This window comes from Aulonocara stuartgranti (genome assembly GCF_965226115.1).
Source record: "Aulonocara stuartgranti genome assembly, chromosome: 2".
In the NCBI taxonomy this organism is placed as follows: Eukaryota; Metazoa; Chordata; class Actinopteri; order Cichliformes; family Cichlidae; genus Aulonocara; species Aulonocara stuartgranti.
Genome location: NC_138940.1, coordinates 29,923,418 through 29,989,478, shown reverse-complemented (window position 1 = coordinate 29,989,478; position 66,061 = coordinate 29,923,418). Strand labels below are relative to the sequence as shown.

General features: G+C 38.3%; 6 protein-coding genes and 1 long non-coding RNA gene across 10 annotated transcripts; 5 read left to right on the top strand and 2 right to left on the bottom strand.

Annotated features, from left to right (window-relative positions):
- Positions 1-6,044: 6,044 nt before the first annotated feature.
- LOC309687466 (uncharacterized protein) lies at positions 6,045-9,352 on the top strand. Its single transcript, XM_082502462.1, has 6 exons — positions 6,045-6,228; positions 7,284-7,598; positions 7,767-8,024; positions 8,124-8,273; positions 8,402-8,515; positions 8,871-9,352. Exons 1-6 carry the CDS (start codon positions 6,180-6,182, stop codon positions 9,044-9,046), a joined length of 1,062 nt encoding a protein of 353 aa, XP_082358588.1. The 5' UTR covers positions 6,045-6,179; the 3' UTR covers positions 9,047-9,352.
- Positions 9,353-15,746: 6,394 nt separating this feature from the next.
- LOC309687458 (uncharacterized protein) lies at positions 15,747-22,078 on the top strand. Its single transcript, XM_082502449.1, has 6 exons — positions 15,747-15,882; positions 18,777-19,094; positions 19,288-19,545; positions 19,628-19,834; positions 19,968-20,084; positions 20,523-22,078. The coding sequence occupies exons 1-6, from the start codon at positions 15,834-15,836 to the stop codon at positions 20,651-20,653; spliced, it is 1,080 nt and encodes a 359-aa protein (XP_082358575.1). The 5' UTR covers positions 15,747-15,833; the 3' UTR covers positions 20,654-22,078.
- A 3,970-nt stretch (positions 22,079-26,048) lies between these two features.
- LOC309687385 (pregnancy-specific beta-1-glycoprotein 1-like) lies at positions 26,049-29,508 on the bottom strand. The gene is made up of 7 exons (XM_082502319.1): positions 29,388-29,508; positions 28,353-28,673; positions 27,929-28,186; positions 27,039-27,359; positions 26,585-26,842; positions 26,436-26,462; positions 26,049-26,354 (listed from the first exon to the last, which is right to left on the bottom strand). Exons 1-7 carry the CDS (start codon positions 29,434-29,436, stop codon positions 26,164-26,166), a joined length of 1,425 nt encoding a protein of 474 aa, XP_082358445.1. The 5' UTR covers positions 29,437-29,508; the 3' UTR covers positions 26,049-26,163.
- Positions 29,509-34,586: 5,078 nt separating this feature from the next.
- LOC309687417 (uncharacterized protein) lies at positions 34,587-41,867 on the top strand. 4 transcript variants are annotated; one of them, XM_082502409.1, is made up of 6 exons: positions 34,587-34,683; positions 38,686-39,006; positions 39,141-39,398; positions 39,478-39,699; positions 39,814-39,930; positions 40,962-41,867. In XM_082502409.1, the coding sequence occupies exons 1-6, from the start codon at positions 34,635-34,637 to the stop codon at positions 41,180-41,182; spliced, it is 1,188 nt and encodes a 395-aa protein (XP_082358535.1). In that variant the 5' UTR covers positions 34,587-34,634; the 3' UTR covers positions 41,183-41,867. The 4 variants fall into 4 exon arrangements, with proteins under 4 accessions (XP_082358535.1, XP_082358537.1, XP_082358536.1 ...); XM_082502411.1 differs by lacking the exon at positions 34,587-34,683 and adding an exon at positions 36,627-37,035; XM_082502410.1 differs by lacking the exon at positions 34,587-34,683 and adding an exon at positions 37,051-37,960 and having other exon boundaries at positions 39,847-39,930.
- On the bottom strand, positions 39,218-46,557 carry LOC309687535. Its single transcript, XR_014270794.1, has 3 exons — positions 46,470-46,557; positions 46,268-46,368; positions 39,218-39,281 (listed from the first exon to the last, which is right to left on the bottom strand). It is a non-coding gene; the product is annotated as an uncharacterized lncRNA (long non-coding RNA).
- A 453-nt stretch (positions 46,558-47,010) lies between these two features.
- Positions 47,011-48,669, top strand: LOC309687520 (uncharacterized protein; the record flags this gene model as incomplete). Its single annotated transcript, XM_082502557.1, has 4 exons — positions 47,011-47,218; positions 47,301-47,489; positions 47,609-47,761; positions 48,156-48,669. 4 exons carry the CDS (start codon positions 47,011-47,013, stop codon positions 48,344-48,346), a joined length of 741 nt encoding a protein of 246 aa, XP_082358683.1. The 3' UTR covers positions 48,347-48,669.
- A 12,632-nt stretch (positions 48,670-61,301) lies between these two features.
- On the top strand, positions 61,302-64,951 carry LOC309687450 (uncharacterized protein). The gene is made up of 6 exons (XM_082502438.1): positions 61,302-61,375; positions 62,667-62,981; positions 63,148-63,396; positions 63,479-63,643; positions 63,776-63,892; positions 64,191-64,951. The coding sequence occupies exons 1-6, from the start codon at positions 61,327-61,329 to the stop codon at positions 64,379-64,381; spliced, it is 1,086 nt and encodes a 361-aa protein (XP_082358564.1). The 5' UTR covers positions 61,302-61,326; the 3' UTR covers positions 64,382-64,951.
- The last annotated feature ends 1,110 nt before the right edge of the window (positions 64,952-66,061 follow it).

The window sequence follows — 66,061 nt, the reverse complement described above, 5'->3', positions numbered from 1 at the left end:
AGAATATGGTCAGACAAAGCTTTAAATGGCCAAAAAAAAACCCAATGAAAGCAGCATTATTTATATGTGTCAATGGAAGGAGCCATTATGTGAGATATTTACAATAGTTGTCTTGGTGTTATGCCTCCAATGTTCAGGTCTTAAAATGAAACGAGAAGCACTCAGAGTGTGCAAACCTCTACTAAGGCATTTACTTTGAAAGGAATAGTATTGTACTCAATTTGTTTACATTTATTCCTTTAAATGTTTTTGAAAAGTTTGTAGTACAATAAAATGGAATAGAGTAGACCGTTTTTGTCATTGTACATGTACAACCTAATTGCGGGTGCCCCACGCCACCTGTACAGGAATAAAATGAAGATAAGATGAAGAGAACGTGGTAATGGAGGATTTTTAGTGACTTATCAACCACAGCACATTCACCATTGGAGGTTTCACAAGCAACAAGATGAGTAATGAGAAACCTAAGCCAACTCCACCCTTTCTTGCATAGCCTAGGTGTGGGGGGTCTGGGTGGAGGCACAGGAGAGACACATAGCTACTCTCAGCTCATGCTTGAAGGTGACAGTTTGTGGCAATAATGTTCACTCTGTTGGGTTGTCAGGACAAGTGCACAGCAAAATCTCCAGTGTTAAATTAACACTAGAGAGTGTCTATATGGGTCCATACCTCTGAGTGTTAAATACAACACTGTTGAGTGTTAAATTAACACTTTTGACAGTGTTATATGTTTAAAAGTAACCTAGTCAATTTTGAAGATTAACAATGGCTAACACTGAGCAGTGCTGATTTTCTAACACTGGAATATTTCTAACATTTTGAGTTATTACTTTTAAAATATTTTAACTCAGTTACTAACTCAGTTACTTTTTTGAAGAAGTAACTAGTAACTAATGCCACAACAACCATGCCACGTTCACAGCCACAAAATCAGCTTTCTTACGTATTTGAATGCTCAGTTTGAACTTCAGCAGGTAATCGTGATCATGTCTACTGTCGTGTTGGTTGGTTAGATTTGTGTTAACTGGAAGAAACCAGCAGAATAAGGCTTAGAGAGGGGTGGCCATCTGCCGCAACCAGTTGAGGGCGAGCAGATGAAGACAGGACAAAAACACACTGTAGAAGAGAGCCAGAGATTAACAATAACTAATAATTAAATGCAGATTGGTGTAGAAACACATTGTGGAATAATGTCTGGAGTGGTGGAGATATGCTCTGGAGAGAATAAGAGTGAAATTCAGTAGAAACAAGACATAATACATGTGTGTGGATGTCAGGGAGATGGGTGAAAAGGTAAAAATGCAACAAGAAAAGGTAGTGATAGTGGATGAATTTAAATAACAAAAAATCAAAGCAACAGACAATGCATTAGAGAGGTAAGGAAGAGAGTGGTGGCAGGTTAAACTGGGTGGAGATGAGTGTCTGGGCTGATATGTTACAGAAGAATAGTAGCATAAGTGAAAGGGAAGCTTTATGAGATTATAGTGAGACCTGCTATGATGCATGGTTTGAAGAGTGTGCTGTTGTCAAAAAAACAAGAGACAGAGCAAATTTAATGTTTTATTTCCTTTTTCTTACTTTAGTCTGGCTTCCTTCATATATATATATATATATATATATATATATATATATATATATATATATATATATATATATATATATATTTATCTTCATCAGTACAGACTTATAATATATGGGAAGAGCACAATACAATCAATACGAATAATAGCTCGATTATGTAACAGCTACATGTGTACTTGTGGTTTTGTATGGTGACTATTAATGCTGATTGACTTCATTTTATTCATTATTAGAATCTACTTGCATGCACATAACCTTAACACACAAAACTTCAGCAACACAACGATCGTGAATGTCTGTGAATGTGTTCTGAGGTTTGAAGTATTCTATTTTTTAAATGTATTAAACAATATATATATATGGCTTTATTATACAGCGTATTTTTGTCATTTCTGTGTTCAATTAGCTTCAAACTGGATATAAATCAGTTGTAAATATTAAAAGTACTTTTGAGAATTGGGTTTCTCTGACATACATCTTGCCTGGTCTGAGTTCACACATTTTTATTTGAAGCCGGTCACCAACAGGAAACCAGTTGTGCCTCTATGCACACAGTGTGCAAAGAGGCCTGCTTGCATTTATCCTGTGCTGTTTGCATCTTGGTAAAGTAGAGGAGTTTATCTGAAAGCTGCTGGCTAAGTTGACAGAAAGTGAACAGAGAGGAAAGAACTTAAAGAAGTCCAGACGCTTTTCTTTCCAAGCTCCTTAGACTACGATGACCTGGATGACTGAGAACCTTCACAGACAAACAGAGAGGAAACACGAAGCTACATTTGGACTGCGGGTGGTGCTATTAGGAGTTTCTTATGTTTAGCTCTGTTTAATTATTTAAAATATGCAATAGCTCTGTTATCAAGTACAGTCACTGAGTAGCTTTTAATAACATCCTTTGTGTTAAGTTCTGCAACTTAAAGCTTCACCTATGCTTGTAAAACTTTACACAAAAAATAATTCATTGTAATTCTTGGTACATTTTGATGTACCACTGACTGTAACTATAATTGTGGCTGATGTAGCTGCTGTATGATGAGGCTAATTAATATTTATACTTTGACAGCTACTGAATGTGTCAATAGACTCTGTGAGAAGCAAAGTTGGGTGATTTTGACACCATCTATTGATATCATGTTACTGTAATCACATTGCAATTTTCATTACACTGTTATGACCCCTCATTTGTCTGTGAAGTCTAGGGGGCACAAGGGTGTAACACACAAGGGCAACAGCACAAGCCATACATAAGCCCATAAACGATGAGTCAAAGATTTATTTTACAATTTTACAAACAACTATTTACAATTAACTTAAGTAGGAGGAGAAAAGGAAGCAAATTCATCTTCAGGGTCTCCAAGGACAAAACAACAAACAAAAAATCCTCCTGGAAAGAAACGAACACACTAAACTCTAAAGTGAAACAAAAAAACACAAACAAAGAAAAACAAAACAGCAGAAAAGGTTTGCATGAATAAAAATAGTGAAGGAACCATCACTATCTACTGGCACGGATATCAGTGAAACTGAGACAGGGAAAGTGGATTCAGAAGGTTTGTCTTTTAGATGGGGATCTTCCCTAAAGTCACTGGAACAGTTTCAACATGTTAGTATAACACAGGCGTGTCTGCTTCCACCGTGCAGGTGTGTGGAGAGTCTGGTGTAATTTATGCTGCTTTTAACTTAACCCTGACCTGCAAATTTTGCTGAAAACAACTCTGTGTGGGTACCAACACTAGCACTTGTCAGCAGGTTGAAAAAAAAAAAAAAAACACTGAACAGTTTTCCTATCATATAGTGTTTTTATGTTACTTTGAGAAAAGAAGAGGCTCGGAACTGTGTGACAACATCAAGGACAAACACTTTTAGCAGCCCTCACACATTATGTCCAAACAGCAGCTCAGCAGGGATAAAACTGAGAGATATCTGCTTAGCCTTGTGAGCAGCAAACAGCAGGAAAGCAAGACCTTTACCCCAGTGTCTCTCAGTCTCAAGGCAGTATTTGTGCATCATGATCTTTAAAGTGTGATGCCAGATGTTTGTTTGAGGCTAGAGATTTTATTTTCGAAATACCTAAAGATTGCAGATCCACACAATCAACAATTACACACTCTAAAGACTCACCAACTGCAGAATGATAGGAACAGGTTGCACAAAGTGGTCACACTTACCAGCAATTTGACAAGTGCTACAGGTTTAGCTACATCAGTTTTAAGACCCAGCCAGAAAAACTGTTCCCAGCACTCAGCCAATGATGGAGGATGCGGTCATGTTTTTTTAACTTCTAAATGATCAGACTGTGAATGTTCATGGGCTAGCTGCAACACACCTTGGCTGTACCCCTTGGGAACTACCATCTGCCATACCACACCCTAGTCCTCATCTTGATTTTCCTGCTTTAACTTAGGCCCATTTGTGCATAAACAGGTCATCTTTCAAGAAGATGCCTTTTTTCTCACTTGTTGTTTCTGTTACTTTTATAAAATATTTAGCAAGTGTAGCATCAGCTTTCTTGGCTTTCCTCGGGGATCCATTGACATAAGTAATTAATGGAAGACTTACAGATGTAGCATTAACTGTGTTCTGATCACAGGCTGTGGACTCTGAAGGGCTGACTGGGGATAATTTATCCTCTGTCAGGTAAAGAGAGAAGCCCTTAACTTTTCTCTGACAGTGTTAGTGAGCTCACTGTGTGTTTCTAATTTTAGAGATAACTTAGATAACTGCTTGAAGAAAGCGTGAATAAATTAGTGCACTAATTGTGGTCTACCAAGTGATGCACAGCACTTCAGAAATATCTAGACACCAAATAAATACATTTGCTCTAAGTTTTTTTCACTTTTTTTCCAAGTGACCATGATAACATGAGAAACTTAAGTTAGCTTGAGAACAGGAACATTACAGTGAAAAAGCATGCTTAGAAAAGTGTGAATAGCACAGTGTGGCTGCACATATTTTATCACCTTGTACAATATGTGTACTTCCTTTGCATTGCTGTGAACCAGGGGTGTCAAACTCAAATACACAGTGGGCCAAAGTTCAAAACTGGAACAAAGTCGCGGGCTAACGTTAATATTTATTGAAATATATTTATTCCTCCAGATATAAGAATGAATCTTTTCTTATGGACTCAAACACATTTTGCTAAAAACTGAATATGGAACAAGCAAAGCTTAATACTAAACAATATATATATTAGCTGTATAATACCAGTAGGCCAGCTCTGATAGTAATTTGGTATTGCTTCGCGGGCCAAATGTAATTAGGCTGCGGGCCAAATTTGGCCCGCAGCCTAATTACAAGCATCTTCAGTAACAAAACATCGTGAAACTCGAGTCTTTAACTAAACAGAATGACATTGTGATAGGATCCGACACTGATTGTAATACATCTCAGTGCATCTGACCACTGTGAAGCCATCATATACAAACGGGTCAGTACAAGACGTCAACATAAGAGAGCTGACAAAATGTTAACCCTTTAAAAACTGAGCCATGAGATAAGTGCCAGAAAATTCTAAATGTTTGAAAGTTGAGAGTTTCAATTGCTTAAAAGTGTATTGTGCAATTTATTTAGGGCTTTCACAGGAAAAAAAATCACACAGATGATATAGAATTTTAGAAAAAACTAAAAAAAAACCTGTATGTATCAAATATGATATACTAGACAATAAGGGGTTCTCAGATTGATGACAGAATAATATCAATATTATTATTATCACTATGTTAACCAGTGTAAAAATGCCCAAATATAATTTAGCATGGACAGAGGGCATGGACAAAAGAAAGAAAAAAGAATCTCACATAACTAATTGTTGTCAGTGTTCATGGAAACAAAGGTGTAACTAGGCAATGAAAAGTTTGAAGCAGTATTATTATTCTGTTCCAGGAGAGAGTGCCATTATATGAAAGAACAGTTATTCCTCCAATGTTCAGGTTTTAAAATGAAATCATAAGAACTGAAATCCAACTTCATTGCAGTTGTTACAGTATATGGGTGACGTATTTTGGTGGATTATACATCTTGTTAAGATTTGTACAGTTATACTTCACATGCTAAAAATCTGAAATGACCCCTTGTTCAGCTTTAAAGATGAATGAATGAACCATTATTTAATTTCAAGAATACATTTTAGAACTGTATATTTTATTCAGTAATCTTAGATTTTAAACATGGAGTTAACTGCTATACTGCACAGTGTGTGTAAACACAAAATGTGCTGGTTGACCTGTTTGTCACGGGTTAGACATGTTTTTTTTTTTACAGTGTTTATAGATGAATAGATTATTTTTTATGGGCCAATTTATATTTTAGGCATGCTCAAAACATCACTTAGTAATAAATAATAAATGCTTCCCCTCCCTTCCTCGCAATCCATCACACATGAATCTTTTTTCTTGAAAGCTAAAAGAGGAAGGAAAACCGACACCACTTCCTTTTATCCCCTCAGTGCATGAATATACAAGTACAACTTCAAAACCGGACGCCAACGTTTTCACTCGCCTCTGAGGCTGCTTACTAACAATTTGGAGTCCGTTCAGAGCACCACACCCACCTTTGTTTTTGATGGAAAAGCTGCTGACTTGATCAACACAGGCTGAACAGACATGGAAGCTGCAGTTGGACTGTTGCTGGTGTTGCTTGGAGTCTCTCATGGTGAGTAACTTATTTTTGTCATGTCGTCTCTACTTATTAATTTCATAATCAATAATATGTTTCCTGCCATGATTAAAAAGGAGAGAGAGAGAAGAAAGAGCTATATTTAGCTAAAGATATTTTGTTCAACATATGTTGAACACAAACTATAGATCCTGTCGTACTATCGATCCAATACCAATAACAGTGCTGGTATCAATACTATTGATATTTGTGACAAAACATACTAATTTGAGTGCCCTGTTAACGAAGGCTATACCTTCATTAACAGGCCATATAGGCTATAGCAATAAAAATGAAGTAAGACTATGATGGTATAACAATAAGGCAACATGTTTCATCAACAAAACCCTAAAGCTACAGCAGCTAAATCATGCGAAAATGCAGTGTGAATGCCGTGTAGTGGAATCTGAAAACAGCAGAAGAAGGAGAGCCATCTGTTGAAAAAAGGTGTAGAAGCTGAACTCTGCTTTATTTGAAAGACTATACTGAAGAGTGTCAAGAAATCAGCCCATTTTGCTGACAGGAACCACATTATCAGTGTGATCACCAGTTTTGCTTGCCGGGCTGAGCCATGTTTTAGCTCGGTGAGATGAGCAGCCGTTCTCAGACCAGACCATGGGACAGATGCTGCACATCTTCCCTGCTTACATGTAATCTGCTTTCTTGACACTCTTCAGTGTAGTCTTTCAAATAAAGCAGAGTTCAGCTTCTATACCTGTTTTCAACAGATAGCTCTCCTTCTTCTGCTGTTTTCAGATTCCACTACACGGCATTCACACTACATTTTCGCAGGAAGTGCAACTTTTTCTAGTTGTATAATTTGAATTTGTAATTTTCTAGTTTTAGTTTGTAACTGTTCATCAGCACAGGGAAAATAGTGCTGCTAGCTGAACCTTAACTGTGATTCACAGACCTGTATAATGTTCATCTGTGACAGACAGTGGGCACAAAACCGTCATTTTTGGTTTAGGTAGACATTTGCAGATTTTGCCAAACTCAAATTTGTAACTTAAAAACAAACAAACCAACTGTGTATCCTTTTTTGTTTGCAGGTGTGGAAACTCACTGTGATGGCAGATGGGATGGAGCTCAGTGTTATGGACCTTTGGGAGGAACTGTGAAAATCCAGCTGATGGACAACACTTCAGAAATTAATAAATACAATTTGTTAAAAAATACATTAAAAATATTAAATGTAAGAAATAATAAGGTTACTTCTAATTCTATAAGAGTGGATCTTTTTCCCAGTAGAGGAACATTTAGGATCAATAACCTGAGCAGCTCAGACAGTGGTAATTATACCCTTCAAACCTTTGACTCAGATGGAAGATCATCAGGCGGGTGGACTTTACAGTTGTTCATTCAAGGTAAATGTTGGGAAATTAAGCCATTAATAGATTTTTGGTAATCCATATAATACATCTCACAAAATTTCAGATACATGTGTTTTTTGCGTTCCCTGTTTTTCATTAGAGACTATAAAGAATGACCAAATACTATTTTAAAAAACTGATCTGTGTGTGTGTTTCTCTCAGCTCCTGTGTCCTCTGTGGTGCTGCTCTCTGAGTGTCTGTCCCAGGGAGAGATGAGGGTGTCCTGCTCCTCTGAGGGAGGGGACAGTCCTCAGTACAGCTGGACTCTGGATGGACGCACACTGACAGATGCTGAGCTCCTTTCTGGAAATAATGAGACTAACATCATCACTCTGAAACAGCACGTGTCAGGACATCTGGTCTGCTCAGTCAGTAATAATGTCAGTAATGTCTCCAAAGAGGAGAGAATATCGACCTGTGGTGAGTGAGAATATAAATAATCTGATATATATATGATAATTACTAATTCATTAATTAATACAGTAACTTTGCATGAATTATGTGTTTTATTGCTCATAGGCTTTATTTTCATTAACTGTACTTCAGTCAATGGGACACAGATATCACGGTGGGTGTATAAAGCTAATAACACCCTGTGTACTCCACCAAAACAGACTTCTGTGGGTAAGGATTATGGAACTACCATCAGTGATGAGCCATGGTACATTAGTAAGTAAAAAGTAACTTCAGATCCATTGATGTAATTTTCTCCTTTGCTCATTCTCTGTCTTGATAAAAAACCAACATGTTTTCTGATTCAACCTGCTATCTGTTTGTGCCTTTTATTTTTGAAACAGGAAATTTGCCACTGATCGGTAGTGTTCTCTCAGCGCTGGTAATTTTCTTGGTTGTTGGTGTAGTAGTCATATGTGCTTTGAGGAAAAAGCAAAACAGCAAACCTACAAAAAAGGGTACACTTTATTTCATCACTTATTTTGCTCAGATTGCTTTTTTGTTTTTTAGGATATACGGAATAGTAAGCTTTTTAAATACATTTTTGATTTCTTGTCAAGAGTTTATTGATAACTCTGTCATATATCAGTTAAATATGCAGATACTGCTATCCTGCTACAATTAACACAAAAACCTGTGAAACAGCTCTGTCTAAACAAAGCAAAATCCACAAACTATAAACTCTAAAGCTCGCTAAAGAACCCATGTCATATTTTGTGTGACTCATTTTATGTTATCTACTGTCTTTGTATTCCTTTAATCATTCACTTATTTTAATACTATATTTGAACCATCCCTTTTGCTACTTTGCAGAGGAAGAAGATGACCAGGAAGTCTTTGCTGATGTCAAGTTTGTCAAAAGGCAGGCAAACCAAGCTGAGAAAAAAGCTGCTGTGGAGTACGGCCAAGTAAAGTCTGCAAAGCGACCTCGGAGGCCTGAACCAGCAGGAACTGATTGTGTGTATGCTAACGTCCATAAAGTCAGGTGAAGAAGTGCTCAGTGCTTTTGGACAGACAGCTCCACTGAAAGTAGCTGGAGTGAGGAGCTGATGTTAAGATGCCTAAAGGTCCTTCATTTAATGTAAATTCCCCGTATAAAATACAAACCATAGCTTATAAGGTTTAATGTATTGGACTATTTAACTGTCACTTTTGTAATATATCAGGTCATTAACACAACTATTGTTACATGACCTCTTGATTTAATTACAAACACTGAGTGTTTTCTGCATCTGTACTCTGTGGAAGCCTTTGACTAGTTCTTCACTTGGTAAAGGTTCGACCAACATGTAAATGGAAACATGATAAAGAGAAAGCATTTTAACATTTATGAAAATATGACTGTAAATAAAGCGTCTTTTGTACCACACTTGTTATGTGAACAAAAATGTAGCTTTTCATATATTTTGGTTTTTGCACAGATACACTATAACAGTGTAATTGTAGAATATAAATGGGATATACCCCTGAGAGTGAGTACATAGTAGTGGTGGACAAGCAGAAGAGAAAGACTGTAGTGACAGATGTGGCTATACCAAGTGATAGCAACATCTGGAAGAAGGAACACAAGAAGCTTGAGAAATACCTAGGGGTGAGAGGGAAGCTAGAGAAGATTTGGAAGGTTAGGCCAGCAGTGGTCCCAGTGGTAATCAAAACACTTGAGGCTGTGACTCCCAAAATGGGCAAGCAGCTCAGAGATTCCATGAACAACATCCGAGATCTGTGTCCAGAAGAGCACAGTCCCAGGAACAACAAAGATCAGATCATCAAACAAATTTAAATAAAAGACAATGATAAGACAAATAAACAGAAAATGGGAGGATAAAATCCAAACCTACATAGCCCTGTGTGAAAAACTTGTGGGACATTTAGAGACCTATTAAGATCTATTAAGATGGTGGTTTATAGCAGTTGACACATGGCTGTGGGTATTAGGGTGTAGAGTCCGCTTGCCTGATATGTGTCCACTTGAACAAAAGCTTTTAGTGATATATTCACCACTAGCTGTCCTTCTCAGGTTATTGATCCTAATTATTGCATTAGTGGGACCACAAACCTGTTTCTGTGTTATAAAGTAGAACCTTATTCTTTTTTCCAGTGAGTACTTTTGATTGATCGTTTAACAGCTAGAATCTAAATATGCTATCTAAATAAAATGTTATCCATCACTTAAATTGCCACAGATCACCCCAAAGCTTCATAGTGCACCCTGCCTTCACAAAAGGTTTCCTCATCTGCAAATAGAAAAAGAGCAAGCATCACCATTTCGAGTTATCAGTCCCAACCAGAAGGACTCTGACCACAATTTGTAAATGTTAACCAAAAACAGAAAAAAGCATTTGGTTGCACCCATCTGTCTTAGTCCATGGTATGCAAAAGTGCTTCATGCAAGTCTGTGTCTGAAACACATTTAGGGTTCAGCTAACAACACTAAAGAACAACTAAATATTATAACTGGGGAAAAAAAGTCAATTAAATTAATTCAGTTTTATTTACCTGTTTAGCTTCATGTGACGGCATCATGGCCTGCTGTGTCACCACCAATAATACAACTTACACTACTAATGAAAAAGAGACACTGTAGGGTCACTGTTCCTATCTTCAACCAACAAAAGAATATCATCTAACTAGTAATCCCCTCACACACACTCCTCCTCAGGGTCTTGTCCTGTCTTCTTTTAGGGCATGATGCAGTGGATCAGCCCTCTCCTGTTTGTTATGGTGGGGACTCGGAATTCTTCACAGGTTTTAAACATGTATTAATGTGAAGCATTGTATTTGCTTACTTAGAACAATCTGAAGGGAGGGGGGGGGGGGGGGGGGGGGGGGTGAAAAAGTGACAACTGCTTTTGACATGGCCAACATTACCATGTGACCTACTTTTGTTTCTGTTCACTTAGTGGGAAACTCCCAAACACCCACTCATAAACTCTCACACAAACATACACATGAACACAAAAATACTCCCCACCGGAAAGTAAGCATACATTTCAGCCTTGTTATCAAAAAGCGGGTGCATGAAGTTTCCCTTCCTGATTCACTGGATGTTGTAGCTTAAAGATATTTATTATTCAGTAAAACGTCTAGTTTTAAAAAGTGCACATATTTTAACAAAAATGATAATGATAAATTTAGGTTTTGCTTCAGAGAAGGAAAAGAGTGAAAGCATGAGTTTTAGACCAGTGTCAAAAGTTGAGTCTGCTTCACATTGCTGCAGGTGCTGTAGCACCCCCTGGTGCAAAAGGCAGATATCACAGCTGCCATAGTGCCATAATGCTGTCTAGTTCCTTGCATCCATCCATCTTTTTCATTACTGCCATCTTGTGGCCACAATCAGGTATTGTTGCTGAAAGCGACCTTGACCTCTAGGTAAAGGTAACATCTCCAGTAATCTGAAACTCTAATGAATGCGATAACTCGAGAAGGTGGCCACCATTCTTTTTAAATTATTAATTTTTTATTGAGGAAAAGAAAGTTACCCAAACTTACCCACTCCTATCTGAAAAAGTAATTACTTCATAACTTTAACAAGTGGTTGTGTGACCCTTAGCAGCAAGAACTGTGAAGCGAGCATCTTAATTGGATTTACGTGTGAACTTTGACTAAGGTCACTTCAAAGCCTTAATTAAAAAAAAAAAAAATATATATATATATATATATATATATATATATTAAAAATATTTATTTATTGAGCCATTCAGAGGTGGACTTGTCGTATTTCTGAGCATGTCCTGAAATTCTTCTTGATGATTTTCTGGTAGAGCTCCTCAGAAATACCTAGATACCAATTGTTAAAGAATTCATTAAATATACTGGATGTGAGAGAGAAAGGGGTATTTCTAACTCCACATCACATAGATCTCTCCTTTCTCAATGCAATGGAAGATTTAAGATCAAGAAAGTGAACAGGAATGACAGCGGTAATCATAGCCTTTAAACTTTTGATTCAAGTGGAACATCATCAAGGAAATGGACTTTACAGTTGTTAATTCAAGGTAATTCTTGTTGGTTTAGAATGAATAAGAAGTTTTTAGTTTATATAATTTTTTCAAGTTTTATGGATATCATGTTTTGTTATTATGGTATTTCCCATTTAAAAGCTTAGCAACTGACTAACTGAACTCTACATACAAATTAAGAAATAGTGACAATGTTGTTTTCTCCAACATTGTCATCAGTCATGATTCCACTCCTGTAGTTTTCATTTTTTTAAAACAAACAAACATGTAGTGTTTGTTTTAGACTGAACTGGAGAGTTTGTGTGACTTATTTTTTTTAGTTAGTTAATAAATTAGTTATGAATGACGTTCATTGTTAGTGTAACTTTGTGAGTGAATTGTGGTTGTAGTGACTGTGTAATAAGGTTCTTTATAGTATAATACAAAGTAGGTCTCTTTTTATTCCCAGTAATGGAAGATTTAGGATCAATAACCTGAGCAGGAATGATAGTGGTAAATATACCCTTCAAACCTTTGATTTAGATGGTAAATGGAAAAGAAACAGGCAAGCAGTCTTTACAGTTGTTCATTCAAGGTAAGGTAAGGAATGAGTTCAAGAACTTGATAGAAATTTAACATGGTTTTGAAAATCTTTATGATTTAACTCACAAAAATACAGTATAACACCCTTTAATCAAACTACCTGCAGCGATGGCACATGGCACAATAGTAAGTGAAAACTAACTCCAGTAAATTGGATTCATTTACATCACTTTGTGGCGGAGGTGTGGTCCCGGGCTCGGGCTGCAGGGAAGGAGTGGTGCAGTGAGCTCAATGGGGCGGTGCTGGCAGGTGGCAGGTGAGAACACAAGTGATGGCGTTTGGTCTGATGACGGTTTTCCTTCCCCTTTTTAGTGAGATGGGAGAGGAGCGGAGGGGAAGCTGGCAACAGCTGAGACCGGAGCTGTCCAGACTGTGGACTGTCACAACAAACGAAAACTCAAAATAAACATGTCATCTGGCTATAAAGAACTGTGTGTGTGTGAAGTGCATTTCACACACTTTCTTCTTTCTTACCATGAGAAGTAAGTGAAAACTCACAGCTCTGCCTAACATGTGATTTTGGTGTCTCTGAACAGATAATTCCTTGCTTGTATGTGGTTTGAGAGCAGTTGTGGTCATTCTCTTGTTAATTGGTATTTACATCTACTTCGCTTGGAGGAAAAAGAAAAATGAAAAAGCTGAAGTCTCTGCTGTCCCGCAAACAAGAGGAGATCCAGAGGACTCTGTTCTGATGATTGAAATGAGTTCTGCAACTTACACCAACACCTAGTTTCACCTTTTATCAACTGAAATTTGACAAAACAACACATTTTTGTTTATATTCTTGGCAAATTATGTTCCTCACTTAAGCACCTCATGCTGAATTAAGCTGTGAGGGTTTTCTGCATTTTTATTTGTGGAAGCTTTGATTACAAAGGTTGTGAATGTAATCTGAACTTGGTAAAGGTGGAATCAGTCAAGTCAATTTTTTAATTCAAACATCTGAAACATTTAGTTTCACTAAGCTTTAAACAAGGATTTTTGTCTTAGAAGATTCGGGCGATTTGATTTTGTTTTTGTTTTTTTAAAGAGGAGGATGGCCTGAGACATTTTACTCAACTTCAGAACAGGAACATTAATGTGAAAATCTATGAAGTTCAGACACATGTGAGTCAACAGCATAGTGTGAATGTAATTTATCACCATGTGTAGTGTTGCCATGAAACAACATTAAAACCATAAACTTCAAAAACGAAAGACTAGAGTAAAATCACATGATGTTAACCTTTAAGTTAACTTTTGAACTCTTAATAATCTCATTATTACAAAATTTACCTTTTCTGGTAAAACATTAAATATTTGCTAAATTATGTTTGATCAATTTCATCTGTTTACAGAAATCCAAAAGAAGTGATAAAAGATTAGAAGCGTCTTTACTGAATTCTCTTATTTCTTCAGGTGAATTTTTAAAGTGGACCATCTGAAAAATGTAACGTCACCAAGCTGATTGAATGGACAGTACACAACAGAGGTAAAGAAGAGAGTGCAGGTAGGGTGGAGTGGGTGGAGACAAGTGTCAGGGAAGATTTGTGACACAAGAATACAAGATACCACCGGTTTACAAGATGCAAGTGAGACCTGCTTTGATTTATAGTTTGGAGATGGAGGCAAGAGTCAGAGCTTGAGGTAGCAAAGTTGAATGTGTCAGGATGTTCATTGGAGTGACCTGGATGGACATAATCAGAAATAAGTATGTGGAAGCAAGAAGGAGGAGGAAACTGAAAAGGCAACAAAATGGTACTGACAACGCCACTTGGGGGTGGAGTTACACGCCAGGAAATACGACATTAACTAGTGCAAAGTTTCACCAGTTACAAAGGCACTCATGCTCGTTACTGACGAGGCAGAGGCGTGACCAATCAATTTCAATAAGTTTATTAAACAAACTAACTGAAGATAATATGGAGCTGCACCAAAGAAAACAGAAAATTAGGTGACAGGACTTAGAACACCACAAGGCATTTAATTAAAACACTTTATTACCAGGCATTGCTTAAAAACAACAAGATTCACTGTCACTGTCTTACTCTAGTTAAAATAGCAGCTGAACAAAATAACTAATCAATAGGGTTAAAGGCAGGCCACTTAGAGAAACAACCTACAGAGCGGCAGTGCTACCAGTTGCTCACTCGTGATGTCACACTGCAGCTCAAGGGGTGCTTTTTACTCATATCCTGATGTTTACACTGACATGCATAAGAGGGAACTTCATCAAACACGCCTAGGCTGCCAAACAAGCAGCTGTCTCTCTACTAAAACAAAAGAAATTAAAAATAGTCTAAAAAACAAGTTCTAAAGAAACGAGGAACAACTCAGTGAACAATATGAAAGCAGAAGTTTCTCTCTCTCTCTCTCTCTCTTGCTCTCTCTCTCTTGCTCTCTATCACATTTTACAAGCTGCTGTTATTAATAAAAACAATAATAAGAACGAAACCTCTGCTGTGCCAAGTGTTCATAGTCTACACTTAAATATAGACGAGCGGAATATAACCAGAAGAATAATGGACTGGCTGTTCTTGGTAAAAGATGCATGTGTACCTTTGGTTTTGTATGGTGACCGTTTCTCTTGTTTCACTTCCTTCTACATACAATGACAATCTGTTCTTTTATGGTGAAACACAACACTTAACCTCTATTTATGATAACATTTCAAAACCACTGAGTAACACGGGCATCATAAATGTCTGTGAATGTGTTTCAAGGTTTGATGAAATCTGTTATTAAGATGTATTAAATTAAACATGTCTGGCTTTATTATACACTCTGTTTTATGCCATCCCCATTAAACTTGCTTCCGCGTGCAAATAAACATATTTTAGTTGTCAGTGTAATTTAGCTGTAAATATTACAACTGTCAATGAAACGGCATTATTATTAGTTGGACAATAAAATTACATGATTAGTTTGGGGCTGTTGAATTAAATTTAAATTAAACTTTTCTCTTTTCTTTCTCTGCAGTTAAATTCTGGTCACATCCTGTCTGGTCTGAGTTCATACATACTTATCTGAAGCTGATCAGTATTGACAAGCAATGAAATTTATTGGCAACTGCTTTTAGTAATTAACACAAAAAAATTCTGAAGTAGCCACATCCTGCTTGGTCTAAATGTATATGTTTTGATCTGAAGGTTTCTCATCAACAGGAAACATGGTCAGTGTAGGTTGGGTCTGTTTGCATCACAGTAAAGCAGAAGAGCTGCCTGCGGAGTTGACTGATGCTGAATAGAGAAAAAACATGCAAGCTGTGTTTGTACTGTTCGTGATGCTATTAGGAGTCTCTTATGGTGAGCTGTGTTTACTTATTCAAAGCATGCTGTGCTGTGGTAATAAGTACAAAGATTTTGATGTCGTCTTTAGTGTTACAGTAAGTTCTGCAGCTTACAGGTTGGTGGCATTGTGTTGATGCCACTGGGAGTATCTGAGGATGAGCTGTTCTGCTTTTTCATTTCATGCGGCACTTTATTGATACATCATCCCCAGACCTGGTGCCACTTGACCTTTGTTCATGGGTCTAAAAAGTATATTTACAGTCAAATCATCTTGTTTTTATTCCAAACAAATGCTTGATATTTTAGATAACACATTTTTATATTTCAAAGGTTATGACTGTAATTTTAACTCGTCTATCTTTTAGCGAAAGTGGAATCAGATCATCACTTCAAATAAAGTCATCTGACCAGTGGCACCTGTTTGTATGAAATTGTATTTGAGCACTGGTTTTTTATAATATACTAGTTTTTAAAATAACAACTACAATATGAATAAAAACAATACTGATCAATTCAATTGGTAAAATTATCTCAAACTTCGGGCCTCTTTAAAGTATAAAAAGGGATCAGATACACATTTTGTCACAGCCCGTATAATTTAATGTTATTCCACAGTTAAGATGGGGGAAAATAATTATTTGTATGTTAATAAATGTCAAATATTAGCTACAATACTTTTTTGCTAATGATTATTTACCACTAGAGTGCACATTTATGAAAAAAGAAATACTGTGATTTAAATCCTTCAGCAGTAGTTTTGAATCTGGATTAGTTTTTATAAGCATTTATTGCAAAAGCAATCAGATATTTTGAAGTTTTGTTCAATTAAACTTTAAATGATATGAATGTTAAATGACCCCATTGCACCATTTAAGATTCAACTAAAGCAATATTTAATTCCAACAGTACATTCTGTAATTTGTATAAATTCTTCTGTGATCAGCATTTTTAAATATAACATTAACCAGTGCAGTGCAAAGAATGTTCAAACCATTGTTGCTCAACATGCTGAACTATCTGTTTGACAGAGATTGAAAGCATCCTACTTTCATGTTGTACTCTTTTTAGAGATGAAACGTGCTATCATTAATTTTGTGTCTATTTTTTCATCTAAACATATTTCTGAAATGTATCATTTCATTTTAAGTCTGGAACTTTTATTTCTTAGGAATTTAAATTGTTACTCTCATATATGAAATCTCTTTTTCATGAAGGTTAAAGGAGGAAGAAAAACTAATGTCAATTCATTCTCCTACTCTCAGCATGTGAGATGTTATTTACCACTTCACTAAAACCTAAAGCCAACGTTTTCATGATTTCTCCTTTCAGGCTGAGCACTAACAGTCTGTTAACTGCAGTCTGTTAACATCAGTAACATCACAGATTTGCTTATTTGAGAGAAAAGATTTGAAAGCTGCCGATTGAGTCAACATAGACTGAACAGTTGACATGGAAGCTGCAGTTGGACTGTTGCTGATGTTCGGAGTAGCTCATGGTGAGCAACCAAATTTTTTTTCATGCAAGGTTTCAAAAATACTTATTTCATACTTAATTTCAGTACAATCAGAATTAGGTCTGAAAAAAAGTTACTTCTTAGTTTTGTCATGCTCCTTCATTCTGATGTTGCCGTCTCCTATCTGGATTTTAGGATTGCTTCATGTATCACAGCTGCTGGTCGGTGGTTATGTCTGAGTGGTTAATGGTTGGCTGTCTGTCTATGTGGAACTCAAAGTTCCACATGACCTTAGTTAGCACTGTTGTTCTCAACCACCTTCAGTGGGGTCTCCTATCGGGATTTGGGGATCATATGCAGCACAAATGTTCTTGTAGTTGGTTGTGCAAGTCAGTGTACGCTGTCCCAGCCCTGTTACTGTACGCTGCTCTGTCTCTGAGCCCTGTTAGATGTGACTCCTTCCTCTAAATTCTAGTGCTTAGGCCCTGTTCTTTTTCTTCCCTCTATCTGTTGATGCTATATCTGCAGGTCAGTCATACATGATGGTCCCACTTCCTGTTCCTTATCACTGTCTGTCTTCAGCTGTTTTGGAGCAACTCACCTCAGGGAGCCATTTTTTTATTTCAACAGCAGCTTCCACATCTGTTCACAGAGTCTCAGACCTTTGAGTGGAAATTGAAGAAATCAGAGGAAGGATGTTGAGTGGCATTGTGAGGAGTTTTCATGTCTCCTCTTGTGGCCAGTTTGTTATTCCAGTTTGGTATCTGATGACGTGAAGACATATATATTGATGGCTCACATTTTTTAGCACCTCTATTACTTTCTGGAGGTATTTGACTGTGTCTGACTTTATTGTGTCTTTATCATGTAGCTCTCGTTAACCTGTTGGATACCCAAGCACTTCTTCTGTGTGTCCTGTATGTCCTTATGGCAACTCCACCCCATCAGTCTCTCTTTACAACCTTTTTGCCACATTTATAAAGAATGACATCCTAGCGTCCTCACTGTAGATCCTGGTGAGGTGGATCAGTGAGTCAGTGTTTCAGTCACTCCTGTCATACAGCATAATGTCATCGATGGACAAGAAGTGGCTGATGGTCACTCCACTCTGATCTTTGTGATATGGACAGTGCATCAAGTGTGGGATATTCCACATTTGATGGTGACTTGAGTTCTTAGTAAATGTCATTAGTGCAATATTAGCCTTGTATAAAGCCAAGCACACATAAATCCAGAAGCACTGAGTTGTAAGCCTCCTCAGCCTCCTCCTTCTGATATCCTCTCTGAAACATTGCTTACATTTGTTAAATAGTGTTCAGTAAAGAGGAGACAAGAAAGCAGGGCACACAGCAAAAGCCCTCTGGCTAGAACTCAGGCTACTGCATCAGGCATGTGGACATCTGTTCATCTACTGAGCAAAACTAACAACTATGACAACTTTATTTTTGTTTTGCAGGTGTGGAAACTTACTGTGATGGCAGACGGGATGGAGCTCAGTGTTATGGAGCTTTGGGAGGAACTGTGGACATCCAGCTGATGGACAACACTTCAGAAATTAATAGATACCAATTATTAAAGAGTTCATTAAAAATATTAGATGTGAGAAAAAATACGGTTATTTCTAATACCATAAGAGAGAGAGCTCATTTTCCAAGTAATGGAACATTTAGGATCAATAAACTAAACAGGACAGACAGTGGTAATTATAGCCTTCAAACCTTTGATTCGGATGGAAAATCATCAGACGAGCGGATTTTACAGTTGTTTATTGAAGGTAAATGTTGGGAAATTAAGCCATTAATAAATGTAAATAAAATATTGTTGTGGTAATCTATACAATAATCTATACAATATATCTCACGACATTTCCCTGTATTCTATGCTTTCCCTATTCTTTATTAGAGACTCTAAAGAATTAGGGAGATTCTGATTTAAAATCTAAACTCATCTATGTGTGTTTCTCTCAGCTCCTGTGTCCTCTGTCCTGCTGGACCCTGAATGTCTGTCCCAGGGAGAGATGAGGGTGTCCTGTTCCTCTGAGGGAGGGGACAGTCCTCAGTACAGCTGGACTCTGGATGGACGCACACTGACAGATGCTGAGCTCTTTTCTGGAAATAATGAGAGTAACATCATCACTCTGAAACAGCACGTCTCAGGACATCTGGTCTGCTCAGTCAGGAACAACGTCAGTGATGTCTCCAAAGAGGAGAGGATATCTACCTGTGGTGAGTGAGAACACTGTGATAATCACAAATATGATCATTTTGGTCACTCAGTCTTTCATTAATTATACGTTTTTGCTCTCAGGCTTCATTTTCATTAACTGCACTTCAGTCAATGGAAAACAGATATCAGGGTGGGTGTATGAAGCCAATAACACCCTGTGTATTAAACCAACAACAGTCCCCAAACAAACTGCTACGTCTAAGGAGACCGCCGTAGTGTCAAATAAAAACCCCACTAAGATCAAACCCTTCAATCAAACTGTCAGCAGTGATAACCCATGGTACATTAGTAAGTGAAAATAACTTTGCTACAGTAGACTGACTAATGCCAGTTTCTCATTATTTCTTTGTTTGTCTTCATAAAAACTCAGACTTGCTGACTTGTTTTTGTCTTATTCTGTCCTTTTTACCACCACAAACAGCCTATTTACCACTGATCGGTGGTGTTCTCTCAGCACTGCTCATTTTGTTAGTTGTGGGTGTAGCAGGTGCCTGTGAACACATCATAAAGCAAAAAACCAAACCTACAGAACAAAGAGGTACAAAACTTTCCATTTCCCCACTCCACTTTGATTAATTAAACATATATAATTATTTTAAAAAAATTTAATAAACCTTTTTGCTGTCTTGCCAAGATGTCGCACCAGTTGTCTTGCCAAGAGTTTAATCATACCTCTGTCATATGCCAGTCAAATTTGTTGGTATGGCTAATCAGCTAGCTTTAACACAACAACTAAAAACATGGGGAAACAGCTCAAAAAACGGCAACCCGTGAGTTCACCAATGAAACATTTTAATTAGTTTTAAAGTGCACCAGTTAGAATCACACACACTGCCTTCAACCTTTGTGGTAAAACTAATCAACTGTTCCAGCAGCAGACATGAGAGTGAAAGTTCTTCTTTAAGTCAAACCATTCCTGTACTAATACACTGACTGTAACATTATGTTTGTGCCACCTCTTCCTACTAATTTGCAGCTGAAGAAGATGACCAGGAAGTAACCTATGCTCATGTCATTATCACGAAATGTCAGAGGAAGGATGCTGAGCAAAGAGCAGAGGCGGAGGTGGAGTATGGCCAAATCAAGTTTTCAAGCAACAGAAGATGATTTAAGTGGTTGGAGCTTTTACACCGACTGCACCACTGACAGCAGACCGAAGGAGGAGGTGACATCAAGATGCCAAAAGGTTGTTGCTTCATGTAAGTCTGTGGCTGAAACACAGCTAATGTTCCAGCTAACAGCACATAAAGAACAAAACAAATATGAATAAATTAATGATGACTGAATTCTATTCAGACACTTTAGCTTCCTGTGACACCTTCATGGGCTACTTTGTCCCTACTATAACAACAACAACAACAACAACAACAATAATAATAATAATAATAATATTATTCATCTTTGGCCTGTCTTTAGATTTATATCTGGGGATCAGCCCCCTCTTCTCTAAGAAATGCAAGTGTCTTAATAAATCTGGATAAATGTGAAGCAAACATTGTATATAATAACATGGGAAGAGAAGAGAGAAAAAATCCTAATGATATTGTTCTGGTGGACTAATGCAGAGTCTTCATTTGTTTTTCCTCTTCTGTTCTCAACCACTCTTTGAGATCAGTGTTTGATAACGTCCCTGCCGCCAGTTTACCACCAAGAAAGAAGTGGTTGCAAATTCTGTCTAACAAACACCATTTTAACCTTACCACTGTGCTCCACACTCGTGTCCAGGTGTCCCTGTTGCTTGACGGTCAGGTTTTTAAATGGTCATATTTGACTTTAATGTTTGAATCCAGATTTTAAACATCCTGTCATTTGGATAGGAACATGGCTATTTCTATAGGTGACTGACTTCTCTCTGTGTGTTGTTCTCTCATTATTACAACTGAAACAGTTTCTGAATGTGTGCTGTCAGTTGTTTTATAAAAGAAGGCAAGATATAAAATACACATTTTACATTTTGATGTACACTTGTATTACTATACTTTGAACTGTGTTTTTACCTTAATTGTACATATGTGGCTTTTTTAGGAGAATGGAACCTGTTTTGGGGAAGATTTCTGAAGCTTTTGAGTAACACAAGTAACTCTTATTTGTATCTTTTGTTATAGCAATTAGTTTGCATGTTTTTTACAAGTAGATGAGACTTCTGTTTAAGTATGTACGACAAAGAAATCATATGTTGCAGCAATTTTCACATTAGTTGTTTAAAATAGTAATTCTGAGTAGTCTTTACAAAGTGAAGAGTAGATGTGACTTATAATAGCCCGTACTCACTTAAAGTTTTTATCTTTGCAAACAAAATATCACTATTAAGCTCAGTCTTTAATTTCACACCAGTATAAACCAGTTTTAAGTTTGTCTAATGTGATTCTAAATTTAGACAGGCCTGATGATGCCATGATCACAAGCAGTATTGATTCAAAAGCCTTTGGTGACCACTAAGAAGTGAACATAACTTTAAACTTATCAGTAAGAAGATGTGGAAGTTTCCCTTCTTGTTCCATGGTGCTTGTTGTTGTTGTTCCTTAAAGATGTTTGTTTAATAAAGCTATTAATTAAAGCTTCTCAATAAAAACATGCAGTTGTCACTCTCAGTTAGGCAGAGGACTCACTCGCAGGACTCTGATTTTTAGAGAGAGGGTGAAGGATTTATTGTGAGAATATATACATATATACAGTGGAACAGGTAATACAGGGCTCCAGGGGGTTTGGGGGTCCGAAGGTGAGGGAAGGTCCAGGGAAGGCACACACTCTCCTCTTTTACAGTCTGTGATTCACTCAGGCAGTCCAATCATGCTCATGCCCACTCACACACATCCACAGGAATCCAGGCAGCAGGAGAGATGGGCAGGGAAAACTATGTTAGAAGGAAACTCTGGGAAATGACAAAAGATACTCAAGAGGCAAGGCAAGGCGAGGCGAGGCTAGGCTAGGCTAGGCTAGGCTAGGCTACACTGACACTAGGTAGTGCAACAATCCAGCGAGGAAGCAGCATCTCCTGCCGTCTTAAGTAGTCTGCCAGGAAAAATGCTTGCGATGAGAAGCCAGAGCAGAATCAGCATGAATGAGCCACAGGTGTGCTGTGAGGGCGGGTTCAGAGGCAGGGAAGCAAAGTCCAGTTCTGCCTTGTTGGAGAGGCTGAGACAAACACACACCACACCCTCTCCAGATCCTGAGAACCATGACAGCAATGCTCTAAACAATGATGAAGCAATGTAAAACATGCATGCAAAGCATTATTTAACATTAAATCCTAAGTCTTGGGCAACCCCAATGACACCAACAAACACCAACAAAATAGAGAAAAAACCTGACCTTCAGACCACACTGCAACATAAAAAAGTGTTAATACACATATTTTACTCTTTGTTATCTCTGAATCTGTGATGAGGTACTAATAAGTTACTAAACTCCTTCCTCCTACACTAGTACAGTATCATTGGGGACGCACAAATAATGATTCTCTGCAGTGCCCCCTGGCATAAAAGACAAACATCACAGTGCCCAATTCTTTTTTCTTATTTTGGTGTCTGCCTTTAGGGGTCACCACAGGCGATCATCTGCTTACATCTCACCCTGTCTCTAGCATCCTCTCCTATCACACCAACCCTCTGCATATCCTTCTTCAGGATATCCACGTGTTTTCTCTGTGGTTTTTTCATTTTCTTTTCCCCTGGCAGCTCAATCTTTAACATGTTTTGTGAAATATAGCCACTATCCCTCCTCATGTTTAAACCATCTTACCGCACGCAAAATGCAAAAAATAGATGAATAAATGTCCTAAAATGTTTTTAAACAATACTGTAATTTTAGAAATGAGTGATTTAGGAAGTTGAGATAAATAAGTAAAAATAAAAATGAATAATAGTTATTGTTTTTTCAACACAGTTGCCAGAGCTATAGCTTCCACAGCCATCACGCTATCACAATAGCACAGAAATAAATATGACACACTGAGTTCGTTCTGCTTGTAAAATTAAAAAATAAAATCAGATACACAAACCTGTTAAGCATGGACTGAGTATGTACTTCACTGTACTTTTATTTTGTTAAGGTTTAATGTACTGTAGTTTCAAACTATTTGGTATGGGAAAATGTTGCTGTACTGGTGGATTTCTTTAATATTGTAAGTTCTTGACATTAGTGTAAAGTCTTTTGTGAAGGAAAATACAATAAAAGCAAGGACAGTGTAACGAAGCAATGATAAAGTCCAAACATTTCCCACTAGAGGGCGACATTGTGTAAAAAATACTGAAAATTGTCATGCTGCTATTCCCACAATAGGAGAAAGAGGGTGATTTGTACCCCTTGTTTCTAGTGAACCATAGAAGAAATCAGTCATGTGACTGCACATTTTTGAAGAGTCAGCCATTTTACTAATCCTGCAAATAAGAGAACCTCATTACATCAGAATATTTAAGTTCAAAAACGATTTTTGCCTTTCAAGGTCAAATTTCTGTGATCAAGGTTTTTTGATTGTTTTGTCTAAACAGTTACAGACAGGTTTAAAAACATTTCACAAATGTTTTAGTGCTTTGGTAAGCTACACTGTGAGTCTATATGGTGTGGTGCTTTGTGCCCAACTTATGAATATTTTAAATATATTATTTTATTGATTGTTTTTTATTATTATTATTATTTACCGTTTTTCACAGTGACATTCTTTATTTCAGACCAAAAATAGAAATAGACCATCATGCCATTGAGTTATAATAGGGAGGACAGGCAGGGCTTTCACTCCTTTACAGGACATGGACAGAGTGAATGATGTGAGAAGGGGAAGTCCATTCATCAAGTGGCGAGGAAGATGAACATATTCATGATGACATTAAAACAATATGTGGAGAAGAAAAAGATAGATGGAAGAGACATAAGGCTATAAAAGGATGTAAAAGATCTGGACTTGTCAATCAAGTGTTATGGAGAGAGAGCTGGCAGAACATATGAAGGCACTAGCAGCATTTATGTGTTCGTTACTTTGTGCATACTCAAAATCCAGTTCATGGTATTTGAATATGCACAAAGAAATGACATTTTGATCCAGCTAGCAGGGATATCAGAGGCAGGTTGGGTTAAGTGTCCATTTAAGGAAAAGTATATAGGGAACAATAATTATTTCCCCTGGAAATGCTCATTATCAGTTATTAAAATGCAGATAGTTCACAAAGAAGTAAAGTTGGGTACTTATTTAGAGTGTATAGCTTGACATATAATTGAAAGTAATTGTGATTGTCATTATGACGTTTGCAGGCAAAATCAAATCCTACAACTACATGGATTGGTTGATGGTGCTGACTGAAACTGGTGCAAAGTGTTTAAGGTGAAGTAGTAATGGGATTGTGAATGGAAAGCCCATCTTCACTTTCAAAGACAATTGTGACAGAGTCATCCCTCGAGAAGATGTGCATAAAAAAAGAACTACCCACACCACAAAAACTTGGTGGTACATCCAGAAGGTACAGCAGTGGGTAGCTTCAACAAGTTCATTTGGTCCTTGGCCATTTTTAAGAAAACTGACTTTCGATGTGCTCGTGTGGCTTGTATAAAATTGGCCTTTGATATTGTAAAATAATTTTAAATATGTTAAATTTGTCTAGCTTTTATATAGCATTACAGTTTCTGAGATCAAAATATGCTGGCTCAATTTACCCCAAGGTATTCTCTCCAAAGATGCAACTTACCCTGCATCGGGGTCAAGTTGTGCCACAAGAGCACTTGTGGCACAACTATATATTTCAGATCCAAAGTGATTGTTCCCAAGCATGCACAACATCCTGAACATGTTTTAGTTGGAAGCATTACTATCATGGCCTCACTTTAAGCAAAATCTTAAAGTGAGTTGTGCCAGTTTTTACTTTAAGTAAAAACCCACCCCACCCTCCCCTATTTATGTTTTAAAACTCAAATAATAAAACTCCAAATATAGAAGTTTTCACCATCCACAAAATATATTGTGCAGTATGTCTAAAAACTTATTTCACATTATGAAACAGTGATCAGTTCAGTTAATATGGTTTTATGTTATCACTGTACAAGAATTAAAAGATATACACCAAGATGCATTTCATGATTATTTTGCCACGTAAGCATTGATCACATTGTTTTTCCACAAAGTGCATGTGACCTGCATTTGAATTTAATGTAAACATTGCCCAGATGGGACCCAGGAGTCTAAAATGACAAAAATCTCCTGCCTTGGGTTGTATTTGTGATCTCAGTCTTTCAGTCATTAACCAGAGCTCATGACAATTGGTGATCTTAGGAACATGAATCTAAAGCTCTTATTCTCTCAGTTCTTTCTTCAATGGACCAGTGCAGCATCTGCATGACTGCTGTTGTTGCCCCAGTTCATTTATAAATCTCCTGCTTCCCCTTCTCCTCTCTCAGTAACTTCATTTGCAGAAAATTAAAAAAAAAAAACTGACACATGAAGTAAACTTAATTCAAGACTTTATTGTTTAAGAATTGTAAAGATTTTGTATTTAAAAAATGTAAAACCCAGAAACCACAGAGCTTCTCATCATAATTTGTGGGGAATAAAAAGAGCAGAAGAATTTCTCTCTAAATGCTATTTTCATGCTTGTGAACCAAAGATAAATAACAGCAAGTAAAAGGTGAAACTAGGTGTTGGTGTAAGTTGCAGAACTCATTTCAACCATCAGAAGAGAATCCTCTGGATCTCCTCTTGTTTGTGGGACAGCAGAGACTTCAGCTTTGGCATGTTTCTTTTTCTTCCAAGCAAAGTAGATGGGAATCCCAATTAGCAAGAGAATGACCACAACTGCTCGCAAACCACATATAAGCATCTTATCTGTTAGGAGACACCAAAATCACATGTTAGGCAGAGCTGGGTCTGCTGTTGGTTCAATGTACATTGTTTTCATGTACCTACCCTGATGTCTGTATCCCACTGACAGAGCTGCAGTTAATAAAGAAAAAAATGAAGCATAGTATGATCCAACAAACAAACAGTTCAAGACATAATAACCATAAAAATTTAATTTGTGCTTAATAACTTTTATTCATAAGGTTCTCACTCACCACAGGTAGACAGCCTGTGTTCTATGAAAACATTACTGACGTTGTTCCTGACTGAGCAGACCAGATGTCCTGACATGTGCTGTCTCAGAGTGATGATGTTAGTCTCATTATTTACAGAAAGGAGCTCAGCATCTGTCAGTGTGCGTCCATCCAGAGTCCAGCTGTACTGAGGACTGTCCCCTCCCTCAGAGGAGCAGGACACCCTCCTCTCTCCCTGGGACAGACACTCAGAGAGCAGCAGGACAGAGGACACAGGAACTGAGAAAAACACACAGATGAGTTTAGATTTCAAATCGACATTGCAGAATTAAATCAGTCATTCTTTATAGTCTTCAGTGGAAAAATATGTATAAACCGTAAAATACATGTATGGAAAGATATGGATTACTTCAACAATATTAAAGTTATATTCATATCTATTAATGGCTTCATTTCACAACAAGGAAAACATTACCTTGAACAAACAATTGTAGAGTCTGCTCATCTGATGCTTTTCCATCTGAATCAAAGCTTTTAAGGCTATAATTACCGCTGTCTGTCCTGCTCAGATAATTGAGCCTAAGTGTTCCATTACTGGGAAAAAGCAGAAATTTATGTTCTATGATATTATAAAGAATCCTTTTCTTTCTCACATCTAGTATTTTTAATGAATTCTTTAACAAATGGTATCGAGGTATTTTTGCGGTGCTGTCCATCAGCTTTATCTCCACACTTCCTCCCAAAGCTCCATAACACTGAGCTCCATCCTGTCTGCCATCACAGTAAGTTTCCACACCTGCAACGACACAAAAAAAGGAAACAAAAGCAAAATTATTTGAATGGACTGGCAGCACTAACAAATGTTTACCTGAAACAGAAATGTTGTTATTGCAGCTACTGTTTGTCTGTGTTTTTGTGAAGATGCCTTTATTGTTGCACACATGAGTAGCATGGACCTCTGAATATTTCACTGTTTGGGTAGACATATGGTGCCACAATAAATCAATAAAATCATAGATGGTATTGTAACTGCCATTTAACTTTTTTTTTAATTTTTCTTACTTTGTTAGTAACTGAAAATGTATTTTTTTTAAAACACACACACACACACAGTCAGAACACTTTCTGTTCTTTACAACACCTTTAAAAATGTGGCTTCAATGTTCCAGTTAAAATGAAATTCCATTGTGAAATATGTGTATAAATTAGAGAGACAGACAACAAGAATCATATGAAAATGTTTATCTAGAACATAACTGGTGCTTTTGTGGTTACTGAATGTCGTTAAGTAAATATGCGTTAAAGAAGGCGCAGACAACTGGGGTCCAGGTAATGGTAATAAAAATTCAGAGTGTTCTCACTCACCACAGGGAGATATCTTCTGTTCTTTGAAGACATTACTGACGTTGTTCCTGACTGAGCAGACAAGACGTCCTGAGACGTGCTGTTTCAGAGTGATGATGTTAGTCTCATTATTTATAGAAAGGAGCTCAGCATCTGTCAGTGTGCGTCCATCCAGAGTCCAGCTGTACTGAGGACTGTCCCCTCCCTCAGAGGAGCAGGACACCCTCATCCCTCCCTGGGACAGACACTCAGAGAGCAGCAGGACAGAGGACACAGGAGCTGAGAGAAACACACACAGATGAGTTTAGATTTTAAATCAGAATCTAGGTCATTCTTGTTTCTCTTTAATGGGGAACAAACATAAATCATACAATACATGTATCTGAATTTTCTGTTTCATATCTATTAATGGCTTTACTGTATTTCTAAACAAGGAAAACATTACCTTGAACAAACAAGTGTAGAGTCTGCTCGTCTGATGCTTTTCCATCTGAATTAAATGTTATAAGGCTATAATTACCGCTGTCATCCCTGCTCAGATAATTGAGCCTAAATGTTCTATTACTGGGAAAAAAGAGAGACCCATTTTGTAATACATTATAAAGAATCTTTTTCTTTCTCACATCTAGTATTTTTAATGAATTCTTTAACAGTTGGTATCGAGGTATTTTTGAGGTGCTGTCCATCAGCTGGATGTCCACAGTTCCTCCCAAAGCTCCATAACACTGAGCTCCATCCTGTCTGCCATCACAATGAGTTTCCACACCTGCAAACACACAAAAAAGGAAACGAAAAGCAAAATTATTACAATGGACTGGCAGCACTGACAAATGTTTACTGAAAACAGAAATGGTGTTTTTGTGGCTACTGCCTGTCTGTATTTTTGTGAAGATACATTTATTGATGCAGGCATGTCTGTGACTGAAACATAGTTAGGGTTCAAGCCTTGAAGAAAAGTAAATTACTGTGTTAGAACTGAGAGGAAGAGAGAGAACCATTATATTAATGATACTAGAAGAGGTTTTTGAAACTGACAACTTAAATTCCCAAGAAATTCACGTTTCCGTATTAGGTAGTGTAAGATAAATTGTGACGTCCTATTAAAATTGTTAAAAAAATAAAATAAAATAAAATAAAATAAAATAATGAACTGCATGAAAATATTTTAATTGGCACTGTAGCCCTAAAAACATGGGGTCCAATAGCCGTGTCTCAGCTTAAGAAAATCCAACATAGTTGTTATGTTTCCTGAAAGTGCTGTTCACATGAAGTGATGTCAGAGTTTCCTATTATAATTAAAAGTGTTAATAAAGAAAAAAAGGAATTAAATGAAATTAACTAAAAAGAAAGAAAATGAAGGAAAAGAAAATGAACATGCTCTATATTAAAACATTCCTAAACTGCAGATGTATTCAACAGTTCCTGAATTTATTTTAGAAGAAATACAAAAAAAACTATTCCTCGACTGTTTTCAGCTCACCATGAGACAAACCCAGCAACATCACTATCAATCCAAGCACAGCTTCCATGTCTTCTTGCTGTTCAGAGTGTGTTCATACAGTTTGCAGCATAAATAAAAGAAATGACTGATACTACACATCAGTCGGTGTTCACAAACTGTATGTGGAAAGGTGATAAAGGAAGTAAAACCAAGAGCAGAGACAAAATAACATCAGCTTCTTCTTTCCCACGTTTTGTTTCAGATTTTTTTTTTGTTTTTAATTTATTTTACAAATACAGGAATGCAGAAATATTAAGCCATATATGTATACACTTACAGTCTCATTTAAAGGTTTTTCTTTATTTTCACACATATGGAATTAAGCAGTAAACAAAAAGTGAACTAACTCAAAGCATGTTTTAGATTCTTGAAAATAGACACATGTGGAAAGGTGATATAGGAAGCAAAAGCAAGGGCAGAGACAAAATAACCTCAGCTTCTTCTTTCCCACGTTTTTTGCAGTGTGCATATGTATATATATATATATGTACATATACTAGTATATGTATAGTATAGTATAGTAGATACTATATACTTACTGTGCTATGTGTGATGAAAAAAAAAACACAACAAAAAAAACAAGAGCATTGAATGAGAAAGTGTGTCCAAACCTTTGACTGGTAATCAAGTACTCTGCATTGTCCCCTCAGCCTTGTTAAAGCTAGGGCTGAGGGAACCAGAACCTGAACCTTAACATTACTGAAGCAGTGTGGCATCATGTTAACAAAGAAGGAAACAAAAGTCAACATCCAAAAAAGAGCCTGAAATTGTGTTCTTTGTATTTATGACTGCAGATTTAATCAAAAGAAATTTTTAATTTTTTAAATTCTACAATTAAAATACTAATAAAAATACTTCATGATGAGTTACGTTTGTTGCTTTGAATTTGCTGCAACGTCTTTTTTTTTCCTCAAACATTTTAAAATTTGTCTGTGTTGAAACTTACTGGCAGCTGACCCCCAGAACATTCCCTTGACCTTGCTCCTCGTCAAGGTCAGCCACCCAAAGTGTCTCCTAAATCCCCTGATCTCTCCCAGCCTTCATGTCCTTACTCTTTTGCTCCCCTCTTGTTTGAACATCTTGTTTCTATCTGTCTTTGCTCCCTCCGCCCAACCAAGGCAGCATGAACTGTTTCATCTGTTGCTTTATATGTTGTTTTATCATTTTAGTTTTTTTATTATGGGTGATTTTTTTGAATTGGTTCTTGTATTAATTCTTGTAGAGTCTGTTATTACTTACAATTTCTTGTATAAACTTGTTCCATGTAGAATGTATCTATCTATCTATCTGTCTGTCTGTCTAGTTTTGATTTGTATTTGTTGAAATTGCTGGTTTTCTTTATTTATTTTGTGTTTTCTTTCTGTGAAGTTCACCTGTGTTCAGTGTGTCAGCTTTGGTTTTGATTCACTTCTTGTTTTATTTCTTTGGTCATCTTCTGTGTCTCATGTCTAGTTTTACTTCTTCTCTCTTGATTATTTTCATCTGTGTCATAGTTTCTCTTCCATGTCATCTTCCCCCATTACTTTTTTGTATTTATACCCTCTGTCTTCAATTAATTCCTGCTATTATCTGCTCTTTTATTCACTGCATGTTTTTTCCTGGACTTTCTGGGATCCTATTCCTATCCTATTCCTCTTTTGCCTCCACAAATCATACAAAATAGTTGTTTTTTTTTTCCTATTTGGAAATTAAGCCTTTAGTAGATCTACAATTTATGCTATAATCTCCATATTACACCATATTATAGCTATTTCTATAAATAAATAAATTATAATAAATCTGTTGATGCAGAAGGCTTCAAGAAAGGACAGATATGGCCTTGGCCATCAGGGAAACCAGGAGGCAGTACAGATTGAGACTGGAAGGATACTACAACAACTCAGATTCCTGATGCATGTGGCAGGGCTTGCAACACATCACTGATTTCCAACAGAGTAGCAGCAGGGTCACAGTCCGCTGCAACGCCCTACCAGATGAGCTGAGTGAGTTCTACGCTCACTTCGACACCCTCAACACCAGCCAACATAGAGGGATTCTACCAGTAGAGGCATCACAGAGCTCCTCACTAGTGATGGGAATTCCGGCTCTTTTTAGAGAACCGGCTCTTTCGGCTCCCAACTGGCTCTTCAGGTTGTTTTGTTGGTCTAATTAATTTATTATCAAAAACCATATAAAATTATGCAGAAAAGGAATTACTAATGTAAAAAAAATGTGGTTTTATTTATATAAGTTTATATATAAATATATACAGTAGGCCCTAGAAACAAAACACCAAAACACATTGCTAGCATTAACTGAACTTCCAAAACAGAGCTACCTAGATCACTTAAATGACACAGCATATGTCTTTTGTGTATTTATACACAAACACTCATATGTATATGTATATATATATATATATATATATGTAACCAAAACATCACTACTCCTCACTAACTGTGACTTTGACTGAAGTATGCAAGGTTCTGATGAGGGCTAACCCCCAGAAAGCAGCTGGCCCTGACAACATCCCCGGCCCTGCTTTGTGGGTCTGCTCTTCAGAGCTGACTGAGGTGTTTACAGACATTTTTAATGTGTCCCTCACCCAGTCAGCTGTGCCCACATGCTTCAAGTTCACCACCATAGTTCCCTTCCCCAAGAAGAACAACCTAACCTGTTCGAATGGCTATCGCCCCATCGCAATCACTTCAATTGTAATAAAGGAAACTTCTTCACTCTTGGACTGACACCGTCCTGGACTTCCTCACAGGCAGACCTCAGGCAGAACATTTACAACACCCAGGTCAGAAAAAAGGGCAGACAATGTCATTGGGGACTGCACCCACCCACAGCACACGCTGTTTACACAGACGCTACAGGAGTTTGAAAGAGAGGACAACCAGACTAAAAAACAGTTTCTATCCGCAGGTTACTGAATCATGACTAATTGTTGTTCACTAACTAATTATTGAACTGTGATTATCTGCCATTCCCTCATTACTACCCTGTGTATTTAAGCCCTGTGTTTTCCCATGCTTGGTGTCGTGTTGTACCCTCAACTTGCTGTGTGTTTGTAATGTCCTGTCCTGTCCTCCAGCACCTTGGTTTAGAGTTTTGTTTTTGTAAGTTTTATTTCGTGAATCATTCCTCCAGCAATAAAGCTGCGTTTTCAGTTTATTCCCATCTCCAAGAGTCCTGCAATTTTGGGTCCACCACTTCTGCTTGCCTGCCACACAGCCAACCCTGACATGCATGAAGGGAACTTGCAAAGTAAGAATTTCATGCTCAGCGTAACCATTTGTGTTTTGTGGTGACAAAAAATTTCTTGGATCTTGAACATTGAATATGTCATGCTGTCTCTGTTCTTCATTGAAAATGACAGAGTGACCAATATTCTGATTTTGATTTAGATTAAAATAATCATCACATCAGTGATAGCTGTTTATACTAATTTGTATTTGAGCACTGTCAAACTGCTCATTAGTCATTCTGGGGAAGGTGTTAAACATATTGTGAATTTATTTGCACTTGGAATTAGCTAAGAGCCACTTAAACACACAAATCTTTGGTTTTCTAGACTTTGAGTTACCATTGTATTGATAACCAAATACAGCCAGAAAACTTGTTATTAATCTCTGGCTCTATTTTTTTTTCCCCACTATGTGTTTTTACATCTCTCTGGATGAAGTCAGTTATTATTTATCTCTGACTCTCTTCCAGAGTATGTTATTTGTTCTGGTTTCCTCCCCTAACTCCAGCCTGTCATAACATATGGCTACCCCTCCCTCAGCCTACTTCTGCTGGAGGTTTCTTCCTGTTTAGAGGGAGTTTTCCCTTCCCACTGTCTCCAAAGTGCTTACTCATAGAGGGTCACATGATTGTTAGAGTTTTGGCTGTTTTATTTGTAATTTTCTTGGGTCTTTTCCTCACAATAGAAAACACCTAGAGGCAACTGTTGTCCAGGATGAGACAACAAACATCCACAATTTTCAGCAAATACCTCAGGTAGCAGAAACCCAAGAAAGAGGAGGAACCATCATGGAAGGACAGTGCCCCTGCCCGGTATGTACCATCAGCAGACAGAGGAAGTGGCTGACATACAGAAATCGTACCAGTGGCTAGACAAAGCTGGAGTGAAAGACAGAACAGAGGCACTAATCATGGCAGCTCAGGAACAAGCTCTAAGATCCATAGAGGCTGGGGTCTATCACACCATGCAAGACCCCAGGTGCAGGCTTTTTAGAGATGTTCCTGTCCAAGATGCAAGCAGGCAGGGCATACATGGAACACCATAACCACGTGGCCGGCATAGTATACAGAAACATCTGTGCCGAGTATGGCCTGGAAGTCCTGAGGTCAAAATGAAAGACACCAGCGAGAGTGGTGGAGAATGGCTGAGCTAAGACCCTGTGGGACTTGTACAGATGGACAAATTGGTGATGGCTAATCAATCAGACATAGTGGTGGTAGACAAGCAGACAAAGGCGACTGTAGTGAAAGACAAAGTGATACTGAATAACAGCAACATCAGGAAGAAGGAACACAAGAAGCTGAAGAAGTACCAAGGGCTCAGACAAGAGCTCAAGAAGATGTGGAGGGTTGAAGGTAACAGTGGACCCAGTGATAATCGGAGAACTCGGTGCAATAACCCACAAGCTAGGCGAGTGGCTCCAGCAGATCCCAGGAACAACAGCTCTGTTCAGAAGAGCGCAGTCCTGGGAACAGCTAAGACACTGTGCAGGACCCTCAAGCTCTCAGGCCTCTGGTAGAGGACGCGAGCTTGAAGGATAGACCACCCACAGGGGCAAGAGGGGAAGATCATGGTGACATGTACATAAATATGTGACCAGCAATCTAATTAAAGACTGAATAACAAGCAAGAAACACAAAATGTGTGCCACTGACAAAACTTTTGGAAACAACTGTAACGATTTTATGATTAAATTAAGGTGACGGCACGCTTCAAACATATGCAGAACAGATGTGGCTGTGGTTATACAATTTTGTCTTACAAAGATCAGCTCTCTGTTTCAGTACTTAAGATATGTTTCCCCTTTCTTCAGCTCAGAAATGTCCAGTTGTTGAATGTTGAAAGAAGAAGTAAAATGACAGCTCCTCAGTTAATATGACTATAGCAATGTTCTTATTGGTTAAAGTTTTCACACATTGTTCTGTGTTGCTGATTTTTAACAAGATGCATTGCAGGCTGTTGCTGACTGGGTGACAGACACGTAACAGAGAGGAGTCATGAAAGCTGTGGTTGGACTGCTGGTGCTGCTGGTCAGAGTTTCTCATGGTGAGTTTGTTTCAGGTTTTTTCACTAAAACTTTATTTTAGATGATTTATAACATGCTTTGCAGAAATAAGACAAAGTGCACACAATAAAAGTTTTAAATGATCCTTTATTGATTAAAAATAATCTTGAATACTAAAATACTGAAATGCATTTCCATATTCAGTAATAAATATGTACACATGCATTTCACACCTCCATCTATTTCTAATGAATTGAGTAAAGTGTGAGGAAAAAGCATGAGTTCAGAAAAGTGTGAATCAACAGCACTGTATAAACTTATTTTATTACAACCTGTACACATGTAGTGCCTTTTTGTGAATACTGAAAATGACATTGATATATATTAACATTAAAACCATCAGTTTCACAAACAAAACATCTCAAAAAGCATTTTCAGATTTTAATGATGTATGAATGGACACTGTGATGATACGGTGATGATGATACATGTTGAAGGTATCTGACTACTGTGAAGTTGTCATTTTTCGAGTACAGTAAGAATGTTTCCACAGAGATACTAATAAATGAGACCCTTTATTAGAACAGGCTCACCAAGGTTGGAGATACGCCATAACATAGTGCCTGGCACAGGGTACTGAAATATCTATCCTGAGTGTGGCCTGGAGGTCAAAATGGTATATGCCGCTATAAGTTGTTGAGAATGACCAAGCTAAGATCCCGTGTGATGTCCTTACAGACAGACAAACTGGTGATGGCTAACCAATCAGACACTGTAGTGTTGGGCAAGACGGCCGTAGTGATAGATGTAGCAAAACCAAGCTATAGAAAGATCAGAAGGATTGGAACACAAGAAGCTAAATTAATACCAAGGGCTAGAGACGATGTAGAAGGTGAAGATAATGGGGAAGGTGGAAGATGCGGAAGGTGACAGCCAGTTAGGGGATCACAATGTCATTCCTGGATAGTCATCTGAGATTACCAAATGAGCACAGTTGTAGGAACAGCAAAGATACTTCACAGGATGCTCAAAACTCCCAGGTTTCTGGTAGAGGCCTAAGCTTGAAGGATATATTGCCAAAAGTTTTCACTCACCCACTAAAAATCATTGAATCCAGAAGCTACAATCACTTCCATGGCCACAGGTGTATGAAATTAAGCACCTAGGTATACAGACTGCTTGTATAAAAATTTGTGAAAGGATGGGTCACTGTTAGGAGCTCAGTAAATTTCAGCGTGGTATCGTAATAGTATGCCAATTTTCAAGTCCAGTCATAAAATTTTCTCACTAGTAAATATTCTACAGTCAGTTGTTTTAAAAAAAAGTCCAGGTGATTGGGAATGACAGCAACTCAGCCACAAAATGATATTTCATGTGAAATCACAGCACAGGTTCATCAGGTGCACAGTGTGCACAGGTCACCAACTTTCTGTTATAGACCTCCAAACTTTGTGTGACCTTCCAATAGCATAGAGAGCTTCATAAAATGGGTTTCCATGATTGAGCAGGTGCATCCAAGCCTTACATCGCCAAACACAATGAAAGCAGTCGGATGAAGTGGTTTAAAGCATGGTGGCACTATATTCTACAGCATTAGACATGTTCTCTGGAGTAACGAACCGCCCTTCTTCATCTGGCAATCCGATGGATTAGTATGTGTTTGGAGAACTCTACCTGTCTGACTGCAATGTGCCAACGTTTGGCAGATGTGGAATTGTGGTGTTTGGTTGTTTGTTAGAAGTTCAGCTCAGCCCCTTATATCCAGTGAAAGTTAATGCTGTAACAACAAGAAACTTCTTTACCACTAGGGGCTGCCAATAGTTAAAGAAATAGTTCTGACTAGGGATGGGTACCGGTGTCGTTCTGACAGAAACGGTAGTAACCAGACCGAAAAGCAGCGCGCATTTCGGTGCTTTATTTTGGTGCTCTTTTTTCCTGAGCTGTGATACACTTCTAGCCAATCATTTTACGTTTCCGAGGATAGTAGGCGGGCCCAGGTACGTACGTTCTTTTAGAGCAGAGCTACAGATTAAAAATGTCCAAGGCGAAGCGGTCAAAAGCCAGGCTGTACTTCACAGCAAAATATGCAAACTCAGCAGCAACAAGTGCTTTAAGCTGATACTGTGATACTGTCAAAGGAGGTAACACCTCAAATCCGATGAAACACCTGGCGACACATAGCGTTTTTTTTAAAAGCCCAGAAATGCGCCGTGTTTGATAGCTTGCTGCGAGACCTCACACCGAGCACATCTACTGCGGGTGGATTGCCTGTTATCGGACCCGGAGTTAGCAATATCCCCCAAAAACACGAAGAGGAGAGTCCTGGCCCCAGCCCTGCCAGTGTAGCAGAAATGATGATGGATGATGATGCAGCAGCAGCCGTTCTTCTCTGCGTGAGTAGCTTAATGTTGTTCGCGTGTAATTTACGTTGAGTAGGCTAACCACGTTATTACATTAATGCATGTAAGGTGAACTAGCAAACATCATCATAGCTACATGCGGCTGTCTTCTTGTTTGATGGCAGATGCTCCCTTCACCCTGGCCAAAAAGGCTAAAATGACCAAAGAAAAAGTGGAAAACAGTTAAACATGAGAGGTTTAGGACAAAGTTGGTGTTTTTTCCATTGTTTAAGCACTGCTTCCAGCCAAGAGTGATACCATATATGCCCCATAGCTGCAGAAAAGGCTAACGTTGTTATCTTTTTACAAAAAACAGCTGAACATGAGAGGTTTTTGGACCAATTTTGTGTTCTCCATTCTTTAAGCACCGGTTTGAGCACCGGCACCGTTTTAAAAGTACCGGTTTGGCACCGGTATCGGATAAAACCTAAACGATACCCATCCCTAGTTCTGACATAGTAGTATTACTTTGACGTTTAGGTTAAAATCAAATAGTAAACACTCAAGCCCAGTTTGGTTTAACTGTATGTAGCTTATGATTATTCTCTCATGTAAATTTATTTCTGTAAATATTTATTTTTCTGTTAACACTTGACTACTTTTTGTCTTAATCAAACCTTGTTTAGCGTGAATGACAAATTGTTCCCTCTCTTCCTCTCAGTCCATCACATCTGGATTATCTTTTTTCTTGAAGGCTAAAAGAGGAAGAAAAACTGATACCTCTTTCTTCCTCTCAGCATGTGAAAAGATCATTTTAACTTCAGTAAAACCTCACCTCAACGGTTTCACACGTTCTCCTCTGAGGCTGATCACTAACAGGATATATTGAGACCTGTTCACGCAAGAGACAAAGAGATAAAAATGCAGAACATGGAAGTTGTATTTAAACTGTTCTTGATGTTGCTCGGAGTCTCTCATGGTGAGCTACTAAACTTTTTCCATGTGGTGCCTCAATGTTAACTTCTATATTTTATTTATGTTTTGTGGCTACGGGATCCACTACAGCTAATGAAACATGTTTTTGGGTTTTTTTGGGGGGGGTTTTTGGGGTTTTTTCAGTTGAGGGCTTGTTAAACACATTAACAGTTGCTATATTATTTAAGTAAAGTAAACGCAGACAAACTGATTAAATATAATTAAGCATATCAAAAAGTAGATTGGACATAGCACTATGCTGGCAAAAATACACATTTTAATATTAGGTATTTTGAATCATTTTAAAATTATTAGGGTCTTCTTCACAAACGAAGGTAACAACTTCTTTTATAAACAACAATTTTATAATTACTGAGCTTTTTTTCTTTTTCGTTTCTTTTCTTTTGTTGTAAAAAGGCACAGACGAATTGCAGCATTTAAAACATGGACAACAGAATACTGAAGCTACAGCAGCTGTTCTACAAAAGACAAATCAGCTGAAACGTCACTGTCTTTCAGTGACAAACCTGTATAATGCATCTGCAAATACTAAATGATTTGCATACTGTGAGACAGACACACAGTAGCCACAAAAGTGCTATTTTTGATTTAGGTTAACACTTGCATGCTGCAGATGCAAATGTTTACCTTCTAACAGAGACTGAGCTCTCAAAACTGTGATATTATTTTTTTATTTTCTTGACTTTAATTTTTTTTTCTTTTTTGCAGGTGTGGAAACTCCCTGTTATGGCAGACAGGATAGAGCTCAGTGTTTTGGAGTTTTGGGAGGAAGTATAGACATACAGCTGATGAACGGCACCTCAGAAATACATAAATACAAATATTTAAAGAATTCATTAGTACTACTATATGTGTCAGACAAACAAGTTCAGGCTAATACCATAGGACACAGATCTCTCATTTTCCACGTTAATGGAACATTTAGGATCAACAACTTGAGCAGCAATGACAGTGGTATTTATACCCTTCAAACCTTTGATGCAGCTGCAAGATCAACAGGCGAGTGGACTTTACAGTTGTTTATTCAAGGTAATTATTTTCCCTGTTCGGAGATTAAGAATAGATATACATCTAATAGCAGCATATATGTTCTTCATTTAAAATAACAAGAAATGACCAGGATCCTGTTATACTACCAAAATTCATCTGTGTGTTTCTCTCAGCTCCTGTGTCCTCTGTCCTGCTGGTCTCTGAGTGTCTGTCCCAGGGAGAGAGGAGGGTGTCCTGCTCCTCTGAGGGAGGGGACAGTCCTCAGTACAGCTGGACTCTGGATGGACGCACACTGACAGATGCTGAGCTCCTTTCTGTAAATAATGAGACTAACATCATCACTCTGAAACAGCACGTCTCAGGACATCTGGTCTGCTCAGTCAGGAACAATGTCAGTAATGCCTTCAAAGAAGAGAGGATATCTATCTGTGGTGAGAGAACATTGTGATAATCACAAATATGATCATTTGGTCACTTTCTCTTACATACATAATCTGTTTTTGCTCTCAGGCTTCATTTTCATTAACTGCACTTCTGTCAATGGGACACAGATATCAGGGTGGGTGCATGAAGCCAATAAAACCCTGTGTATTAAACCAACAACACAACTAACACGAGACCCTAAAATGATCACGCAAACTGCTGTGACTGAAGGGACTGACAGAGTGCCAATTGAAAACCCGAATGATATCCTCAGTCCAGCTTTCAGCAGTGCTCAGCTGTGGTACATTAGTAAGTGAAAATTAATTCTACTACAGTAGATCCGTTAATGTTCTTTTCGAATTTGTTCTTTCTTAATAAAAAAGTGTTTTCTGAATGGTTTGGTTTTGTGTCCTGTTAAAACAGGTATTTTGTCACTGATCAGTGCTGTTCTCTTAGCGTTCCTAATTTTATTAGTTGTGGGTGTAGCAGTCATCTGGGCTCAGAGAAAAAAGCAAAACAACAAACCTACAAAACAAAAAGGTAAGAAAATTCCTGTTGTTCTTACTCATGTAGCTCAGACTGCCTTCTTACATTTTTTCTAAGATTCGAGAAGGTTTAATATCCTTTTGATTTTATTTACAGAAATACACACAAATATTGTTTCTCACCAGCCTCTACCTCTACATTTTTTGATTTGCTGCCAAGAGTTTTTAATTCTGGCATATGTCAGTAAAATTTGAGTGCATCATTTATCAGCTGGCTTTAATACAGTAACGAGAAATGTGAGGAAACAGGACTGAGCACTTTTGTTTAAATCTTATAAAAAATAAAATTCAAATTCAAATTTTATTTGTCACATACACAGTCATACACAGTACGATATGTAGTGAAATGCTTAGACAACTGCTCGTGACCTAAAGAAAAAAAAAGGCTATGAATAAGATAGGAAATAAATATGAAAAATTAAAAAGGGTAAATTTAACTAGGAAGGAATAAAATATAAATTAAGGTTAAAAATGAAATAACTGTACAACACAAATTAGAATGAAGGGTAAATTTAACTGGGAAAGAATAAGATAAAATATATAAATTAAAGTTGAAAATAAAATAACTGTACAACACAATACACAGTATAGAACTATATAAGAATGTATGAAGAAATATAAATATATACACAATAACAGCAGCTGTACAAGTATTAACTGGAAATGAAAAATATAGTGACCAGTGTTGTGCAATCCACATTATGTCTTGTGCAGTGCAAATATGCTTAAAGTGGTTTAAGTGATGAAGTGAAAACAATGTCCAGAATGTCCAGTGTGTGTGTGTAAGAACTATATGTGTGGGTCAGTACTGTGTGATTGAGAGACCGTATCGCCTGCGGGAAGAAGCTCCTCCTCAGTCTCTCTGTGTTGGTCTTCAGGGAGCGGAATCGCTTTCCTGACCTCAACAGAGAGAACAGTCTGTTGTTGGGATGGCTGAGGTCCTTCACGATCTAAGTTTTGTGAAAAGTCAAACTACTCAGTCACTGTAATAATATGTTTGTGTTACTCGTTCTTGCTACAATATAGATGAAGAAGATGATGAGGAAGTAACCTACGCTGATGTCAGGGTGATGAAACACCGGGAGAAGGAAATGGAGCAAAAATCGGAGGTGGAGTATGGCCAAGTCAAGTTTTCAAAGCGACCTCTGTACACTGAACCTACAGAAGATGACTGTTTGTATGCCAATGTTCAAAAATCAGATGATTTGAGTGATCATTGCTTTTATACATACTGCACAACAGAGTGAGACGGTGATGTCAAGATGCTTCAGGTGATTCAGAAAAATACAAACCATCAAAGCTCATATTGATTTATGGATCTTCTTTACTTTCACTGCACTTCTCTATCACAACAGAACATCAGTACATCTATTGGAGCTTATATTTGTTTTGGTAAATGGACTGGTTCTTATATAGCGCTTTTCTACTCATCTGAGCACTCAAAGCGCTTTACACAACTTGTGCATTCACCCATTCACACAAAGTGCTTCATAGCTAACATTCACATACTTCGATGGATGCATCTGAGAGCAATTTGGGGTTAGTATCTTGCCCAAGGATATTTGGCATGTAGATAGGGGAAGCCAGGAATCGAACCACCAACCTTCCGATCAGTGGATGACCTGCTCTACCACCTCTGCTACAGCCACCCCGTTTATTTTATCACCAAAATATTTGTGTCCCACTTGTGAATGACTATTCTGCCGCTTGGTGTTCCCACAGTACAATCATCCTGTACCCTGTGCTGAGAGAAACACACCCAGATGTCTTTTGATCTGATTTCTTTGTAGTCGTTAATGAAAAAGTGCAAAATACACATATCTGGTATTGTGTGAGATATATCATATATATATTTTTTTTTTCAAAAAGTGTTTAATTTAAATGTTAAACTTGACTGATGATTTTCTAACTGAATAAAAGATTTTACATTAATATTTACCACTGTCATTCTTGCTCAGATTACTGATCCTAAATGTTCCATTACTGGGGGATAAAAAGAGATTTATTTTCTATAATATCAGGAATAACCTCATTATTTCTTAAATCTAGTATTTTTAATGAATTCTTTAACTTTTTTAAAGAATTCTAGGTAAATGTTCACACTTCATCCCAATCCTGTCAGCCATCACAAGAAGTCTCCTAACTTACGAACAAAAAAGTAAACAAAACCACAATTGTCATCATGTAAAGGTAATATTGGCATATTTTTACCCCAAGCAGAACTTGTACTTTTGTGGTTTCAGCCTGTCTGACTGTGTTTTTGTAAAGATGCATTTGTTTGTGTGCAGAGGGCATCACTGTGACTGAAATGCATCATTCAAGCGTTCAAAAAGAAAGCTAATTCATGTGTGACTAAGAGGAAATCATTCATCATCCATATAAAAAAAAAGAGCTTTTGAGACTTAATAAATATCCATATTTCAGTACTTTAAAAAGTAGAATAATGTTAAGGACTGTCTCTGCACAGTTTCCCAGCATCCATGCCCTCACAGGAGCACTACAGGAGGAACAGTACCATCTGGTGGCATGTATTTAAACATCTTTTCCACTCAGCAAGCCAGTGAGGGTATAATAGAGACTGCTAATTGAATGACATACAGACAAAACAAAGCTTCATCACTATTCACTCTTTGTCAACTCAGCAGGCAGCTCTCAGCTGAGCTTCTTTTGCACAGCTACAAACTGGCACAACCTGTTTGTAGCTGTCCTGTTAGTGAACAGATTCATGCCCTGTGACAGACTGGCAACCTGTCCAGGGTGTACCCTGCTTCTCACCCTAAGACAGCTGGGATAGTCTCCAGGCTCTCCGGGACAATAAATATGATGCTAATGGTGTATTATCAGTAAAGACATGCCTTTCAGTGTTTATCTAATTTCATATTAATGACCTACAAAAGCAAACTTCAATACAGCAGAACTCTGCCAATTAACTATTCTCTTGATGGACTCGACACAGCCAGATTTGAGGTGTGCAGGTCATCAAAGCTCCAGAGGTGCCAAGTCAGGCTGGCTATAGTTCCAATACATTACAGACAAAATCTCTGACACAGTCTGATACATGTCATAATAGAAAATAGACAGATGGATCTGGGGCTTATATCATACAACCTGTAATTTGTAAAATGAAAAAAAAAACTCATAATGTTAAATAAAAACTAATGTACAAAAGTCATGTGTCATTCCCCTTTTTTATATTTTGGCTCCTAAGAAGCCAGGCTTTCTCGTTTAAAAGCAGGATTTAGCAAATGTTCGCCAGGATTTCCAGAGGTCTTAAAAAGTATCAGTGATACTCTCTTGCTCTCTCTCGCTTTCTTTTTCTGTTTCATGTTTATATGTGTACATATATAAATACATATGGTGACTTATTAATATATTTTAACAGATTGCAACATTTTATTTGCCTTTAGCTTTTAAATAAAAGTCCAAGATCATTGTCACTATATCATAAACATGTAAACAACAATCTAATTGAAAACTGAAGCAACAAGTATAAAACACAAACTTTGGCCAAAACTGTAACGATAGTGAGTTTTGACTTCACTTTAAACATATGCAGAAGAGATGCATCGTCTCACAAAGAACAGCTCTCTGTTTGAGTACTTATAAGGATCGGTTTCTTCTCCTCAGCTCAGAAATGTCCAGTTATGGTATGATGAAAGTGGAAGTAAAATGAGAGCCCCTCAGTTACACCTCAGAGAAAAATAAAGATGACTATAACAATGTTCTTATTGGTTGAAGTTTTCACTCTTTCTCCTCTGTTGACGATCTCTAATAAGATGCATTGCAGGCTGTTGCCGACTGGGTGACAGACACGTAACAGAGAGGAGTCATGAAAGCTGTGGTGGGACTGCTGGTGCTGCTGGTCAGAGTTTCTTATGGTGAGCTTTTTAAGGTTTTTCCACTAAAATTTTATTTTAAATGATTAATCACTTGCTTTGAAGAAATAAGACGAAGTGCACATAAAAGTGTGCATAAAAGTTTTAAATTATCCTTTATTGATAATTAAAAAATTATCTCAAATACTTAAATACTGAAATGCATTTCCATATTCAGAAAAAAAATATGTGCGCATGCATCTCATACATCCATCTATTTCTCAAGCAGGGCTTTTCGTAGAGGTAAACGTGGTGTACATCCTGGACAGGTTGTCAGTCCATGGCAGGTTGTGCACACATTTCCGAATCAATTGTATCTTTCTCTTTGTTTCTGCAACACAAAACCAACTTACTCTTTGCATACTTTTTTGTTTGTTTTCATGGCATCGTTGTCATGTCACTTTTAGATCCATTTTGATTTTTATATGTTAAAGTTTAGCTTTTCATCTTGGCTACTGAACTCTCCATATCAACTGTCTTAATAGAAAAAGTGGAAACAATCTTGCTAATGTTTTCTTCTTTTGCCATGATTTCAGTGTTGAGGTTTAACACAATCTGCGAAAAATATTATTTTCAAAAACAAAATTGGAAGGATATAAAATTTTCACCTGAATGTAGAGCAGGAATGAATCAGATGATTTTAAGTTGGACAAAGAGTTCAATATTTGGTTAGAATTCTTAGTACCAATGAGATGATATTGAGTACTGACAACTGCTTTAAGTAGTTTATACTAAGATACTGAAAGCAGATGTCAAATGTAATAGTAATTACTTCCTGTCTGGTCTAAATTTACGTGTTCTTGTCTGAAACTGATCACTAACAGGAAACATGCTCAGTGTAGGTTGTACAAGTTTACATCTGTGTTAAGTAGAGGAGTTTGTGTTAAAGCTGCCTTGTGATTACATAGAAAAATCACCCCCCCCCCCCCCCCCCCCAATAAACAGAATACTATAACAGACTGTTTATTGGGGGGGTTGATTTTTGTTTGTTTGTTTGGTTTTTTTTGCACATGTACCAGCTGTGTTATCAAGTCCAGTATTGGAGCACATTTTCACATCATCCAATAAAACTATAATAAAACAAAAATGTAAGACTGTAACTTATCCTGTCCTGAATGGCACTGGGTGAAAGCCACCAAACATTCACCCAAAACATTACACAAAACTTAAAAAACTTACAGGAGTATAAAATGAACCCCATCAGTGATGTCTGCTTTTAGAAAATTGAATTCTTTAAATCAGATATAGCTTATTTTGCTATTACAACAGAGTATACAATGAAACACTTGCCATTGTACTGCCCACCCAGGTCATTGTAAAATAAAACAAATGGTCTTCTTTAAGTTTTTTTTCGCCTCTCATCCAAAATGTTCCTTCAGTTTTAGAACAGCTGGTGGAGACTCCAATATAATAAACCCCTGATGGTGGCTATCCCAGTGGTCGTGAGGGTTGATAGCCCACTACGGATCATGTCAGTCAAACAGAGTAATATACCTGAATGCAGTTTAATATGTTAATAGTGGGTTTCTCTAATATTGCGAGGCCTTCATCTTTGTGGAGGTGGCATATTTTGTGATTTTATGCTATAAAAATAAAAATGCACAGAACTGAATTATGACAGTACAGGAAGGTAAGTGTAAGAAATGCAACAAAGGTGTGAAAGTTTGTCAATGAAGTCTGAAGTAGCATTGTTATTATTCACCACCAGGGTGCCATCATTTGTAGAAAAGATTTTTTGAAAGTAGTGTTATTTCTAAAATGCTTAAGTTTTAAAATGAAACAATAAAAGGTCAAAATTAGCGTAGCTGCATTGTGTATTGTGTTAATGTTTTAGTGGAATATAAGAAAAAAGAAATAAAAACCTGATATTTAATTTTTGTAAACATTGACTGTTAAATATCCAAATTGAACTCTTGTCAAGCCGTTAAAGACTAATCTGACAGAGTTAATATTTCCAACAGTACAATTTCAAATTTTTTACATATTCTTCTGTAATCTGGAATCTTATGTAGAGGTTGAAAATGTATTATAATTATTATTAGTAGTAGTAGTTTTAGTATTAGTATTAGTGTTATTTGACTGTGAAGGGCAATGAAAAATCATTTATTTTATTAAATTTTGTCACCTAAACTTATTTCTGAAGTTGATCATTTCTTTTGATGAGTTTGAGGTTTAATAGCTGCTGACTGGATCAGCAGAGGCTGAATGGTGAGCATGCATAGATGCTGTAGATGGACTATTTATGTTTTTGTAGTCTCCCATGGTAGGCTGTTCAGCTCTCCTCACGGTGTTTCAACAATATGCTTTGAAGCTAGGTAGAAGCTGTACACCATACAGCCAAAAAACGAGTTTCATTATTCTTACTAAGAAGAAGCTCCAACTACTCTTCTTCTTTCAGCTTGGTCACCACAGCATCCATCTCACCCTATCCACAGCATCCTCTTCTGTCACACCTACCCTCTGCATGAATGTTCTCTGAGGTCTTCCTCTTTTCCTCCTGCATAAGGCTCTATATTTAAGACCCTTTGTCCATTAAAGCCACCATCTCTCCTCTGGCACTGAAACAGACAGAAGATAAGCAAAAAAGTACTATTTGAACACCTAAAATAATAATTTACGTTTTTTTACATTTGTTTTATTTGCAGGTGTGGAAACTCACTGTGATGGCAGACAGGATGGAGTTCAGTGTTATGGAGCTTTGGGAGGAACTGTGGACATCCAGCTGATGAACAGCACCTCAGAAATGTCGAGATACCAGTTGTTAAAGAATTCATTAAAAATACTAGATGTGAGAAATAATGAGGTGATTCCTAATATCACAGAAAGGAGCTCTGCCTTTAATTCCAGTTATAGAACATTTAGGATCAATAACCTGAGAAGAAATGACAGTGGTAATTATACCCTTCAAACCTTTGATTCAGATGGAAGAATATCAGACGTGTGGACTTTACAGTTGTTTATTCAAGGTAATGTTTTCCCTGTTGGAAAATGCTAACATTATAAGTTATAATTTCATCTATAAATTAAATTATAATTTTAATCTATAAAGCATATCTTATAAAATTTTGGATGCCTATATGTTATTCTTTATACTTTAGAATGATCAAGATTCTGATTTAACATATAAACTCATCTGTGTGTTTCTCTCAGCTCCTGTGTCCTCTGTCCTGCTGCTCTCTGAGTGTTTGTCCCAGGGAGAGATGAGGGTGTCCTGCTCATCTGAGGGAGGGGACAGTCCTCAGTACAGCTGGACTCTGGATGGACGCACACTGACAGATGCTCAGCTCCTTTCTGTAAATAATGAGACTAACATCATCACTCTGAAACAGCACGTCTCAGGACATCTGGTCTGCTCAGTCAGGAACAACGTCAGTGATGTCACCAAAGAAAAGAGGATATCTACCTGCGGTGAGTGAGAACACTGTGACAATGACAACTTTAATGATTCTGGTCATTCTGTTTTTCATCAAGTATATGTTTCTACCGATAGGCTTCATTTTCATTAACTGCACCTTAGTCAATGGGACACAGAAATCAGGGTGGGTGCATGAAGACAATTACACTCTGTGTATTGAACCAACAACACAACCTACACGAGAACAAACAATAGAGTCTACACAAACCAGCATAGTGTCAAAGAAACACTCTACTAACAGCAGTGATGACCCATGGAACATTAGTAAGTGGAAAATAAAAACTCTGTAGATCTATGTGTGTAATTTTCCTCTTCCTTCTTGTCCTTTTCATTAAGAAAATACTGTATGTTTGCCAACTTGTGGTCTTGTTTGTTTTGAACAGGATATTTCCCACTGGTCGGTGTTGTTCTCTCAGCAGCTGTAATTTACTTAGTTGTGGGTGTAGCGCTCATCTGTGCTCAGAGGAAAAAGCAAAACTACAGACCAACTAAACCAAAAAGTACAAAACTTATTTTTTCCTCAGTCACTTGCTCGGGTTAGTGTACCTTTTGGATTTTGTTTTGGTGTTAAATATACATCTTCATTTTACATTGTTTAATAACTGTTTTTGCTGTTTTAGGTTGAGTTTATTGATGCATTTGTTATATGTAAATGTAATTTTTGGCTGTTGCTGATCAGCTCACTTTAATACAATAACTACAAAGAAGGAGAAACAGCTCTCTCCAAAGATAAAACTACATTTCACTACTGGAACATTTTTGTGTGAACTTTGATCAGAGTCAGACAAACCATTTCACATCATCTCCAGTCTTTGTGCTAAAACAAAACAGCTGTTTCCACAGCAGACACAACAGTGAACATTTTTATTTCACTCCTATCAAAAAAGCAAAGAAGTTTCACAATTTCTCACATTTCTTGCTAATTTGCAGATGAAGAAGGTGAGCACGAAGTAACATATGCTAATCTAGAGGTCATGAAACAGCAGGAGAAGCAAGTGGAGCAAACAGCAGAGGTGGAGGCAGAGGTGGAGAATGGCCAAGTCCGGTTTTCAAAGCCGCCTCAGCACACTGAACCTACAGAAGACGACTGTTTGTATGCCAGAGTTCATAAAGTCAGGTGAATTAAGAGCTTCTATGCAAACTAACCACTGAAGAGCCACAGAGGGAGGACTTGTTGTCAAGATGTATGAATATCTCTCATTTATTGTGATTTTCAGTGTACAAGCTTTTCAACCACAGCTTTTATGAGTGGGGGTTTTTGTGTTCTTTTTTGTATCCTGTTAAAGATCTGAGATTTCCTCCTGTTATCATTTAAGTGAGACTAGTTTTTAACTTGTCTTGTTAGAAAAATAAGGCAACATTGAAAAACTGAATTTTTGGACAAATTTCACTGCAGCAACACAGAAAAAGAGAACATGGTGTTAAAAAAAATTCTTGAGAAACAATGGACAGTTAAAATTTATAGATTAAGCAATATCAAATTACTTCTTATAGACATAATACTATCAATACTGATCATTTTCTGGGAAGTTGTATTTTTAACATATTGGCATCTTTTTTATACTAACAATTACCTAAGAGCTGCTTTAACACACATATCTGGAGTGCAAATTGTCAGTGTATTGACAATAAAGCAGCTCAGCCTCCTTCCAAACATACATAAACGCTACAGTTATGTTGAGACTGAAGACCAAAGACTAGACAAACACAAAGAAATCATCTGTGTGGAGAGAGAGCGGCTTATCTGCCTGTCATTAGAAGGTATTTGTGACAAATTAACATATTGGATAAAACTAATAAATTAATAACTCATTATTATTAATAGTAAATTAGCCTTTGAAGGTTCTCACTCATCCAGGTCATCGTAGTCTAGGGAGCTTGGAAAGAAAAGTGTCTGGACTTCTTTAAGTTGCTTAAAGACATTTCACCTCTCATCTGAGAAGCTTCTTCAGTTCTAAGGTCAAATGGTGGAGAGTCCCAGATATAAATCCAGTGGGAGTTTCCCCCCAAAGAGGAACAAAGGACCCCCTGATGATCCTCTACCTAATCACATGAGCCAAGGTGTGAAAACATGTGTGGGTCACAATGAGCCAGGGTTTCGGGTGAGCTCATTGTGAAACCTAGCCCCACCCTATCATGTGATTTCCTGAGGTCAGATGGCCCAGGGTGTGAGTGCATTAAGGCGTCTGGGAAGGGATCTCAAAACTGGATTATAGATGGCAGACAATTGGTGTCGTAAACCACCGCCTCTGTTCAAAGATTCTTTCCAAGCTCCCTAGACAAAGATAAATGTATATTTTACACTTCCCTACCCTGTAGCAATGTATATTTTTCATAGTGTCCATATATTCACAAACATTAATCATTGTTTATATCTGTCCCAGATATCCCAACCTGTTCCAATATAGATGACTCAGTTTGTTCTTTATTGTATTTTTAATTAGTTAAGCTAACAGTGTTGATGTAATGAAAGATTTGTTAGATGGTAGCTCTTATTTATGGCTTTTCTAAATGGCAGCAGGGAACTTCAGCAGCTTCTAACTTTTTCCTTAACCTCCTAGGACCTGGCGTCCACATATGTGGACATCACATTTTGGGTTATTTAGACATAAATACTCAATTGTACGAGGACATTATACTGCTACTGTTCTATCGAAATTTTAAACGAATATCCTTATATGTGGCTCTCATTTTTCTTAGAAACAAAATTTAGGTGAAAAAAAAATCTGGTAATTCTTTGTTTTTACATTCATCAGGTCCCAATCAGCCCAAATATCAAAGAGAAATTAAAAATGCATGCAGTGGAAGAGTTCGAATCTTGGGAGGTTAAATATAAGTTATGGTTTAAAATTTGTACCCCCAAACGCTCAAAGCAGATGGCTACCCCTGCCCGAGCCTGGTTCTGCTTGAGGTTTCTTCCTGTTAAATAGAAGTTTTTCCTTCCAAATGTCACCAAAGTGCTTGTTCATAGAGGGCTGTCTGATTGTTGAGGTTTTCTCTGTACATTATTGTATCCTCCAATAGGATGTAAAGCTCTTTTAGTTGTCTGTTTTTGGCACTTCATAAATAAAATTGAATTGAACGCTGAAAGGTCATATTTACATGTACAGAAAACTGAAGGGGAAGAAATTAAATAAAGATTCTTCATTTGTTTCAGTAAATATTAACTTTACTTATTTATTAATTGATTATTTGACTGAAGCTGTAACAATATTACTTATAGCAAAAATTTGTAATAAGCCCTTTGACAGATTAAATAGAGTTAGTCATTGATTCTTGTTAAGGCCTGTGATCTGCTCTCATACAAAATAAATGTATACATGTCCATTCCTTCATTGATTGTTGTTCTTCAGTCTGTGGAAAACATCATACATACATCATAGTTTGACTAGAATAAACTAGTTTTCTTGATATAACATTGTGACAACGGTAAAATGATGCCGGGGTTTCAGTTCAACTCATACAGAACAATTCATACAACACTAGAAACTTTACACTAATCAAAATTTCTAAATTGTATTTACTTAGTATTCAATTGATAAGAAAATGTTAGATACTGAACAGCAGTACTGTTGATGTTGGATCAGTGCAAGCTATCCACTATCTCCTTCCCTGACTAGGGGCATTTCAAGAGGAACAGTGCCATCTGGTGGCTTAAATAAAAACATTTCTCAAATATGGTATCCCAACATTTGTTTGCACATTTTAACAAATTGCTGCATGTATTTCCGATTTCTATTTCCAACACACAAATACACATTTCTGGATACATCTGTAAATACCATCATTTTTTCTATTGTAAAATTTAATAATGATGTAGTAATAATAATAATAATAATGTATACTTTATTGATCCCCGTGGGGAAATTCGTCTCTGCATTTAACCCATTCACTCAGTGAAGCAGCAATTTCTTTATCCTGTGTCAAAGTACGACACTGCTATAGGAGCCTGTTACTCAGAAAAACAAGATTAATATAATGATGCTCTTATTAGTCAAGTTTTTATGAATTCTCCTCTGACACTGATCTCTGACAGGACGGACTGCAGGCAGCTGTTGACTGGGTCACAAACACTGAAGAGAGAGGAGACATGAAAGCTGTGGTTGGACTGCTGGTGATGTTGGTAAGTTTCTTATGGTGAGCTGTTGACTTTTTTCATCTTTATTCACACGTTTTGCAGAAATCCGATCAAGTGCAGTCAATAAAAGTTTTACATTATTAGAGAAATATGTAAAGCATCCCGAATACAATAGTACTCAAAAAAAAAGAAAAAGTATTTTTCACTATTCTTTTCCATATATTAAAAAATCAAATCAAATATTCTGGAATCATTTAGACTATTTCTGTTTCTGCTTCACAAAACCAAAATCCTGGCTGCACACTTTTTTGTTGTTTGTTTTTACTTGTGTCATGTAACTTTTTTAATTTATTAATTCTAAGATACTTTGGAGCAGTTGTCACATGTGATAATGATCACTTCCTGTCTAGTCTAAATTTACACGTTCTTTTCTGAAGCTCAACACTAACAAGAAACATGCTTAAAGTAGGTTGTACGAGTCTGAATCTGGCTGCTGAGCTGACACAGACATAGGATGCTATGTTTGGGCTGTCTGTTTCTTTTTCTTTTTTCTTTTTTTTTTCTTTTTTTTTTCTGCCTGTCCCATTTGGTTCTTTAGCCATCAGAATTGTTGTCTGAAGACCAACAAGGATACCCAATGGATTTACTTTGCCAAATGGATCATCGTGGCATTGCCGTATTGGTCCATTTGGTCGATCTTTGTTTTTATTATTTATTATATTTTATTTTCAGATGTTACAGACGGGACAGACATGAGTGAGGGATAGGAAAGGGAGAAAGAAAGAGGAAGGAAAAGAAAAACAGAAGGGGAGAGGGACAGTGAGAAAGGGGGGGAGAAAAAAAAATCTCCTGGATCACCTGTTGAGAGAAGAATAGAAAACAAGCAAAAAAAAAAACAAAAAACAAAAAAACAAAGCAACATACTAAACACAACACCATCGCATTAATCTAGCTAAGTGTAAACAGCAGTAAATACTAAATATTCAATGTTGTTGTGCAGCACGCAGGACAGATGTGCTTCGAAGTAGCAGCCAAGAAAGGTGTAATTTGGGTCTACGAGCAGTGAACACCCGTGTGCATACCTGTGTGGATCAGCGCGCTTGTATTCCAAAGGTTTCTCCATGTAACGATCTGCTAGGGAGTGTGGGGGGGCCACAGCCCCGTCCTCCAGGGTGTGAAGCAGGTATGGAGGAGATCAAAACTCCAGACATCCAGAGGCCCCCAGAACACAAGAGACCATGGAAGACCAACAGAGGGGCAGCCGCGCCACTGTTCCAGTAAGAGCTGAGGAGAGTCCCAGATGAGGGTTCACCCAGCAGCCGCGGAGCAGAAGCCAGGGGGAGTTGCAGTGACGCGCCCATGAGCTCCGCCGGCCGCCAGCTGTGCCTGAGTGACCGAGCCCCAGGCCGAGAGGCCGGGGGCACCCCACCTCCGAAGGGGCCCGAGCGAGCCCCAGCCTCCAGGCCCCGACAAGCGGCCGCCAAGGAGTGAGCCGGTGTGTACCTGGACACCCACCCCCAGACACAAAGAACCACCAACGCACCGACACCTGAGGGAGTCCGCCACCGGCAGGGGAAGTGGTGGTGGGTGGAGATAGGCCTCCAAACCTTGGAGGGCCTGAGGTGTCCCCAGAGAGGTGGCGTCTGATACCCAACCTGACATATTGACACAGACATACAGGCACACACAGACACAAACATCCATTCCCCCCCTCATGCTCTCATATGCACTCACTACACACTCAACCAACGTGGAGACAGACATAAAGAGACGCTGTACACACGATCACACTCCCCAAGCGTACTCTACAAACCGGGTCTAGGTACCCTTGCCCCTGGAGGGGGGAACTGCACCCAGACCCAGGTGGTGTTACCCTTTTCCCTGCGGTGGGGAGAGGCAGACCGCCCCGACTCCGTAGCAGCAGGGAGGCCCCACACTCCAGACCGCAGTCGGACGGCCAACTCCTCCTAGCCCTCCCGCTCCAGCAGGCCGCAGAGAATGGGGGTGGGAGAAGACTCCAAACCTCCCTCCACCCGCTCATTGTAGTGTTGATGCATGTGTGTTCTAAGGTGCAATTAAAACCCAGGAGGGCATGGAGCTACCTGCCAAGGAGCAGCAGGTAAGCGCATAGTCCCTCCTGATAGCCCTCAATGTCTAAATGTATTTAAAATTGAGAGGTGGGCAACGACGCCAGGGGTGAGGTGTACACCCTGATGGTAATTTGGACTCCGTGTATCGTGCCCACCCCCAAGATCCTATATGTATGTGTAATGAGAGTGTGAATAATGTGAATGTCTAAGTTGTGGGATAAAATTGAGGCAGAGGCAGCCAGAAGGGGACGGGGGGGGGTACCCTCCTCTGCACCCTGGTGACATACCCCTACTCCAAGGCCCTGCATGTGTGGGTGGTTGTGGTGGAGTGGGAAGAGGGAGGCAGCTGGAGATGGGGAGGGAAGGAAGGGAGGGGCAGGTAACCCCTCCCTGGGGCCAGCTCCCCCGCTGACCCCAGCAGGCACTCCCACACTCCGCGACCCGCCAGGGGAAGGGGGCCCAGGCCCATCCAGACCGGGCCCCAGCGCAGCAGCGCCTCCCGGCCCCACAGAGCCCGGGACAGTCCACCCAACCCCACCACAGAGAAAACTGCACCCACCCCACCATCCACTCATCTTCCAGACTACATAAGACAGTAAACGCCCAGGCTGAGATCTTCCTCCACCTCTCCTGTATCTCCCCCTCCTGCAGAGAGAGTTCCTGAAGAGAGGAAAGCTCCTGCAAGATGTGACCATCTCCCCCACCAGTTGAAGAGCCCCCCAGGCGGCTCGACGCACCGGCGGCACCCTGCTCCAGGGCCGGGCCCCCATGCACCCACCCGCCCACAACCCCGGCAACACACCAACCAGGACCCAAGCCCCCGAGGCCCGGCCCGGGCCCCAGCCCAGAGACGGAGCGCCCCCAGAACCTCACGCCCATCCCGGACCCACCCAGGGCCAGCCAGGCTACCAGGTCAGTAACCCACGTCCGTCAGCACAGACCCTCCCCTAGCCCCGCTGCACGCAGCTGCGAGGAAACAGTCTCCTGAGAGCCAACAGAGCCCCCAACCGGACATGACCGCTACCCCGGGTTGAGCCCCCCAAGGAAGATGCCTCCGGGGAACCCCCCGACGCCCTAAGCCTGTCCCTACCCCCACACCAATCACAACAGTGAAGGCGGGACCAAACTATGACCCCCCACCCCCACTAGGTGATGGAGCTGATAAAAGGAGCCCAGAGCAATTGATCTGATGTGGTGGCAGAGGCTGTATCAAGACTAATGTAATCTAATAGATAATTTCTATACTGGTTAGAATTAAGATTCTTTTTATTTTTCCAGTTCATGAGGACTGTTTTCTTGGCTATGCATAGGGCAGTGAAAATCATATGGGCTATATTCTTTTCTGAAGTGACATTATCTAAGCTGCCCAGTAAACACACTAAGGGGGAAGTTGGAATGTTACATTTCAGACACTTTGATAAGTCTTCACATATCTCGCGCCAAAACTTCTGAACTGGTGGACAGAACCAAAGAGCGTGGATGTAATTGTCTGGTGTATTGCCTTGACAGTGTGAGCAGTTGTTGGAAGATGTAAAGCCCATCTTGAACATCCGATGACCTGTATAGTGCACTCTATGTAGTATTTTGTATTGTATTAATTGCAGACTGGGATTTTTAATTAATTTAAAGGTTTTTAAGCAAATCTGAGACCAGAAGTTTTGGTCTAAGCTGACTGATAAATCTGCTTCCCACTTTGCAATAGGAAGGGATATTGATTCATCTAATTTAGAAAGTGTTCTGTATATTTTAGATAATAATTTGGGGGATTTAAGAGTAAGAAAATGTGTCGCACTTAGTGGTGTTTGTAATTCAACTTGACTGAGGTTAAATTTCTTTTTTACTATGGATTTAATTTGTTGATATTCTAAAAACCTTGTCTTGTTGATCCCATATTGTGCAACTAGTCTGTCAAATGGAATAAATTCTGTTCCCTCTAATATATGTTCTAAGTATTTAATTCCTTTACAACTCCATTCTGGGAAATTAATCATATTATTGTTTTGTAATATGTCAGGGTTATTCCAGATAGGTGTACGTTTGCATGGGATTAATGAAGACTCCGTTATTTTTAGAAACTCCCACCATGCTGTCAGAGAAAAGCTGATGTTGATACTTTTAAAGCATTCATGTCTTTTGATGTTTGAGCTAATAAATGGTAGGTCTGAAATCTCTAGATCCTTGCATAGTGCCTGTTCAACATCTAGCCAGGGCTCAACTAAGAAGGTATGTTTTAACCATTCTGAGATGAACTGAAGCCTGTTGGCTAAGAAGTATTGGTGAAAATTAGGCAGATCTAATCCTCCTCTATCCTTGGTTCTTTGTAGCGTTTTTAAGCTGATACGCGGGGGTTTATCTTTCCAAAGGAATTTGGAAATATATGAATCCAGAGATCTGAACCAATATTGTGATGGTTTGTTAGGGATCATCAAAAATAAGTAATTTATTTTTGGCAAGATCATCATTTTTATAGTGGCGACCCTTCCCATGAGTGATATGGGTAAAGATTTCCATCTAGTCAGATCGCCTTCTACTTTCTTTAGAAGTGGGATATGGTTTAATTTAGTTAAGTCTGAAAGCTTAGGAGAGACATTAATACCTAAATATTTAATATTTCCGGATTGCAGTGGGGCAGAGGAAGAATTATGGAAGGAGCAGTTAATGGGGAGAACTGTAGATTTTGGCCAGTTAATTGAATAATCTGAAACTCTTGAAAACCAGTTTATTAGAGTAATTACCTCAGAGAGGTTGGTTTGTGTGTTTTGCAGAAAAAGCAACACATCATCTGCATAGAGACTGATTTTATGTTCTATGTTCTTACATTTTATGCCCTTAATTGTTGTAGCCTGTCTAAATGCTGCTGCTAGAGGTTCGATAAAAATTGCAAAAAGTGAAGGGGAGAGTGGGCATCCCTGTCTGGTGCCCCTCAGGAGACAGAAGCTGGAGGATGTCTGGTCATTTGTTCTGATACGAGCTGTTGGGGAATTGTATAATATTCTTATCCAGTTTATGAAAGAGTTTCCAAAACCAAATTTGTGTAAAGTTGCGAATAAAAATTTCCAGTTAACTCTGTCAAATGCTTTTTCTGCATCTAGAGATAATATTATGGTTTCGATGTTTTTATCGTATGAGTAGTCTATTAAATTAAGTAATCTACGAGTGTTTGTTGAGGAGTGCCGACCTTTTATGAAACCAGTTTGGTCAGGATGAATTAAGAGGGGGGTCATTTTCTCTAATCTCTTTGAGAGAGCTTTGCAGATTATTTTAAGGTCTACATTTAAAAGAGAAATTGGACGATAGCTTGAGGGAAATAAAGGGTCTTTGCCTGGTTTTAGCAGGAGACTAATGTTGGTAGAATTCATATTTGGTGGTAGTCTGCCATTTTCCTCGATTTCCTGCAACATGCCGTGGAATACTGGTGCCAAAATTGTCCAGAATTCTTTGTAGAATTCTGCAGGGAAGCCGTCTGGACCTGGAGCCTTATTATTGGGCATACTTATTAGGGCTTCCTGGAGTTCACTTGGCGTCAGTGGCGAATCCAGTTCCATTGCTTGACTGTCTAGTAATTTTGGAAGAGTTACGTTGTCAAGAAACAGATCAATTTCATTTTTAGATGGGTTTATTTGTGGTGAGTATAAAGTTTCATAGAAATCCCTAAAAATGTTGTTTATTCTTCCAGGATCATATATTGTGTTCCCCGATAAATCTTTAGCAGCACATATAGTTGTTTTTTCTTTATTTATTTTTAGCTGGTTAGCTAGAAATCGACCTGATTTGTTACTGTGTTCAAAATTCTGCAAGCGAAGTCTTTGTATAAGGAATTGTGTTTTTTTATTAATAATTTCATTTAATTCTAGTTTTGTTTTGCATATTTTGTTCAATGTTTCCTGATCTTGGTTGCACGCGTAGGCTTCTTCTAGTGATTTGATGTTTTTTTCTAATTCCTGAGTATTTTTGTTTTCTTCTTTCTTTTTGTGTGATGAGAAAGAAATTATTTTACCTCTCATCACAGCTTTCCCTGCTTCCCACAGAACAGAAGCAGATATTCCGGGAGTGTCATTAAAGTCTAAATATGAAGTCCATTCCTTTTTAAAATATTTAATAAAGTCTTCATCTTTAAGTAGTGACATATTAAACCTCCAGTTTTTTCTTGGCGTAGTGTTATTCTTGTGCATTAGTGTTAAAGATACAGGAGCATGATCGCTGACAGCTATAGGATGAATCTCAGTGTCTGAAATGTCACTCAGCAGTGAGCTGCTGACCAAAAAATAATCCAGACGAGAGTAAGTGTGATGAACATGCGAGAAAAAAGTATATTCCTTACTGGTGGGGTGAAGAGAGCGCCATGCATCGCAAAGACCAAAGTCGCTCATATACTGTTTGATTATATTTGTGGACTGCCAATTACGCTGAGTTCCTGTTGTGTTGAGCCTATCCATGTCTTCATTTAGTCCAAGGTTGAGGTCACCGCCAAGAATGAGTGTGCAATCGAGGTGTTCAGAGAGTGCACTAAAAAATCCGTGGAAGAATGAGGGTTCATCAACATTTGGACCGTATATACTTACAATACATAGTTTTTTGTTCAATATTGATAGTTTAATAATTAGAAATCTACCCTCTGGATCTATAACTGTATCGAGTACTGTAAAATTAACATTTTTATGTATTAAAATTGCTACTCCCCGTTGTCTAGAATTATAACAGGCTGCAAACACGTTAGGAAACTCAGGTGTTTTAAGTTCGTTTAAACCTGTGACAGGTTTATGAGTTTCTTGTAATAAAACAACATCTGCCTGTAGTTTTTTAAGCTGGTTAAATATCTTTAACCTCTTTCCTCTGGTGCCAGCTCCATTTACATTCCATGTGACAAACCTCAGCATGCCCATAATTGTGTGTGTATGTCTAATGATGTACGCTGGGTGTTTCGTTTAGACAGGTGGAGAGAATGTGGAAACATCCCTTGTTTGTAAATAGAAAGAGAAAAAAAAGGTGTGGTGAGAGGCTCCATAAGTCTGACTATGTGTGTGAATATTCACTAATATGAACAAGCGTGGCTTGCTTATGTGTCCTGCAAGTCTGTGCGTGCTGTGAGGCTGTTGTGAATGTGCTGCCGTTGAGCTGATGTGTTTGCGTGATCGTGGTGTGAAATTATGGAGAAATAGAGGGTGTTGTTTGTAGGTGAGTGGGGAAGTAGGTGATCACAGCAGTGAAAGACAAGAGAAAGAAAGAAACCACATGAACTGTGAGCAACAACAACAAAAAAGAAACGAAACGGAAACATTCCAATTAAAGCAATGACGGAGGGTGACGGTGTTATATCTGCTATGACATCATATTGATATTACTAGGTTAAACCCATGTTAAAAGAGAAAGTGTGAATGAATAAGAAAAGAGCGTAGCGGGTTCTTATCTGGAGTGCAGTCAATATAACCACGGTGTGGTGCCGGGGTCGCGGTAGAGCTGTCCGTCCACGTAGAGCCGGTCCACGGCGATGACAGCACGGGAGCCTTTCTGGATGAAGCTACGTCGAACTGGGAACAGGACCATGCGTCGTTCCAGGATCTCTATGGGAAACTGGTCGTTCACGCTGAAGTCCGTTCCTTTCAGCTCTCTGCCGCGACTCTTCACCTGTTCCTTCTGTTTGAATTGACCGAATTTGGCCACAATAGGCCGTGGTCTCCCGGTCCGCGACCTCACGCCCCCCAAGCGATGTACTCTATCGAAGTTGATGTTCTTTACGGTGTCCTCCGGCAGCTTCAGGTGGATTTTAATGAAGCTTTTCACCGTTGCCTCTGCGTCCTCTCCGGCAGTTTCTGGAATACCAGAAAACACAAGATTATCTCTCATGCTACGGGCTTGTAGATCGATAACGGACTCTTTTATTTTTTTATTTTCAATGTTTAGCTGGGTCATGTTATCGGTGAGAGATTTGACCGACTCCCGTAGCGTGGCATTTACAGCGGCAAGCGTTTCCACCTGCTGCTGGCTGAATTCCAGGGATTCTCTCAGAGATTTAAATTCCCGGTGTAAAATCTCCACCAGGGACAGCCTCGCATCGAAACTGGACAATCGCTTGTCGATTGACTCCAGGATGTCTGCGATGTCTTTGCCGGCAGGCGATGTTGTACCGGGGGAGTCTGCCGGGCGACATCTCTTCGATGACGGCGTCTCAATTTTGGCCGGGGAAGATGCACTCTGGGCCTTCTTCATTACTAAATCTTGAAAACAGCGGTCGATGTAATCTTGGAGAGCGTCTAAACTCTCCCCGTTGTCCTCCAGGGTGTTAGAGATGATAAAACAGATGTTGTTAGTTATATGACAATTGATTAGTATATTTGGTAATACTGAAGCTTGAAAAACCTTTGTTAAACTCTATGCTACCATTTGCTTTTTCTCCGCCAAAATCTCCGGCGTCTGACGTCACCTACAACATGGGTCGCTTACCTTGTCCGTCTACTTACCTCACAGATCAATATTTTCAACAAGGCTGTCTGTTTCTGACTCATGCACATGCTGTGGTATCAAGTTTCTGAATACATTTTGAAATGATCCTTTACACAATAAAGCTAATAAACAGAACTTTACGACTGTAACTTGTCACAGTACTGGGTGTGGAGACCCAGTATTTGTGTTTTTGATTTAAGTTATATTCTTTGAATGATTGTTTTCTGTCTGTATTATATTTATAGTTCCTGGTTTCTAGGTTTTCTGTTCTGTTCCTGTGCCTCCCCTGCGTTCTTGGTATCATGTTTCTAGTAAAAGTTTAGTTCTGTATTTTTGTTTTTCCTATTTGTCTCCGTGTGTTGTATGCTTGAAAAATACGAGTGCTCTTTGTGAGCTTGTTCCCAGTTTGTAAGCAGCACTCTCTGTCATTAAGGGAGAGGATTGCTTAAAGGTCATAATGTGACTGATGCAAGACAGATCCTTTATTTAGCAAAATTGGTGTTAATAGTCAATTGTTATTACTACAAACACACACACACACACACATTAAAAAGACAAACAAAAAAATGTATGAAGAAAAGGGCACTTGGGGCACTGACGAGCAAAGGGGCAGGTGCCACTGACAAAACTGTTGTCCAAAACTGTATCATGGATATTTCTGACTTTATAAAAATCTAAATTACGGCGACTACACACTTCAAACGTATGCGTCCATTCTTGTCCACAGTCTTGTTACCTCCTGTACTGACTATTGTAATTCTCTCTTGCATGGTCTCCCCCAAAAATCCCTCCATAAGCTTCAACTGGTTCAAATCTCTGCTGCCCGCATTATTACCAGAACCCCCTCCTACCAGCACATCACCCCTGTTCTCCAGGAACTTCACTGGCTCCCTGTGAAATTCCAGATTAAATACAAACTTCTACTGCTCACCTTCAGAGCTTTCAGTTGCTCTGATCCCAGGCTGTGGAACTCTCTACCCCCAGATATAAGAAACATTGGTTCTCTCCCCCAGTTTAAAACTCAACTCAAAATCCATCTATTCAAATCTGCATATTCACTGTGAACCTATTGTTTGTTTATCTTACGTTGCGCTTTAGTTTTCTTATTGTTCCTTGTTGTCATTGTTCTATTATGTGTTTTATTCTATTGTCAAGTGTCCTTGGGTGTCTTGAAATGTGCTTTCAAATAAAATCTATCAATATTATTATTATCATCATATGCAGAAGAAATGTGGCCGTGGTTATAAATTTTTACCGTGCAACGATTAGCTCTGTGTTTGACTACTTATAAGGATTGTTTCCTTTTTTCAGCTCAGAAATGTCCAGTCGTGGGATGTTGAAAGCAGAAGAAAAATAAGACCTCCTTAGTTACACCTCAGAGGAAAAAAAAAAAAAAGATGACTATAACAATGTTCTTATAGGTCAAAGCTTTCAACAGGATACATTGCAGGCTGTTTCTATCTGGGTCACACACACTGAACAGAGACGAGACATGAAAGCTGCGGTGGGACTGCTGGTGCTGCTGGTCGGAGTTTCTTATAGTGAGCTTTTTTCATGTATTTCTACTAGCACTTTATTTTAAAAGACACTTAATAAAAGCTTTACATTATGCATTATTATGAGAGATAATTAAAAAGGATTTGAGCACTAAAGTACTAAAAAGCGTTTCCATATTCAGTAACAAATATATAAAGTCTGCACATCTCATACATCCATCTATTGGTGGGGTACATCCTGGACAGGTTGTGCATACGTTTTAGAATCTAATACTCTGGAATTATTTAGACTATTTCTATTTATTTCTGCTATACAAAACCAACTTCCTGTTTGCACACTTTTTTTTGTTTGTTTTCATGGTATGTGTCTCATATCACATTTCGATCCATTTTCATTTTTACTCGTTAAAATGTTTTTCATTTCAACTGTCTTAACATAGAATGAGTGTAAACAACTTGCAAATGGTTATTTCTTGTGCCATGATTTCAGAGTTGAGATGTAAAGCAATCTGTTATTTACTTAAAAATTCATGTTAATTATCCAATGTGAATATAACGCATATTGAATGTGAACAATTTTACTTTTTAAATAATTTGAAGAAGATAAAACAGTGACTTGAATGTAGAACAGGAATCAGTCAGATGATATTAAGTTGGACGAGGAGATTTTAGTATGAATAACTTGATATTGTCTCCTGGCAAGTGCTTTAAGTAGTTAATACTAAGATACTGAAAGCAAATGTAAGATGTGATACTAATCTCTTCCTGCCTGGTCTATATTTACATGTTCTTATCTGGAAATGATCACTAACAGGAAATAGCTGTATGTAGGTTGTACAAGTTTGCATCTGTGTTAAGTAGAGAAGTTTGTCTGAAAGCTGCCTGCTGAGTCAATACATGACCTCTCTGTTCCTCTCGGAATAGAGAGGAACAGGGAACATTTTCACATCATTCTAACTACATCCTAAATGCACAGAACTGAATTGCGACAGTACAAAACTTCAAGTTTAAGAAAGGCAACAATAAAGTCTGAAGCAGTATTGTTATAATACTTAGTCTTGTATAACGCCAAGCACAACAAAATCCATGTGTAAGGCACTGAGTTTTAAGTGTTCCTAGAGTTAATCCACCCAGTGCTCAGGTTGGTCTGCCTAGTCTTTGAGTCCTGGTGGTGTTTTGACCCTCTTTTGTTTCCACTTCTGATCTTTAGCTTTCCGTAAAGAGAAAGAGAAAGGAGGGCACACAGCAAAGCCCTCTATGCTAGAATTCAGGCCACTGCATTAGGCAATCTGGGGATAAACTAACACCTATGACAGCTTTTTTTTTTTTTTTGCAGGTGTGAAAACTTACTGTGATGGCAGACAGGATGGAGCTCAGTGTTATGGAGCTTTGAGAGGAAGTGTGGATATCCAACTAATGAAAAGCACCTCAGAAATACCTAGATACCAATTATTAAAGAATTCTTTAAAAATATTAGATGTGAAAAATAATCAGGTTAATATGATAGGAAACAGGTCTACCATTATTCCCAGTAATGGAACATTTAGGCTCAATAACCTGAGCAGCAATGACAGTGGTAATTATAGCCTTAAGACCTTTGATTCAGATGGAAAATCATCAGGCCAGCGGACTTTACAGTTGTTTATTCAAGGTATTTTTTTCTCTGTTCATAACAGATGAATAGATATCAATGTAACATTGTAATATGCAAAAAAAAAAAAGTCAAGACACATGTATTTTGTGCTTTTCATTTGAGACTTAAAAGAAGGTCGAAGATCCTGATTTAACATCTAAACTCATCTGTGTGTTTCTCTCAGCTCCTGTGTCCTCTGTCCTGCTGGTCTCTGAGTGTCTGTCCCAGGGAGAGATGAAGGTGTCCTGCTCCTCTGAGGGAGGGGACAGTCCTCAGTACAGCTGGACTCTGGATGGACGCACACTGACAGATGCTGAGCTTCTTTCTGTAAATAATGAGAGTAATATCATCACTCTGAAACAGCACGTCTCAGGACGTCTTGCCTGCTCAGTCAGAAACAACGTCTCCAAAGAGGAGAGAATATCTACCTGTTGTGAGTGAGAACATTCTGATAATAACACGTATCATCATTTTGGTTGCTTTGTCTTACATAAATAATCTGTTTTTGCTCATAGGCTGCATTTTCATTAACTGCACTTCAGTCAATGGGTCACAGATATCACGGTGGGTGTATAAAGCCAATAACACCCTGTGTATTAAAACAACAACAGATCATACACAAACTGGCATCGTGTCAAAAGAAAACTCCACTAACAGCAGTGATGATCCATGGTACATTAGTAAGTGGAAAATAAAAACCTGTAGTTCAATGTGTGTAATTTTCCTCTTCCTTCTTGTCCTTTTCTATAAAAACATGTTGTGTGTTTGCTGACTCAAACATCTGTGTTTGTGGCTTTCTTTGTTTTGAACAGGATATTTCCCAATGGTTAGTATTGTTCTCTCAGCAGCTGTAATTTACTTAGTTGTGGGTGTAGCGCTCATCTGTGCTCAGAGGAAAAAGCAAAACAACAGACCAACAAAACAAAAAGGTACAAAAACTTGATTATCCCTGATCAGCTCACTTTAATACAATAACTGGAAAGAAGGAGAAACAGCTCCCCCCAACAATAAAACTACATTTCACTATTGAAACATTTTTTAAATCTTTTTGTTTGTGTGAACTTTGATCAGAGTCAGACAAATCATTTCACATCGTCTCCAGTCTTTGTGCTAAAACGAAACAGCTGTTTCCACAGCAGACATGACAGTGAATATTTTTATTTCACTCCTATCAAAAAAAAAAGCAAAGAAGTCTCACAATTTCTCACATTTCTTGCTAATTTGCAGATGAAGAAGGTGAGCACGAAGTAACATATGCTAATCTAGGGGTCATGAAACAGCAGGAGAAGCGAGTGGAGCAAACAGGACAGGTGGAAGCAGAGGTGGAGTATGGCCAAGTCCACTTTTCAAAGCCGCTTCAGCACACTGAACCTACAGAAGATGATTGCTTGTATGCCAGAGTTCATAAAGTCAGGTGAATTAAGAGCTTCTATGCAGAATAACCACTGAAGAGCCACAGAGGGAGGACTTGTTGTCAAGATGTGTGAATGTCTCTCATTTATTGTGATTTTCAGTGTATGAGCTTTTCACATCAAAGCTCATGCATATTGATTTTCTTCACTTTCACTGCACTTGTTGTTCATAAGGTGGCTCTCAATTACAAGCACCATGAGTTTATTATTTTATTTTTCATTTGTATTCTGTTAAAGATCTGAGATTTCCTCCTGTCATCATGTCAGCGTGACAAGTTTTTCACTTATCTCGTTAAAAGAATAAGGTAAAATTGAAAAACAGAATTGTTTGACAAATTTCACTGCAGCAACACTTTACAGTGATACAAATTTACATATTGAATAAAAACAATAATTTAATAACTCATTATTGTTAATAAATTATAATAATAATACATGTACTAAGTCAGACCTTCCCAACGTGTGGGGCCCGCCCCCTAGGGGGGGCGCAGAGCCATCGCAGGGGGTGCTCGGTATGAAAAGGGGAAAAAAAAAAAACAATGCTTGGACACTGCTAGCACGGGGCTCCTACACAAACGCAAAGCAGGAGATGAAGCATCGCTGAATATGTTTCCAAACCAACCTTATTCTAAGACAAACACTAGAAAATATGGTGAAGCATATCTTCCCTTTGGTTTCACCTGCACAAGTGCCAAGGTAGGTCTCCCCTGCTTAATTGGTCTTTCCTTTGTCGGGAGCACCGTTGGGCTCTTCAAATTATGGACAAACAGTATCCCACATTCTTGATTTTTAGTTCACAAACACTTGTTGTAATGACTAACTACTCCTGACATTTTGGAGATGTTAGCTCTTTATACAGTAAAGTTACAGTGGGATACAAATAACATCAGGCTGATATTGCCACGATTTGTTCCCCCTGTCTAAATCACGGACAAACAGGATCCCACAGCTGTTTATGTTTTTAAACCCATTTTGCACAGAGAGGCATTTTTTTAAAAAATGTATTGATAGCAATTTTGAATATTATTACACAGGAAAAAAACAACTACACGTAAAATAATTACACCGTGACGCCTCTGCCTTTCTAAATAGTGGGACAGTAACTGCGTGTTTATATGTAAGCGTGTAAAAACTGAAGATAGAGACAAAATACTGTTAATCTGACTATCTGCCATTCTGCAATTCATCTCATGTAAACAATAACGTGGTGCATAGCGTGACGTGAAAAAAGCACATACCTTTGACGTTGTCTGACGAACTCTGTATTCCTTGTCCACACATAAACGCAAAAAAGGAGTTTTAAAAAATCTCAGTTTTCGGTGATTCCAAACGCCGTTTATGTGTGGACGAAACAGCTGCGTTTTCCAAAAATACCCGTATAGGTGTGGACGTAGCGTAAAAAAGTTAGCAGTTTATTTTCTTACTACCTGTAATTGATTGCAAATTACTTGTATTTGCTTAATTGCTTACTAAATGGTTGAGGTGTGAAATAAACACTGTACTAAGTATGTTTGGCTTCTGTATTACTACCCTTTAGCTTTGTATTTAGAATGTAATTTTTTTAGTGTCCATAGATATTTACAAATTCACAAAATCTGTCCCAAATATCACAACCTGTTCCAGTATAGATGACTCAGTTTGTTCTTTATTGTGTTTTTATTTAGTTAAGCTAACAGTGTCAATTTA

Coding starts and splice junctions, on each gene's coding strand:
- LOC309687450 (XM_082502438.1), top strand. CDS start 61,327: ATGAAAGCTGCGGTGGGACTGCTGGTGCTGCTGGTCGGAGTTTCTTAT. Junction 61,376..62,666: donor GCTGGTCGGAGTTTCTTATA/GTGAGCTTTTTT, acceptor TTTTTTTTGCAG/GTGTGAAAACTTACTGTGAT. Junction 63,644..63,775: donor TGATGATCCATGGTACATTA/GTAAGTGGAAAA, acceptor TGTTTTGAACAG/GATATTTCCCAATGGTTAGT.
- LOC309687417 (XM_082502408.1), top strand. CDS start 37,903: ATGCAGAACATGGAAGTTGTATTTAAACTGTTCTTGATGTTGCTCGGA. Junction 39,007..39,140: donor TTTACAGTTGTTTATTCAAG/GTAATTATTTTC, acceptor TGTTTCTCTCAG/CTCCTGTGTCCTCTGTCCTG. Junction 39,399..39,477: donor AGAGAGGATATCTATCTGTG/GTGAGAGAACAT, acceptor TTTTGCTCTCAG/GCTTCATTTTCATTAACTGC.
- LOC309687385 (XM_082502319.1), bottom strand. CDS start 29,436: ATGGAAGCTGTGCTTGGATTGATAGTGATGTTGCTGGGTTTGTCTCAT. Junction 28,674..29,387: donor GTTGCTGGGTTTGTCTCATG/GTGAGCTGAAAA, acceptor GTGTGTTTGCAG/GTGTGGAAACTCATTGTGAT. Junction 26,843..27,038: donor TCTACAATTGTTTGTTCAAG/GTAATGTTTTCC, acceptor TGTTTTTCTCAG/TTCCTGTGTCCTCTGTCCTG.
- LOC309687466 (XM_082502462.1), top strand. CDS start 6,180: ATGGAAGCTGCAGTTGGACTGTTGCTGGTGTTGCTTGGAGTCTCTCAT. Junction 8,274..8,401: donor TGATGAGCCATGGTACATTA/GTAAGTAAAAAG, acceptor TTTTTGAAACAG/GAAATTTGCCACTGATCGGT. Junction 8,516..8,870: donor CAGCAAACCTACAAAAAAGG/GTACACTTTATT, acceptor GCTACTTTGCAG/AGGAAGAAGATGACCAGGAA.
- LOC309687458 (XM_082502449.1), top strand. CDS start 15,834: ATGCAAGCTGTGTTTGTACTGTTCGTGATGCTATTAGGAGTCTCTTAT. Junction 19,095..19,287: donor TTTACAGTTGTTTATTGAAG/GTAAATGTTGGG, acceptor TGTTTCTCTCAG/CTCCTGTGTCCTCTGTCCTG. Junction 20,085..20,522: donor CAAACCTACAGAACAAAGAG/GTACAAAACTTT, acceptor ACTAATTTGCAG/CTGAAGAAGATGACCAGGAA.